At 33.2% G+C, this 71072-nt stretch overlaps 5 protein-coding genes across 13 annotated transcripts; 3 read left to right on the top strand and 2 right to left on the bottom strand.

Annotated features, from left to right (window-relative positions):
• Positions 1–2526: 2526 nt before the first annotated feature.
• Positions 2527–4136, top strand: LOC124822777 (uncharacterized). Its single transcript, XM_088109217.1, has 2 exons — positions 2527–3027; positions 3569–4136. Exons 1-2 carry the CDS (start codon positions 2689–2691, stop codon positions 3956–3958), a joined length of 729 nt encoding a protein of 242 aa, XP_087965343.1. The 5' UTR covers positions 2527–2688; the 3' UTR covers positions 3959–4136.
• A 3815-nt stretch (positions 4137–7951) lies between these two features.
• Positions 7952–24795, bottom strand: LOC148202749 (myosin-8-like). The gene is made up of 26 exons (XM_088109681.1): positions 24604–24795; positions 19041–19169; positions 18504–18647; positions 18257–18409; positions 16988–17140; positions 16738–16796; positions 16462–16621; positions 16069–16218; positions 15827–15969; positions 15586–15732; positions 15381–15482; positions 14438–14495; positions 14250–14351; positions 13285–13322; positions 12985–13111; positions 12707–12877; positions 12489–12620; positions 12290–12399; positions 12121–12181; positions 11725–11902; positions 11411–11616; positions 10749–10868; positions 9750–9848; positions 9392–9533; positions 8124–8194; positions 7952–8056 (listed from the first exon to the last, which is right to left on the bottom strand). Exons 1-26 carry the CDS (start codon positions 24793–24795, stop codon positions 7952–7954), a joined length of 3252 nt encoding a protein of 1083 aa, XP_087965807.1.
• A 1398-nt stretch (positions 24796–26193) lies between these two features.
• On the top strand, positions 26194–40394 carry LOC124822995 (myosin-8-like). Its single transcript, XM_088109218.1, has 39 exons — positions 26194–26316; positions 26408–26553; positions 26813–26969; positions 27183–27241; positions 27358–27517; positions 27760–27909; positions 28008–28150; positions 28237–28383; positions 28486–28587; positions 29073–29130; positions 29219–29320; positions 29753–29790; positions 29964–30090; positions 30177–30347; positions 30431–30562; positions 30652–30761; positions 30859–30919; positions 31105–31282; positions 31391–31596; positions 31931–32050; positions 32695–32793; positions 32948–33529; positions 33619–33723; positions 33807–33911; positions 34605–34744; positions 34837–34954; positions 35279–35296; positions 35428–35478; positions 35621–35788; positions 36447–36584; positions 37167–37346; positions 38224–38322; positions 38427–38497; positions 38599–38698; positions 38847–38903; positions 39152–39208; positions 39780–39863; positions 39955–40034; positions 40127–40394. The coding sequence occupies exons 1-39, from the start codon at positions 26194–26196 to the stop codon at positions 40242–40244; spliced, it is 4860 nt and encodes a 1619-aa protein (XP_087965344.1). The 3' UTR covers positions 40245–40394.
• A 2466-nt stretch (positions 40395–42860) lies between these two features.
• LOC148202750 (ENHANCER OF AG-4 protein 2-like) lies at positions 42861–57728 on the top strand. Of its 9 annotated transcripts, none has more exons than XR_015785208.1 (15): positions 42863–43363; positions 43755–43831; positions 45578–47533; positions 47663–48116; positions 49163–49271; positions 49420–49532; positions 51702–51868; positions 52895–53462; positions 53552–54047; positions 54250–54342; positions 54453–54565; positions 54827–55029; positions 56279–56449; positions 56917–56987; positions 57102–57728. XR_015785208.1 is itself a non-coding variant. In XM_088110699.1 (12 exons), the coding sequence occupies exons 1-11, from the start codon at positions 43253–43255 to the stop codon at positions 54521–54523; spliced, it is 4215 nt and encodes a 1404-aa protein (XP_087966825.1). In that variant the 5' UTR covers positions 42863–43252; the 3' UTR covers positions 54524–54565; positions 54827–55160. The 9 variants fall into 9 exon arrangements, 2 of the variants coding, with proteins under 2 accessions (XP_087966826.1, XP_087966825.1); XR_015785206.1 differs by having other exon boundaries at positions 57281–57728; XR_015785207.1 differs by having other exon boundaries at positions 56279–56399.
• Positions 57729–59853: 2125 nt separating this feature from the next.
• On the bottom strand, positions 59854–63838 carry LOC148202751 (uncharacterized). The gene is made up of 3 exons (XM_088108520.1): positions 63376–63838; positions 62215–62345; positions 59854–60824 (listed from the first exon to the last, which is right to left on the bottom strand). The coding sequence occupies exons 1-3, from the start codon at positions 63619–63621 to the stop codon at positions 60077–60079; spliced, it is 1125 nt and encodes a 374-aa protein (XP_087964646.1). The 5' UTR covers positions 63622–63838; the 3' UTR covers positions 59854–60076.
• Between the last annotated feature and the right edge of the window lie 7234 nt (positions 63839–71072).

Raw genomic sequence — 71072 nt, forward strand, 5'->3', positions numbered from 1 at the left:
TAGTAACAAAAATGTGGGAAATAGACTACAATAGTACATAATATGCTACTATGCATAGCCTATAGGCTTAAAACAATATTTTTTTAACATAAATACTATAATAGATTACCGTTAGATGAAAAAAATCTAACTAGAAGTTTTTTCATCCAATTTTAACCTATTATTAGTGCAAAATAGGTTTTTTATAACGACATTGAAATCTACCAGGTATAGAAAGTTATATGGTGGCAGTATAGTAAATAAGATAATTTTTTTCTATATCGGTTAGACATAGAATCGATATAGAAAGTGGCATAATAGTAAAATTGTAATAAATTACAAAAGCTTTCTATATCAATTGCACTCATAATCGATATAGAAAATTACTTTTTTATACCAGTTAGACCTAGAATCAATATAGAAAGTGACGTAATGGAAAAAATGTAATATTGGAGAACATTTTCTATACTGGTTAGTCACTATAACTGGTGTATAATGTTTAATATTCATATCTTTCTTCCTTTTGTGTTTCACGTTTGTGAAATCTTTGAGTTTTCTCTATGCTTCTTATTCTTGTTAGTTTCTTCCTATCGTTTGTGTTTCCTTCATTGCTTGTTTAGTTGCTTCATTGTGTTTCCTTTGTTGCTTCACTACTTCTCGGAGCTTTCTCTACACTGGTCGTTGGTTTCTGTAGTATTGTTCTAGTGCTCGTAGTTGTTCTCGCCATTCCTTCCTTCCTTCGTCATTAGTGGTGTTGAAGTGTGTCGTTGGAGCTTATGGTTGCAGGGGTGTCGTGATGTGGTGGGTCACGCTTCTTCTACACGTTGAAGCTTTTGTTGTGGGATGGGTCGTGCACTCCATCCTTCCTCCGTCGTTGGCGGTGCTGTAGTGTGTCGTTGTAGCTTACGATTGTAGGGTTGTCGCAGTGTGGTGGGTCACAATCTTACGCGTTGAAGCTCCCGTTGTATGGTGGGTTGCACTCCTTCCGTTGCGCTTAGGCTGTCCTATTGCTCGTGGTGTTTTTTTATCATGGTTTTTTGGGTTTTGCTATCATGATAGATAAATTTCGATCAATACTTACCTGTTTTATTGTTGAGGATGTTGAGTTTGTTGGTATTTACTGTTACATTACATTTTTTGCAAGGAAAATTCGATATTGTGAGATTCTCCATTTGTTGGAGTTTTATGTGTTTATGTTATTGCATTCAATTAATGTGGTTACCATTCTATGTTAGAATGACAAAACAGTGAGGTGGTGGATTTTTAGTGGTGATCAAAATCACCAAATAAATTATAGGCAAAAGAAAAATGGACATCGGTATGAGTCTTAATTAATAGGATTGTTTAGGAATGAGATATTAGTCTCTTAAATACTTTGAAGTGAGCGTATTGAACTAAATCCATTGATTAATTGTTTATGTTGTGGTCTGGTAGTAGGGTTAAGTTCACAAATTGGACTGCATGTTTAATTGTTTCTTAGCTTCACCTAAAAGCAAAGGTGTTGATTTTTACCGATAATAATGGATCAGAGTTGGATAAATTTAACACACATAACAAATGAATATAAGAGTGAAATAGAACAATTTATGAATTTGCAAAAATGAATGTTCCAGAATAATCGAATATTCTATTTTCCGTGTGTTAATTGTTTGAATGAACGAAAACTATCAAAAATTGAAATTATTCGAAACCATGTTTCTTTATGATAAATTCCTAAAGAATTATACAAAGTGGACATGGTCCAGTAAATTAATAAACATGCCAAATATAATATTAGTTAAAAATATAAAAAATTAATTATTTTGGTAAATAAAAACTAATTATTGTGTACCATAATGAATATTTTACGTGAGTTGATATATATATATATATATATATATATATATATATATATATATATATATATATAATATTTATATGATATGTGTTTTTTATGGATTAAACGTGAAACTTAATAATTTATCTTACATAAAACCCTAATATTAGGAACAAAAGAACAAGTAGTTTTTTTTTTTTTTTAAAAATGGATAAACATAAAAGTCTTAAAAACAAGGGTTTTATGTAGCTTTATTTTAAGTAAATTTTGCAAACTAGTAAAGAAAAATTTATCCACTAAAACTATCAATGAGATCAGAAATAAGTTTTCCTATTAGTAAAAGAGAAGTTAGAAACTAATTGAAATATCACACAAGTACATATATAACCACCAAATTTGATGATCATGGAATCCCCACATTACGTTACATACATATGAAAGAAAAGAAATCGATTAGTTCCATTGATGATTTTTTGTGGTCAAACCAACTATAACTAATTACATTCTTATGGTTTTTACCATTTGATGACTACACATGTGTGTGCATGCACGTAAAGCATAAGCACCTTAGAGAAGCCTCCAAAGATAAATTAAAAGATTGAATTTATGATGAAACGTGAGGAAGGTGTAAACGTGTGAAGAAGATTTGGACTCGTTAAAAGTCTAAGTCTTCCATCCCAAAACCCTAATTAACATTATATATCAAACAAAACCATTTCCTATCTCATCATTATTTTAATTACCATGCTTTCAATTACAACACCATCACTAATCATATTTCTAATCTCAAAAACCTTTCATCTTCTTCTTCCTCATCATTCTAATAATAACCATGTTCATCACCCACCGGTAACAATCTCATCGAATCCTTCTTTCTCATCCTTTCTATTTCCATGGCCAAATCCAAAACCTCTCTTTTTCTATGTTGTTTTGGCTCTTCCCGTGCCTTCGAATCTTCTCCCACCAAACCCTCTAATGTTTCAAACATCAAGAAGAAAAAGAGGAAGAACAAAACTACTACCACAAGTTGTTTTTCATGGCTAAGGATTCGATTCACCAAGAAATCATCTTACAAAACGGTGCCGTTTGAAGCTTCAATTCACTCTCACCATGCTCATTATTCCAAGGCCAAGTCAAAGTCAACTCTTCCTCATAAGCCTCAGTCTCCGGCAACCACCTACCCTCCGCCGTCCACTCACCCACCCGCCACACCCTATTATACCCCCACACAGGTATTTATTCTAATAATCATCTTATCAAATTTTCATTTTGTTTTTCTAACATTATATCTTCCATTTTTTTACATGTTTTTCAATTTATTAAATGTGTTAACAAGTTTTTTAAAAAAAGTTGATAATTAATAACATACCATCAAGAAAATCAATTTTGTAAAACTTGATAATAAAACGAGTTTTCCTTTCTTATTTTTTTTTTTAACATTCTAACAGTGTTATACTCACACATTTAATGGATTCGTAAAATGCATACAAAATAAAAATTATACGGTGACAAAATACGTAAAAAGAATTTGAACAGTTGAACTTAAATAACAGTAATAATACTAATAATACTGCTAATTAGAGTAATTAAATTATGCAAGTCAAATCCTTAATAAAGAAATGCTAGTGACTGCACATTATCGATATTAAAAAATTTAATTTTCCTCCATTAAAATAAACTGGGAACTGGAGTAATAATTATTCTTTTTCAATTGTTTTCCAATTTCGATAAATTCTATGTTCTAACTCCTTATATTCTTAAACTATGTTCCAGACAAGACACGGTTTGGAAAACAACGCAGAGGACACGCGTCAACAGGGGAGAGGTTCTCCTGCTCAGGCGAAACGGCAGGCGGGGCGGCTGCCGCCGCCGGCGGTGCGAACGCAAACGACACGTAGGAAGGCACGAAACGACGGTGTTTTTGGCATGTCGGTGGTGGTGGTGACTTTGGTGATTATGATATTTTGGGGTCGTTTATGTGCCATTCTCTGCACTTCGGTGTGGCTCTACTGCGCTCCGCGCTGGGGGAAAATCGGTGGCGTAAACGACGACGGAAACTCCAAAACGACGCCGTCCAACGAGGTTGATCTCGATTCGGAGGAGTACAAGAAGAAAGTGATAATGGAGGGTCTTCTTGGGAGAAATCACAGAGCTGGGCTTTGAAGAAGAAGAAGATTTTCGCAACGCTGTCGTTTGGACTCTGTCGCCTTCACATTTTTCTCTATCATTAATTAGTACCAAAACGAAAAGAAAAAACAATTGTAAATTCACGAAATTTCATGTAAAAAGATTTTCTTTCTAAATTCAAAATCTGGCTTCTGAAAGATCTGACATGTGATTTTATTTATTTATTTATTTTCTTTTTTTTTCTCTGATTATAGTGTAATTTTTAATTTTGAGTCGTATTTTTTTAAGATCGATATTTTCTCTATTAAACAAACTAATTCTATACTTTTTAAAAATTGTTCATATAAAAAACATTACATTTTTACATTACACGGTCTATTTTTATGAAAAGAAGTAATTATAATAATAAAGAAAATACAAAGAAGGTAAATGTAATTTAAGAAAATCTAGTGAGAAATAATTTACTTCTGTATATATGTATGTTATTTATGCCATTTTCTTATTGGAATTGAAATTTAATTTCCTTGATATGTTTTATTGTACAAGTTGTTATAAAGGTCAAGGTTTAAGTATAATTAAAGTAAATAACATAATATTTATGGTGATAGATCTAATTGAATTCTGAATTAAACGATTTAATCATTTGAATGGAATAATTTTACATTTTTTTAAATCTGAAGAATAAAATGTTTGAAAAATAAAGTAAGAATAAGATCAAATCGCGGATAAAAATGATAGAAGATCAAAATTATAATTTAGTTTATGTTATTTTCTAAGACTTTGATTTTAGCTTTGAATTAGATAAATTTTGTTGTAAAAAATGGAATGTTCGTTGCCGGTTTCACGGCGGCGTTTTGTGAATGACGTGTTCTTGAAAATGTGATATAAAAATAAAGTCAAAGGTTTGGAAATGGTATATATTGTTTATTTATTTTAATATAAATAACGGTTTGTAACTATTCTTATATATTGATCTTTTCATTCCTCATCTCTATATTAATAAAAATACATTATTATTATTGGTGTTAAAATGATTATCTCGTCCTTGTTATAAGCATAATTATATTATTGATGTTTAATTAAGTTTCAAAATCCATTGTAAATTTGGAAGTTTTTAATTGAATTTTTATTAAGTTTTTATAATTTATTGAGTACTAAAAAATATTCATTTCTCAATTGAATTATTATTATTAAATTTTTGTGTTAATGCAATGATAGACTATTTCTCAATTGACTATTATCTTGTTGGGTTATCTTATATAGTTATATAGTTATTGTCACATAGTATTTTATAAACTCAAAAAAGTTAAATTGTAAAGATTGAAATAATTTTTTTAATAAAAACTCAATTGAGAGTTTTTAAATTTATTAATCACTTTAGTTAAGTCTATATATGTTTTTACAAAATAACAAATTTATAACTGTAATCAATAATTATATGAAAAACTGATAGAAACACACGTGTCTACCCATATTTTATGATAATGAAAAATAAAATTTAATTTTATTATTATTATTAAAATAAAAATACATTATTAAATTTATAAAAAGTATAGAATTAAAGAAGGGACAATTTTGGCCTGTCCTTGATTTCCATGTTTCTCACTCTCTTCTCCACATTTTTTATGTTAATTTTTTGTTTCTCACGGAGTGTTAAACATGTGATTCTATTGTAATTTTTTATTGTTGTTCACAAAATGTTTTCATACCATTTTCTCATTAATGTGATTTTGAGGAATCATATGACCCAATCACTTAAATTTTCTTCTTATATAAATTTAAGACAACCTATGGATAGATATTAATTTTGACCATTAAGTCTACATTAGAATTTGATTATTAAGTCTATATCAGATTTTGATTATTATATGACCCATGGATTTGATTTTTTGATTTTGATTAAATTCTATATCATGTTTTAATACCACTAATAACTATATGAAAATTTTACTCCTAACAACTACTTTTTCAAATAACTTTTAAGGTGTCATTATGTATTCATGTTAAACATTACAAATAATGTCCTATAGTTAATGTTTCAAATATCACATGAAGATTATTAATTTTCTAGTACTGTGTGTATTCTTTTAAAGTTCACATCATTTGTATTGTTTCTATTCAAGATAAAAAGTTCTAATAAGAATAATTTAGAAGCAACATGTAAATATTCAAATATGTCAATTTATTCTTGTTTTTCTGTTCTACTTTAGAAAATAAATTTTAAGTCTAACTCAAAATTACAAAATTGATTAGTAAGATGAGATTTACACCACTTATATAGTGTAAATCTATTTTATTTCTAATCAATATGAGATCTCTAGATTCTAACATTAATGAAAATGAAATACATTTTAAGTATATTTTTAACACAAATTAAATACATTTTAGCTACGTATTTTTTCAACAATGAGAAACAAATAACTTAGAGCAAGTATTGCCAATAATAACATCTTAGGGTAAAGAAAAATATAATTAAAAAAACACCCTAAATGGAATGACGACAAAAAACTTTTAGAAGAAATGAGATGAGAAGCTTGCAAAGGTGGTGTGTTGGGAACAATGGCATGCCGGTGAAGGTCATTGTTAGTACGAAACCTCGAGTGTGGACGAGAAGATGGAGAAGGACGAGAGCGATAATGGTGCCGAAGAGATATTTCAAGAGAGTAGGCTTGGTGGCGTGGCGAAGAAAGTTGTGAGTACTGTGGCTGGTAGTAATGGCAACCAAGAGAAAATGAAGATGAATTAGATAATATGAAAATGTTATGAACATAAAGGAGATGTGTTTAAAGGATGTTTTTGCATTGGTTTAATAGCATTTTTTTCCTTATATTTATAATAATAATTCAACATTTTCTCCCTATTTTTAACTCAATGTTTTTTTTTTCTATTTATTTTGTACTCAATATGGTCTCTATATATTTTTAAAAAGACTAAATATGACATTAATATCATTCATCCCTTTTTGTTCTTGGGATTGAACAATAAAAACGTAAAGCGTGGGTGATTTAAACTATGTTAACATTGATTAACGGAAAGAATCACATTGAGTCATTTTAAAACATATGGCATCACATTGAGAAAAAAAAAATAAAAAGAAAAACTTTGAATCATTATACTATAAAAAAAAACCTGAACTTATCAATGGGAAAAAAATTCATTTGTAAGCACAAAATTTCTTCAATCAAGCAAGATTACCAACATAAAAAAAATCATTGATAAAATGCTAGTTGATAATTTTTATTGACGAATTAGAAATGTCAGTAAATAATCGTTGATATATTTGGTTTTTTCCTTCCTCATTCTTTTCTTTTTCATTTTTTTCTTTTTATTTTTTTTTCTTTTTCTTCTGTCACCGACATTTGTTGTTGTTATCATCGTTGTTATTGTGTACACCACTTTTGGTTCTTCCTCCTCCTCCTCTTCCTTCTCCTTTATCACTATCGTCACCACTACGATAACAATCCTCATTGCCTCCTATTCATTCTCTTCTTCTCCTCTTCCTTATTGTTTTCCTTCCCATTTCTTCTCTTTCTCCTCATTCTTTTCCTTTTTTTCTTCTCACTCATCTCCACTTAATATATAAGACATATTTCATCATATTTAGTGAGAAAATTAAAACTCATTTTTACCAACAAATTTTAAAAAATACGATTTTTAATGAAATTTCAAAAATTTAATTATTAATAGATTTTCAAAAAATTCAATTACCAACAAATTTTACTTTCACATTATCAAAACTAAAGCAAAAACTTTGAAATCATTTTACTAACAAAAGTATCTAATTAATAAAAGTTATACATGACCTGTGAATCAATTGTAAGTGAAAATATTCATTAAGAATTAAAATTCTAAAATTCATCAATAAATTATATTTTACTGACAGCTTTTTTTTCATAAATAAAACTTGTTAATAAATACTATTTTACTGACAAATTTTTTATTATTGTGTTTTCTTATAATATTATTATTATAAATATAGAAAAGAAATGCTATTAAACCTAGATTTAACAAGAGATATCTAATGTTAATTTATACCTTCAAATGTTCATTTTCCGATGCAAATTTATTGATTGCGTCAGCAGCATTGACAAGAAAATCCGGTGTAATTTTCTTTTCCAATGAACTAATTTGTTCCTGTAAAACATAACAATAACAATGTATACAATAATGTAAAATTTCAAACACGTTATTTAAATTGTACCTTAAGGTGTTCATTTTCTGAAATCAGCTTATAGATAAACTCATCGTTAACAGGAAACTCTTGTAAAGTAGTTTTCTTTTCCAACAATTTAATGCGTTCCTGTAAAGCATAAAAAATAACGATAATAATAATAATAAAAAAATTACAAGAATGCATAAATTTCAAATACTTGGTATTTGATTTGTACCTTAATACGTTTATTTTCTAAAGTAAGGTTATTCAACTCATCGTTAGTAACATTTGTAGGTAACTCCCTTCCAATTTTCTTTTCGAATGAATTCACCAGTTCCTGCACAGAATAAAAATAAACACATAAAAATTCAATATCAAATACTAACAAGTGAATCAGGTTGAATTAACTCATTAAATGACTAACTCATGATAGATCAAATCGGATCGAGTCGGATTATCTGTTTTAACAATTTTATAAACACTTCATTATTTTTTTCACATTAGTTAATTAGAAAATTTGAGTATGTCCCTTAAAATGTTGTGTTTATGATTCTAATACGTATTCAATATTCACACGCATACAGTATTTTTGTATGATTTTTTAATCTTTGACACAATTCTGACCCAGGACGATTCTAACAAAATATTAATAAGGACAAATAGAATAATTTTTAAAACTCCCTTATTTTATAAGTTTCTATTACGAATATAAAAATAAGGAACAAAATTAGAATTTCACTGCACTAATGAAGGTGTGTAAACAAATTGAAATTAGTTTTCAAGTAAGAGAAACAATTTTGGTAGAGAAGCATTGGAGAGAGAAATTAGAAACCAATAAATTGAAAGCACTACGTAAATATAGTAAATAAGACGTGAGAATTATATTCTTTGTATTATGTATAAATACATGTACAAAGAGTATTATTACTCATTCCAAAAGAAAACTAACGAGTGAAAAGAAAAATAATATTTAATTTTTCTAGATTATTTTGGTTAAATTAAGTGTTTGTTAAAAACTAGAGATAAAACCAATGTATAATATGTATAGGTTGGTGTAAACCTCACCTTACAAGTCGGTTTCGTAGGATTGGATTAGGTTTAACGTCCACTTCTTAACATAGTGTTAGAACTATGATTAGAACATATTTGTTTGTTGGATATATTGTTTCATCCCACTAGGCTACCTATAAACGTCTAGTCTCACGCTGTCCACTTCTTAACAGTTTTTTATTTCCATCCATCTTAATATTCTCTTTCAATACAAGATTAGCAGCAACAGGAAGGTATGAATAATTAACAGAATACCTGCACAGTTTGAGGTTGCTCAACTACTTTCATGGCAGTCTCTAGTTCCTCAGTGAGCACTGCCTTAGCTTCTTGGAACTGAAACTCCATCTCTTGCAAATCAAGCCGCAGTTTTTCAGTTTCCTGTTTCTTGGCTTCCTTGATTTCTTCGAACTGAACCTCCTTCGCTTGCAAAACATGTTTTAGGTTTTCAATTTCTTGTGTTTTGGCTTCCAATTGTACCTCCTTCTCTTGCAAAGCATGTTGTAGTTTTTCATTTTCTTGTGTCGTAGCTTCCTCAATATCATAATGAAAAGACAAAACATTTAGCATGTTGGAGATAAACTCTTTCATGCTTCTATTTTAATTTACTGTAAATAAATAAATTACCCTCATTGTCTTCTCTTCCTCTAGAAACGAAATTAAATCTTTCACTTTCTTTGCCAGATTATTTTTTGCAGCTTCAAGTGCCTTTGTTTCTTTGGCAGCCTACACTAAGTTCAAATTTAAAAATATATATTAATTATAGATAGGAAAGTAAAAGAGCCACAATGAAAAATCTAAAAACTATAGTTTGCCAATGGTCGAGGATTTCTTATTTTTGTAAGTTTAAATTTATTGATAAATTTGAGCATTTTAATTAACTTTTTATTAAAACTTATATATTTTCCAGTTAAGTCTTTGTTAATATTAATTGTGTGATATGACTGTTTTATTTATTTGTTTTCACTTGTAAATGTAAAATTTAATAATTAATATAAAAATAATATTATGGTTAAAATATAAAATGATAATTAAAAGTGATTAAATAACTTTTATTGTTTTTATTGAGAACGTGTTGAATAACTGGATCATTATTCGTCCTAATAACTTTCATATCATCACATAGAATTATGAAAAGATTGTTTCATCACTATTATTAATGAAACCTACTTGTTATCCAATCTATTTTAAATAAAAATAATAAAAATTATTCATGATAACAACAATATTTATATGTGCAACATTTCTTAACATGTAGAGAGAAGTAATTAAGATGATACAATAAAATCATAACCACGCCATCTAATTAATAAAAACTTAAATAGTAAAAACTCAATTAAAAAATTGAGTACTTAATATACCAACAAAATTTAATTAAAAACATCTAAATTTATCATAAATTTATTAATTTATATTTCCTACAATATATATATATATATATATATATATATATATATATATATATATATAGTATCAGAGATGTAGAGAATTTTATGGTAACAAAGCTCACCAATTTCTTATGAAAAATGATTAATAATGCTGATTAATTTTAAAATGAAAAATACTATAGGAATTTGCTAATGCTTTAAGAATGAAGAAAACTAAACAAGAGGGAAGAGGGAACACCATTTTAAGCTTTCGAAGTTCTCTCCGAGCCATTGTTCTCTTCCTGGAACACACTACGAAAATTGTTGCTTTCTTTAACCTCTGGAAATAAGTACGAGCAATATAACCTCTATATAGACCCTATAATAAGAAGACAAAAGAAAAAGCACATTAAATTTATCATGTTTTATATATAATGCACCAAACATCATACCATGTGAATATATGGTTACTAGTGAGATTAAACAGTTGCCCAACACCTTCGATGCTTTAACCTCGTGCTTGTTCATTATAAAATACCATGTTACAATGATTGAAAGGGTAAGTGAAAGACTTAAAATTTCAGTTGAGATTCTAGTTATAAATGATTATTTTTTTTAACCAAAGATAACTGAAGAAATATAATACCAATGAAACTTGAACCAAACTGACATAAAACACTACTTCTAATCCAAAATGTTATTTTTTATTTAGTTTTTTCATTTCTAGTCAATGTAAAACTTAGATACGACAATGTATTTATGTTGGAAGTTCCACGTCGACTAGAAATAAGGTTAATTTATAATATATAAGTGGTGCAAGTCTCACCTTACAAGCCGATTTTGTGGAATTGAGTTAGACTTAAAGTCCACTTTTTATCGGTATCTAAGTTTTATTCATATATATTATAAATAGTATCCTACCTGTATAGCAGCTGCAGCTTGTGATCGTTTTCTGAATCTAAGGTCATTTCTAGCAACCATCCCTCTCAAACCAATTTGAATATAAATAGCTGAGGCATAAATACTTTTGTAAGCTTTTCTGGAAACATGCATTAGGAAATCTTTCTGAATTTTCAAAGAAGCTGCTTCTCTCCTCATGCATTCATACTGATGTCGTGCGAGTTGTCCTACATTAAATTCAAAGCACATAAATATACAATCAACATGCAATAACATTTCACTGATTACATAGTAAAACACTACAAATAGTCCTAAAAGCTTCACATAAATGACACCTTTCGCAACCCTTTGAAGTTCTATGGCAGACAACAGCAATGAGATGAACTGTTTCTGACAGAGAAACGTGCGGAGTTTTCTCTGAATGACACTTGCAGATCTTCCCAGGACCTCTGCACGACATGCATCTAGTTCTGCTATTTGACTTGCTCTCAGAAACACTTTTGTCTTTCCAATCTGCAATGGGAAATAGTTCAGTCAGCAAGAGTTTTATTGTTTTTCCTTTTATGATCTTAAATGAAGCAATCACAGAAGCACATAGAAGCAATGCAATAGCAGTTAACTTGTTTTATTCCGAATAACATTTTATTTCAAGTCCATGTTAAAGCAAACCAGCATGCAATGTAAATGCTACAACTGAGATGAATAAAAAATCCAGTTGGATAAATTGGCACCTGATAATCTTTAAGATTGACTCTATCTAGAAGCCTCTTGCAAGCAGTCTTCCTATTAGGGCTGAGAATGTATGGTTATTGTTATTCAGTTTCAAATACTCCACAATCAGATTCATCTAAATGACTGGAAAAGGCAAAACAAAAAATGGAAAGGTATGCATGAAAATACCATTCTTTCAGAACCTCAGGTTCCAGGATGCTAAACCTCTGAACAAATTCATCAAATTTCTTTCTAGTAGGATATCCAGCACAACTTATCCGAATTGCCTCCATTACTCCCTGTGAATGGCATCCGCAAAGTCTCAAGTCACTTGGCCACAGTACTCATGTCAGACAAGAGAACACAGCCAAAATGGCATTGAACTTACTCCACATCGAAGCTGCTGCAACACAATTTTGTTCCCGAATATCCCTGGCTTCAGAAGATGATTTGGCTTTACACAACGAATGTAGTGTGGCTCGGTAGCATTTAGTGTTTCAAGCAAAGATTGCAGTTGTAGCTTTGTAATACGTGCATTAAGCATAATGCAGATGAATACAAGGCAGAGATAATTTTCATATATATACTTGGCAAAACAAAACAGACCTTAAACTGAGTGGCAACTGAAGAGAACTTTTTCGATTTTGTAGCATCCTCAGGTAAAGGTGGGAACAACCCTGAAACAAAGGAGCACTTGGAGGCATTGAGTATGTCAGCATGCTCTGGAATAGCGTAGTCTTTATTTTTATCAAGGAAAAGATCAGTTTTATAAGTGACCTGGAATTGAAAACCATCATATATTAAGCCTTTTTTCTTCGTGAATGAAATGAAAATAATAGTTAGCCCTTGAGAAAACTATGTAGACAAAAATGTACTTCACTTACATCACCAGCATAATGCTTAATGGTGAAGTCAGTGCGAGAGAACTTTGGCTTGTTGAAGCGTTTGTTGTCTTTGAAGGTTTGATACAGCTTTTCAGCAAATGTTTCGTGCGTTGATCTTGGAAACATACTACAAAGAATAAGCAGGACAACCTCACAATCTCAAAGGTCATGCATATGCAGATGCCATTGCATATCTATATAGAAGTATATTTAATGCAAAAGTGAATAATATTAACCAATCCGTATCTAATTGAATAACCACAGTCAAGTGTTTGAGCCACTCAGTATTGAAATACATACCAGGCCTCATCCAGGAGAGAAATAATGCCAACTGGTTTCTGCAGTTACAAGTGTACATCAATTAGAAATGTAAAATACAAAAGAAACAAGTATATCTCAGTAAAGTTCAAATACATACTCTTTTCAGAAAAGAAAATGTTAAAGCCTAACAAGAAACAATAGTAAACACAGGGAAAAGATTCTGAATTTCCTCTCTTTATTACAGAACAAAACACCCCTACAAACGAGCTTACTCCTTTATAATGGAATGTGTTCAGTTTTACAAAATATATTCATAACTTCTGTCAGGACACCACCTCCTATTACAAAGTTCTATTAAAGAAGAAACCAGGAAAAAGGAAAAAACAACTGTTTGTGTTTGTTAAAACAGCTGTAAAATCTTATGTTGTTGGGAAGCTTGTATATATAGGTGTGTTTTGGGGTTATGGGGGGAGGATAGGAAAATTAGTGAATAGTGGTAGGTTTCTGGAGTGTTTCTGTAATAATTCTGAAACTTCTATTTGAAATTCTCAGGTTTCTCTGTTTGAGTTTTCTTTCTTTTTTTGAATTAATGCCCTTTTACTCCTTTTTCCTCTTCTGATACACCTTAAACCCTCTTCTCTTAAAGGTTATTTCTCTGACTTGTTCCTAACATATGCAGTTATATGTACTAGCAAGCCATCTATGAACCATTCTCATCATTTTGTCCAAAAATCGATGGCAGTAACATCAATAGAACAATCACTATTCGCTAATCATGACATGTGGGAATTTAATTTGAATGGATGTTTCAAAAAAGGCATCATGAAAACTCATCAGGTCAACCACACTCACATTATCACGAGCAGGATTAATTTAGTCCAAATGGGAGTGGAAACCATGGTAGAATCATACATATAAATGAAAATACATCTGATGCAAGACTGAGATGAGAAAATGATAGAAGTTTCCCACAATGGCAAAATTGATGGAAGTGTGAACTGCACCTTCTCTATGAGATCAATAACATCTTGATTATCCACGAACTCAATATAACTCCAATCAATCTCTTCCTTTTTATATTCCTCTTGCTCCATTTTGAAGATATGCTGCAAATGAAGTGTTCATTGAGTCAACAGAAATTGTTCAACAGATGATGAGTACCAACAAGATGGACAAACTAAGGGAATCAAACCTGGTTGAAATGTTGCTGTAATTTCTCATTTGCCAAATTGATACAGAATTGCTCAAAGCTGTGTCCCACCAATTAGACATTACAAAGGAGAGTTTGAAAAGTTAGTACCATAGGAAAAAGGGTCAATTCCAAAAAATGACACTATTTTTCTTTTATGTTTTTCGTTGTTTTCTATTAAGTAAGGATGTTTATAATATAGGACAATCTTACTAAAATAAATTATATATAAGCAAACTCAACTCAAGTAATGTGGAAGAGAAGATCAAGTTACAAACATATCTAGCAAGGAACTATCAGGAGTCATGTTATAGGAATAATAAAATCGTCCACCATCGTTAAGAGCTACATTATACACTCAATCATCTACTAGTCATCTTCCAAAAATTTTCAACTATACCCTCTTTCTAAGTTTCCAGCCATCAACAACCAATGCAATTATTTCTACTCCCAAAATTCTAACACAACTACCTCAACATTTTTTAACCATTTATGTTATGCTTGAATCAGACAAACAAAATACTCTGGCATGTGAAGAAGACAGATCCATAACCAATAGATTCTCTCTACGTAGAGAGCGTTAGGGTAAACTTAAATGTGATAGATTTAGTTAGGTTGTTTATTTGTTTAAGACTTTTGTCAGTTTTAGAGTGTAAGAGTCAGTAGATTAATGCAGTGGCTTTTAGACAATAATAAGGAATAAATGGTGTCCTAATGGTAGAGTTTATAGCTTTGTAGGTGAAAAGCCAATATGTAAGTCTATAAATTGTAAGTGTCTTATTGACACATAGTGTGGAAAAACATCAAAAGCATATTCACAAATATCTAAGCGAGTGTTATTTTCTAACATAGAGTAGAGTTAATAAATGCATTGCGCATAAGTTCCTATAGTAAATAAATAAACTTCATGTCAACATCTAGAAAAAAAGGGGTACTGGCTAAGCACCTGTTGGTTTTGAAACTCTCAAATCCATATATATCTAGAACTCCAATCAAACTATTTGACTTTGGATCTTGCCCAATAGTGTCGTTTATCTTGCACATAATCCTGGACAACACATGTTTGCACCAATAGAATCAGGGAAACTCATGTACATTAAAATGAGCTTTTATAAGGATATGTAAACTTTTGAGCATCATAGATATATTACCAGTCAAAAAGCCTTGAATAAATTATTTTAGCTAATGAATCTCTTCTGAGAGCTGCAGAATTTGGATCAAGTGATTTTGTTATGGTGTCGCCACGAGTCACTATAATGCTTTTGCAGAAAGACTCTTCAAGGGACTTCTCATCACACCTTCCACAAACAAACAAATAAATAACCATAGAAGTAATAGACTTGGAGATTAACTTTTAAGAGAAACAAAAAATAAATTAACGACTTCACTTACATCAAAAGCTCAGCTGCGGTTTTTAGGTGGAAATAGGATTTTTCATCCTTGGGCTGACAGGAATCAAACACCTCTTCCACTCCCTTAACAAAATCAATGTTTCCTAAATGAAGTATTGCAGCTACTACTCGAAATATAGCATCCTGAGAAGAGGGATGCCAAATATTTCTAATGAAAACAATTAATAGAAAAAAAGAAGAAACATATATACACTCTCCAATGGGGATGTTACTGAGAGGTACCTGCTCCTCAGAGCTGATCCCAACAACCTCCATAGCTCTCTTAGTTGCAAAGTACTCCTTAGAATCATCCAACCCATCCAGCTCAATGCTATTTGATTGATTAAGGTAATGGAATTTTCTTGGATCTCCCAATTTATACTTACCAGATTCCTAGACATGGGAAAACTCAAACAAAAACAATGAATCTCATAAGCTAACTTAAAAAAACTTCAAAACCCAACTTTTGAAGCTCATATGCATGTAGAGAATGCTCATGAACTTTTTGTTATGAAACCATGAATCCTGTAAGCTACTTGGATCAAGGTAGTGACGAGGGAATTGGATAATTTGAGCTTATAAAATTTAAACCTCTTTGTCATTGTTGTACCAAAACAAGGAAGAATAATAATGTACCTCTTTAGGTGCAGCACACAGCATATAAAAGCAATGATAGTTTCTCTCAGGATCAGAAACTTGACAAACACGGGATCGTTCCAGCAAATATGTTCTGATAGCAGCTCCTGAAATTCTCCCCTTTTGATCAAACTGAATCTCCACAAACTTACCAAAACGACTGAAATTATACTATGTAAGCTTAGGACAGACTTTAAATCAATTTAGGCAAAAGAGGGTGCAGAGGAAATTACAAAGAAGAGGAAAAAAGATCTAATTGGACAACAAACTCAGTACCTAGAATTATTATTCCTAACTGTCTTTGCGTTGCCAAATGCTTCTAAAACTGGATTGGACTGCACAATTGTGCATAACATGCAAAATAAGTAATAACATCCAAAATTAAATTTCTCAAGAATGTATCACTAATCTTACAGTCATAGTACTGTGAGAGAGATTAATATGTGGCCCAGTAAGCTTGGGGTTAGACAAGAAAACTAAAATGCAGAAACTTAATCAGAACACAGGGCAAGATTTAGTTTCTTACCTCGAGAACTTGTTGCTCCACAGACCGTCCTTCAGTTTCTGCTCTCCCTCCAATAAAAGCAAGATACTGCATAAGCATCTTTGTACTTTCAGTTTTTCCAGCTCCACTTTCTCCACTAACCAAAATAGATTGGTTTCTTTTTTCGTTTATCATCTTGCTGTAGATAGTTATCTTGGTTAGTGAATGCAGACACGTCTTATTCATGATTTTATATCATTTGACAATTCCCAAGAATCTTTGATACTGCTACGAAACCAGAAACGGTAAAGAAGAGATATAAAACCAGAAATACAATTTTTGTGTAGTTACTCAATGCAAGAAGGAAGAAAGTGTTATCATTCTATTACCGAGTGCAGTAGGTGATGTATTACAAAAAGATAGATCTGTTTCTTCGAATTGCTATCTCCAGGATGTTTTCCTATGATTTTTCTACTTCTCTAATGGTATCATATTTCACCTTGTGTGCTTAGTTCCACCATGCTTAACAGGATTTTTCCCGATTGCATTAATTGACTTATTATCAACTCATATGGCAGTAGATTCATCATGTAGCTGCTCCACATCATATAAAACTTTTCTAAGTCAAATGGCATGATTTGTTGCGGCTGCAGTAGAAATATATTTATCTTCAGTGGTGGATTGAGCTACCACCTCCTATTTCTTTGAATTCCATGAGAAAACACCACTACCAAATGAGAAAACATAACTTGAGGTACTCTTGGCATTGTTTAAACTTCTTATGTAGGCACTATCTATATATTCTTGAAGATCTCAAATTTCATCCTTTAAAAACCATAAGCTACAATCAGTTGTGCCTTTAAAAACCAAATGATAACTGTTTTCTGCTCTCTCACATACCCTTAAAAGTGAAGGAGTTCCGCTATCACGTTATGAAACTAGAAACAGTAAAAATAAGTTATAAAACCAGAAAAACAGTTATCATTTCATTATTGAGTTCAGTAGGCAATGTATTAAAAAAAGATAGATCACAAAAGTTTTCATTTTGGTTAATACTCAAAAGAGAGATATAAATTTCCACAAAAATAAGGACCTAGACTCCTCAAAAAACATCGATTATCACTGATTTCAACTTAACAAAAAAGAAGTTGTTGCGATGGATACAAAAACCAAAAACAAAAACTATCAAATGGTATACGCTCCATAACACGGACTTATTTGTTTCTTAATTATCTAGACCTGTTATCTTCTTTAAAGCACAGAAACAGGTTAAAGCCACCAACCAAAGCATAGAAAACTGAGAGCAGCAACGAGGTACCTATATGCAGAACTTGCAATAGCAAAAGGGTGCGGGCTCTGCTCACCAAAGGCCGCACATTTATACTTTTCCATGGTACTAGTTCCAGTCAAATGAGGTAACTTTTGAAAAGGGTTTACAGCTATCAATATACTTCCCGTGTATGTCTGCAAACGACACCATAAAAAGTAGTTAAAGCTTCATTGCAGTGAGTGTCACAGCAAAAGAAAGCACATCCGGAATATCGATTCAACATCTTACATAAATCTCATTTATGGAATATCGAATTTGCAAATTCTGAAGAAGTCCTGGTTCATGCAGATATGCCAGTCTTGTCATATCTTCCACACCAGCAGGTGGGAATTCTGGATCTTTGGGATACATGTTAGCGGATTTTCTCACAACCTGCAATGGAAATGCAGATGGTGTTGAGTGCTTTCGACAGTTTAATAATCTCATTGTGTAGGTGAATTGGTTTAACTCTGAAGTACAATGGAAAACTCTTGCAAACAAACTTCTTGACAAGATTTTAGATAAACTACACAATTCCTTGCTAAAGAAGTATCTATGATATGAATATCAGATGCACAGAGAAGGTTCAAACCCTATCACATACTGTGATATTCATTTTCACCAATATAATAATGCATCACACACCCACAATAGCCTCAAAAAGTACAAAGCATTGGAGAAACGAACTACATATACCAGACAGAAAATTTTGTTTGCAGGTTTGTGTGTGTGCATGTGTGCTACAGACGCATATATACGGATTTACCATACATTCAGGAGACTCACCCTCGTGTCCGATTCAAAGAGGATCATGACCTCGTCTTTGTTAGATTCCTGGATTTCTCCATCTATCCAAGCTAACTCAGTGTCCTCTACCCAAACATGGGACCCCACTACAAAATTGACCTGATCAGCCTGTGCATTCAAAAGAACATCAGTGCCTTTATAATTTGTGAACATGCAAACCAATTGGTGAGAATTTGCTCCCACATTACAAGTAAAGGTCAATCATATAAATGAAGCCAACGTTGCCATTGTTACATGACAACATAGTAAATGCCACCTAGTTAAGCACCCTTTAAACTTCAAAAAGACATTGCATCCTTAACATAAGTAAAAAAACAAAACGGCACTTCTGCATGATATTTGTTAAGACGCAAAGTAAAACAAATGACTGTAAAACAACAGACTGTCTAACTAAAGGCCTGGAAAGGAAAAGTAACACAATGTGATATGGAAAGTGTAAAAGAATTATTACCATTGCCAACAAAATGTTATGTGCCCAAATGAATCCGAGGATCAGCTGCTCAAACCTTGGATTGCATCACCAGAATCTACCAAGCAATGTGGAGAAATGACTTGAGAATATTGAATCTCTAAGGAGCAAGGACTAAATTATCTTGCTGAGCTATCCGTCTGTCTATCTAACTCTAACTTAAAGAAACTTGCTAGTAATATATATATATATAAGTTGGCCTTTTCTTGGTATGAAGATTGGAAGATTCAAATGGGAGTCACCCCGGGAAAGTGGCGTTGCAGAAGAGGCTTCACAATCACGTGGCTTTTCACAAGAAGATGATCCAACCTATGCTAACCCCTCCTCTGCAACTATCTCCCTCTATTCTCTTCTCTTGTTTCTGTCTCACTTTTTTCCTTCTATGTCTCAAGCCAATTGTCTGGTGCGTGTCTTCCCCAACAACGCAAACAAGTTATAGCATGACACATGAAATGTGATCACAAACAACAACTATGCGTGTAGGTATATCTATGTATCCTAATCTTATGTAACTGGCACACCATGAAATCCAACTTCACATGCTGTCCTTATTCTTCTCACAAAAATGCCATATACACTTCCAACTAAAATAGAAAATCTCTGAATCCCTCGTTGTTTCTTCACACCTTGGATTCATTGTTCGCACATGAATCTCACACATACACGTATGCACTATGTCATCATGCGATCCCCTTTCTTGAATCCAGATACACCATGTCTTCCAAATTCTTGGTGCATGTGGAGACAGTTTTGACGTGATCAATCTCAGAAAGTGTCCTCAATCTTTCTTCTCCCTTGATCCTTTTTTTTTTCCACACCATGCATCATCATCTGCAAATGATGATCCTATGAAAAATCCAAAGAAATTAAGAAATAACACAAAAATCTACACGCCTTTTCTTGAATCATAGCCTCTAGCATCCACCCTCATCGTCGTTGAAGTACTCATCGGTGCAACATCACCAGTGTGGTAGTTTTTCTACCATTGAATTGAATCTGAATATCTGATAGAAAATTTGTTTCTGGCAGAATTCAATGGCTTAGAAAATGTCACTTACTTGTTGCATTGGTGCAACGGTGGCATGTTAACTTTTTTACTTAACAGATATGAATCATACCAATGTTTGTTTACCCTTATTCGAGGAAAGCCGGAGATCTAACTAGCTTCTCTACGTGGTTAAATCTACCTCATTTTCTATTTTTGATCTAATTTTTTCTATTATAGTATTAGTATTAATATTACATTCAAATCTTATTCTAAATTCGTGCTAGTTATGGTCACAATTATTGTTATTTTTATGTTCTCAACTATATACTCTATTGTATTTGTCTCGATCGAACTGCGATATTTTTTTTTATCCATAATTTCTATATTATTATATAAAGGGATTATTCCTTTTGACCGTGCTGAACTTAAAGTTAACTTAGGTCATTTTTAATTGAGTTACGGTGGTCGTCTTTGGCCATACAAGTGGATTGGGCTAACTCTATTTTCGCCTTTTCTTTGTTGTATAAATATTGTCGACTTAGGCAGACTTCACTGTGGATTGATTGGCATTTATCATGACTGGTAACTTCTGTGACATGGTTTCCTTTTCCTTTTTCATTTTGGTCTATTGCCTGCAACTTATTTTTTTTATGTTGATGACACTCTAAGATCTAGTAAATTGAACCTTCCGTTGCATAATTTAGTACAGAATAGTTCACATTTTGGAGATTGCACAGACAAACAAAACCGAATGAGAGCACAAACTCATAATGGATAGGCCTTTTCCAATGCAAATGATGTTTTCAACTTGTATAAGATTCTTGGAGTGCGTGCTAAATGTTTATGTTAGACCCTGTAGAGGAACAATCTTGGAGTTAGGCGTGCAAAGGAAACAAACTACATTTGGGTTCTGCTAACTTAAATGATCAATGCAGATGTAATGCAGAAGACATTCTATTGGATTGGAGATGAACAGTATATTACGGCCCGAAGGAGCAGTGATATTCCAAGATCAAGCTGATGTGCTAGTGAAAGTGAAAAGAATTGTGAAAGGAATGAGATGGAATACCAAATGGTGGATCATGAGGATGGTATAATGGTTTCAGAGAAGATGTTGTTTATTGTCAAGCATCCTAACTTTTTGTTTGCTGGAGACTTGTTTGGAAGATCCATTTCAGTTTGACTCATCATGAACTTTATGTGGATTTTACTCAGAAAAAGTTATGTACAAACATATTTTCGTTTTACTTGTTTTTGTTAGCACACACTTAAATTTCTTGTACAAATTAAACTTTGTGAGTCTATCATACGATGCAATGATATAATCATCTGTTAGTATAAGAAATTAATATAGTTAATATGAGAGAATATGTTTTTAGTATTACCAAGTATGTGAAATAGCTCATTACATTATTTCAGGTTTAAACTTTAAGCATACAGTTATATTAAATGTTTCAAGTTTAAACTTTAAATATACAGTTATATTAAATGCTGAATTAATAATTCTATTATTATATATTTTTTATGTTAAAAAAAAGTTTATGGATTGACTCTAACGCATAAAACTTTGGAAAATTTGATCTTGTAGGAGAGATATGAAAATTCCCCAGTTGAAACGTCACGACCATCATATCTCTCCAAATCCTACGATCTAAAATGCAAGACCATTGCATTTCTCTATAGCACAATTGTCATATCAATCAATCATGTCCTCTCTGACATGTTCTGACACGTATCTTGTCAAGTCTCTTCCTCTACAAGTTTCTTTGAGATTGGACGGCCACTATGGTATACCATAGAAAACCCAAGATGATAAAGAAAGGAAAAGATTTCTTCAAAGCCTCAAATCCTCCTTAAGCTTAGAGGCTAGTGTACCGTGGGAGGACTGAGATGATATCATTCCTTCAAAGAAAGGAAAAAAAAATATATCATGGAAAACCAAGATGATAAAGAAAGGAAAAAAATTCTTTCAAAGTCTCATATCCTCCTTGAGCTTAGAGAGGCTAGTGTATCGTAAATGGACCGAGATGATATCATTCCCACAGAAGGACACCATATGAACATATGTTAGAATTAAATTATATTAAGGTAGCCTAAAGTGAAGCTTAATCAAAGACTAGGATTCCCTAAACTCATATAGATTAGGTAAGGCCTAAGTAACTTAGGCCTAGTTTGGTAAGACCCATAAAAATAAGAGTTATATATGTTTTTAGTCTTTGAACTTTAATGTAAAATTGGAATTCAATCTTATCCAAAATTTTGATAGATTTTGGTCCTCAAACTTTAAAAATGAATGGATATAATCTTTTTATATTACATTAACTTTTTTTTACATGTCAAACGTGTTTTATTTTTTACATGCCTTAAGGTTTTGAGTAGAAGGTTGTGTCAATCCCTTATATAATTGAGCTCCAATGTCATTGGTGTTTGTATCTCTCAGGTGAACCTCATCCTTGATAGACTATCTATTCATTTTTAAAACTAAAAGATCTTGGTGCAAGAGGAAGACATCAACTTGAGCATTAGAAGAGTAGACATCTAGGACTTAGAGAGACATCTTGATCTTTGTTATAACAATTTACTTTCAATTTTTTAATTTTGAAATATAATTATAGAATATAAAATACGTAGACCAATTTGAGAAGACCCATATATATATATATATATATATATATATATATATAGAGTTAAAAATAAACTACTCTTATTTGTTTTTCTTACTCTCACTCCTGTTTATAATACACGCTTAAGGCATTTTCATCAAGATGGGTAGATACTTAATTCAATTTGGCTTTGGAAAGAGGAAAATACTTAATCTCAAAAGTAAAAAAAATAATTTCAAAATCTTGGAATAATTCATCTTCTAATTTCTCGTAGAAAATGTTTCCCCATATATCTCCAACCATTTACACGCATATACAATTGCCACTATATTTTTTTTTATTCTGAAACAGACAAATTATATATTTTTCTGTTTAATTGGAAATTGTAAATTGGCATATCTACGAAGATATAAAACTTTGTGCAATGAAAAGGTTAAAACATAATAATTTATCATGTTTTGTAAATAATAAAAACATAAAAAAACTAAGATAATGTTTATAAATAAACATGTGCAAACATATTAAGCTAAAATTATTATACACTTCATTTATAATAGAAATAAATGTATACATAGTTGAGAACACAAACAATTATAATAGTAACCATAACTAGCATGAGTCTAGAATAAGACTGAAATGTAATATTAATATTAATACTATAATAGAAAAAATTAGATTAAAAATAGAAAATGGAGTAGATTTAACCACGTAGAGAAGCTAGTTAGATCTCCGGTTTTCCTCGAATAAGGGTAAACAAACATTGGTATGATTCATCTGTTAAGGAAAAAAGTTAACATGCCACCGTTGCACCAATGCAACAAGTAAGTGACATTTTCTAAGCCATTGAATTCTGCCAAAAACAAATTTTCTATCAGATATTCAGATTCAATTCAATGGTTGAAAAACTACCACACTGGTGATGTTGCACCGATGAGTTCTTCAACGACGATGAGGAAGGATGCCAGAGGCTTTTATTCAAGAAAAGGCGTGTAGATTTTTGTGTTATTTCTTAATTTCTTTGGATTTTTCATAGGATCATCATTTGTGGATGATGACGCATGGTGTAGAAGAAGGGTCAAGCGAGGAGAAAGATTGAGGACACTTTCTGAGATTGATCACGTCAAAACTCTCATCACATGCACCAAGAATTTGCAAGACATGGTGTATCTGGATTCAAGAAAGGGGATCGCATGATGGCATAGTACATACGTGCATGTGGGAGATTCATGTGCGAACAATGAATCCAAGGTGTGAAGAAACAACGAGGGATTCAGAGATTTTCTATTTTAGTTGGAAGTGTATATGGCATTTTGTGAGAGGAATAAGGACAGCATGTGAAGTTGGATTTCATGGTGTGCCAGTTACATAATAAGATTAGGATACATAGTTGTTGGAGATATACCTACACACATAGTTGTTGTTTGTGATCACATTTCATGTGTCATGCTATAACTTGTTTGCGTTGTTGGGGAAGACACGCACCAGGCAATTGGCTTGAGACATAGAAGGAAAAAAGTGAGACAGAAACAAGAGAAGAGAATAGAGGGAGATAGTTGCAGAGGAGGGGTTAGCATAGGTTGGATCATCTTCTTGTGAAAAGCCACGTGATTGTGAAGCCTCTTCTGCAACGCCACTTTCCCGGGGTGACTCCCATTTGAATCTTCCAATCTTCATACCAAGAAAAAGCCAACTTATATATATATATATTACTAGCAAGTTTCTTTAAGTTAGAGTTAGATAGACAGACAGATAGCTCAGCAAGATAATTTAGTCCTTGCTCCTTAGATATTCAATATTCTCAAGTCATTTCTCCACATTGCTTGGTAGACTCTGGTGATGCAATCCAAGGTTTGAGTAGCTGATCCTCTGATTCATTTGGGCGCATAACATTTTGTTGGCAATGGTAATAATTTTTCTGCACTTTCAATTTCACATTGTGTTACTTTTCCTTTCGTGCCCTTTAGTTAGACAGTCCGTTTTTTTTACAGTCATTTGCTTTACTTCAAATAAGCAGTTTTCATTCACCTGGCGTTGTTTTAGTGTCAGCAACCATTGGAAGCTTTTCCTCATTTGTTTTAGTCCAAGAACATGGAGATGGTTGAAATTCTTTGGTGACAAGTGCTTTAAAGTGTTTTAGCACATTTTGGGCCAGACAAATCTTAATATGGCTAGATTATGTCTGATTCTAGTTTCTCTGAAGTTGATGTATGATATCATATATCGGGATGGTTTAAGTAGATGTGGATGCACGGTTTTATTCTCAGAAAAATAACCAGAAATGTTTGTGGTTAAAAACAAATGCGCCTTAACAAATATCATGCAGAAGTGTTTTTTTTTTACTTTAATTATGGATGACAATGTTTTTGAAGTTTATAGGAGCTTAACTAGGTGGCATTTACTATGTTGTCATGTAAAAAAGTGTTGGCTTCATTTATGTGGGAGCAAAGTCTCACCAGCTGGTTTGCACGTCAACAAATGATGCCAATATAAATTGAAATGAGATTTTACTGTGATGATAAAGGCACTGATTATTCTTTTGAATGCACAGGCTGGTCAACTGAATCTTGTAGTGGGGTCCCATGTTTGGGTAGAGGACCCTGAGTTAGCTTGGATAGATGGAGAAATCCAGGAATCTAAAAAGGACGAGGTCACGATTCTCTTTGAATCGGGCACGAGGGTGAGTCTCCTGAATCTATGGTAAATCTGTAGCACACACACAAATGGTGCAAACAAAATTTTCTCCTTCCGGTATATGTAGTTCCTTTCTCCATTGCTTTGTACTTTTTGAGGCTATTGTGGGTGTGTGATGCATTATTATATGGGTGAAAAGGAATATCACAGTATGTGATAGAGTTTGAACCTTCGCTATGCATCTGATGTTCACATCATGGATACTTCTTTAGCAAGGAATTCTGTAGTTTATCTAAAATCTTGTCAAGAAGTTTGTTTGCAAGATTTTTCCATTATACTTCAGAGTTAAACCAATTCACTTACGCAAAGAGATTATTAAACTATTGAAAGCACTCAACACCATGCGCATCTCCATTGCAGGTTGTGAGCAAATCCGCTAACATGTATCCCAAAGATCCAGAATTCCCACCTGCTGGTGTGGAAGATATGACAAGACTGGCATATCTGCATGAACCAGGAGTTCTTCAGAATTTGCATATTCGATATTCCCTAAATGATATCTATGTAAGATGTCAAATTTATATTTCGGATGTGCTTTCTTTTGCTGCGACACTCACTACAATGAACTTTTAACTTTTTGTGGTGGTGTTTGCAGACTTACACAGGAAATATATTGATAGCTGTGAACCCTTTTCAAAGGTTACCTCATTTGACTGAAACTAGTACCATGGCAAAGTATAAAGCTGCGGCTTTTGGTGAGCAGAGCCCGCATCCTTTTGCAATTGCAAGTTCTGCATATAGGTACCTTGTTGCTGCTCTCAGTTTTCTATGCTTTGGTTGGCGGCTTTAACCTGTTTCTATGCTTTGAAGACGATAACAGGTCTAGATAATTAAGAAACAAATAAGTTTGGTGTATCATGGAGCGCATACCATTTGAGAGTTTTTATTTTTAGCTTTTGCATGCAACTTTTGCCAGTATTAAGGTTCATGGCAATTGCCAACGATATAAAATAAAGAATAAGACATGTCTGCTTTCACTAACTAAGATAACTGTCTACAGAAAGATGATAAACGAAGAAAAAAGCCAATCTATTTTGGTTAGTGGAGAAAGTGGAGCTGGCAAGACAGAGAGTACAAAGATGCTTATGCATTATCTTGCTTTTTTGGGAGGGAGAGCAGCAACTGAAGGACGGTCTGTGGAGCAACAAGTTCTCGAGGTAAAAAACTAAATCATGACCTGCATTTTGATTATGTTTCTGCTTTTTGGTTTTCTTGTCCAACCACGGGTTTTTCCAAGCTCACTGGACCAGATATTAATCCCACTCACGGTATTATTATGATTGTCAACGGTCCGATAAGTTTAGTATACATTCTTGAGAAATTTAATTTTGGAGTATTACTTATTTTTCTTGTTCTTTACACTTGTGCAGTCCAATCCAGTTTTAGAAGCATTTGGCAATGCAAAGACAGTTAGGAATAATAATTCTAGGTACTGAGTTTGTTGTCCAGTAAGATCTTTTTTCCTCTTCTTTTCAATTTCCTCTGCACCCTCTTTTGCCTAAATTGATTTAAAGTCTGTCCTAAGCTTACATAGTATAATTTCAGTCGTTTTGGTAAGTTTGTGGAGATTCAGTTTGATCAAAAGGGGAGAATTTCAGGAGCTGCTATCAGAACATATTTGCTGGAACGATCCCGTGTTTGTCAAGTTTCTGATCCTGAGAGAAACTATCATTGCTTTTATATGCTGTGTGCTGCACCAAAAGAGGTACATTATTATTCTTCCTTGTTTTGGTACAACAATGACAAAGAGGTTTAAATTTTATAAGCTCAAATTATCCAATTCCCTCGTCACTACCTTGATCCAAGTAGCTTACAGGATTCATGGTTTCATAACAAAAAGTTCATGAGCATTCTCTACATGCATATGAGCTTCAAAAGTTGTGTTTTGAAGTTTATTAAGTTAGCTTATAAGATTCATTGTTTTTATTTGAGTTTTCCCATGTCTAGGAATCTGGTAAGTACAAATTGGGAGATCCAAGAAAATTCCATTACCTTAATCAATCAAATTGCATTGAGTTGGATGGGTTGGATGATTCTAAGGAGTACCTTGCAACTAGGAGAGCTATGGAGGTTGTTGGGATCAGCGGAGATGAGCAGGTACCCCTCAGTAACATTCCCATTGGAGAGTGTGTGTATGTTTCTTCTTTTTTCTTTTTATTGTTGTCATTAGAAAAATTCCTCATCCCTCTTCTCAGGATGCTATATTTCGAATAGTAGCTGCAGTACTTCATTTAGGAAACATTGAGTTTATTAAGGGTTCGGAAGATGAGTTGGATTCCTCTCAGCCCAAGGATGAAAAATCCATTTACCACCTAAAAACAGCAGCCGAGCTTTTGATGTAAGTGAAGTCGCCAATTTACTTGTTTCTTACGAAGATTAATCTTCAAGCTATTGCATCTATGGTTATTTGTTTGATTGTGGAAGGTGTGACGAGAAGTCCCTTGAAGACTCTTTCTGCAAACGTGTTATGGTGACTCGTGGTGACACCATAACAAAATCACTTGATCCAACTGCTGCAGCCCTCAGCAGAGATGCATTGGCTAAAATAGTTTATTCAAGGCTTTTTGACTGGTATATCTATGATGTTCAATAAGTTTACCTGTCCTTATAAAATCTAATTTCAATATGTTTAAGTTTTTGTAATTCGATTTGTGCAAACATTTGTTGATGTAGGATTGTGTGCAAGATAAACAACACTATTGGGCAAGATCCAGATTCAACTAAATTGATTGGAGTTCTTGATATATATGGATTTGAGAGTTTCAAAACCAACAGGTGCTCTTCCATTTGCCTTTTTTTCCCATCTGTTTCACATGAAGTGGGATTATTAACTATAGGAACTTCTGTGCTCTGTGTCAGTGAATTATGATACACAAGTTCATAAAGCCATTAATTTCTTTCTAAAGCATTAGGTTACAATATTCACGAATGTGGGTCTTGTCTTCTTTGGCTGCCATAGATTTTGTTTTGCTAGATGGACACAAGATAAATGGTTCAAAAGAACACTGAAGTGATAATGGGACAAGATTTAATGTAGCATGGCTTTAACTAAAGTTGTTGTAAAGATGACAAAAATAGTGTGTGTTGATAGTCATGTTAAGTATTGCTCTATTGTCAGTGTCTCTGTCACCATTCCGGAATTATTGTGTTTCTGATATTACACTCTATAATTAGTGATTATCATTTAATTTTTTGGATCGACCTTTTTATGTGCCTTGTTACTAACTTTTGGAACTCTTCTATCTAATGGTCACGCCCAGCTTTGAGCAATTTTGTATCAATTTAACAAATGAGAAATTACAGCAGCATTTCAACCAGGTTAGTTTCTTTTGTTTTCTCCATCTTGTTGGAATTCATTTTTGTGGTAAACAATTTCTGAAGGCTCAATTAACATTTCATTATGCAGCACGTCTTCAAGATGGAGCAAGAGGAGTATACAAAAGAAGAGATTAATTGGAGTTATATTGAGTTCGTTGATAATCAAGATGTTCTTGATCTCATAGAGAAGGTGTAATTTACACTTTCATCCATTTTTCAATTGTAGGAGAGTTTTATCAATTTGGCATCTCATGATTTTATAACATGCATTTTTATTCACATTTCGATGGCTTCACCATTTACATAAGACAATATTAGTGATGATAATACATGTATTGCACAACATTTTCATGATGTCTGTTTTCTAAAACTTCCCATCCAAATAAAAACTTATCAGTAACGTACATTTGTTGAGAATAGTGAATAGTCGTTATTGTATTAATGTTATAATTACATAGACTTTCTTATAAAATGAAGTAAATTTCTTTCATCTTACTAGCTATTTACAAACAGAGTGCATTGATTGCTTGTACATCTAACTTCACATGTATTTGAACTTTACCGAGATGTACTTGTTTGTTTGGATTCTACATTTCTAATTGATGTATTCCTATAATTTCAGAAACCTGGTGGTGTTATTGCTCTCCTGGATGAGGCCTGGTATGTATTTAATGACTGAATAGTTCAAATACCTGTCTTATGGTTATTCTTTTAGATATGGAATGACTAATCTGATACATTTTTCATTAATATTCATCTATATGTTTTGAGTAATGATATCTGCATATGCATATCCTCTGAGATTGTGAGGTTGTCCTGCTTATTCTTTGTAGTATGTTTCCAAGATCAACGCATGAAACATTTGCTGAAAAGCTATACCAAACCTTTAAAGACAACAAACGCTTCAGCAAGCCAAAGTTGTCTCGCACAGACTTTACCATTAACCACTATGCTGGTGATGTAAGTGAAATACATTTCTGTTTGCATAGTTATTACCATTAACAACATAGGAAAAAGGATTTATATATGATGATTTTCAATTTCAGGTCACTTATCAAACTGATTTTTTCCTTGATAAAAATAAAGACTACGTTGTTCCAGAGCATGCTGCTCTACTCAGTGCTTCGAAGTGCCCTTTTGTTTCAGGGTTGTTCCCTCCTTTACCCGAGGAAACTACAAAATCGACAAAGTTCTCTTCTATAGCCACTCAGTTTAAGGTCTGTTTTGTTTTGCCAAGCCTATAATGCAAATTATCTGCGTTGTACTTATCTGTATTATTCTTGATGCATGTTTTACGAAGCTACAACTGCAATCTTTGCTTGAAACACTAAACGCTACCGAGCCTCACTATATTCGTTGTGTAAAGCCAAATAATCTTCTCAAGCCTGGGATATTCGAGAACAATAATGTGTTGCAGCAGCTTCGGTGTGGAGTAAGTTCAATGCCATTTTAGCTGTGTTCTCTTGTCTGACATGATTATTCTGGCCAAGTGAATTGAGACTTTGTGGATGCCATTCACAGGGAGTAATGGAGGCAATTCGGATAAGTTGTGCTGGATATCCCACTAGAAAGTCCTTTGATGAATTTGTTCAACGGTTTACCATCCTGGAACCTTCAGTTCTGAAAGCATGGTATTTTCATCCCTTTCCATTTTCTGTTTTTCCTTTTCCATTCATCTTATATGAATCTGATTGTGGTTCATTCAAAACCTGAACCATGTATTCACAGCCCTGATGAGGTGACGGCTTGCAAGAGGCTTCTAGATAGAGCGAACCTTAAAGACTACCAGGTGCCAATTTATCCAACCGGAGTTTCTGTTGATCTCAGTTGTAACATTTAAATTTCTTGCTGGTTACATGGATGGGAATTAAATGTTTTTGAAGACTTTCTTTTTTCCTTTTCCAATGGTTTAATTAACACCATGGAGAAAACAGGAGAAAGTTACTCTTGCTGACTGAACTATTCCCATTGCAGATTGGAAAGACAAAAGTGTTTCTAAGAGCAGGTCAAATGGCAGAACTAGATGCATGTCGTGCTGAGGTCCTAGGATTGTCTGCAAGTGTTATTCAGAGAAAAGTCCGCACGTTTCTCTGTCGGAAACAATACGTCTTATTGCAGTTGTCGGCCATAGAACTTCAAAGGGTTGCGAAAGGTGTCATTTATGTGAATCCTTTAGGCCTTTTTCAAGTGTTTTACCATGTAATCAATGAAAGACAATTATGTGTTGATTACACATTTCTGTGCTCTGCATTTAATGCAGGACAACTTGCACGACGTCAGTATGAATGCATGAGGAGGGAAGCCGCTTCTATAAAACTTCAGAAAGATTTCCGCATGTATATTTCCAGAAAGTCTTACAAAACTAAATATGCCTCAGCGATTTGTATTCAAACTGGTATGCGAGGGATGGCTGCTAGAAATGATCTTAGCTTTAGGAGACGGACAAAAGCTGCAATTATTATTCAGGTAGGACAGAGGAGAGTTTTCTTCTTAGTTAAGAGGACTACTGTCTGAAATATTACCTTTGTTTTCTTTCAATCATGGGTATTAGGATGCAAACTTTTTACCCTCCATTGACACCATAATGGAAGGAACTTTGTTTACTGGACTCCCCATCATATATTGATATTCAATTTCTCTGTTAAGCAGATGTTCAACCCAAATGTGTCTTTTACTTTAAGCACTGGAAAGTGTTACAGCAATTGGTTGTCTCAACAGTGATCATATATTCCTACTATACGATATTTGGTGTGTTATACATAAAATATGATTAATTTAATTTGTTTTTTCCTTATCATAGGCTCGGCAAAGATGTCATTCGGCTCGTACTTATCACCTGAAGCTAAAGAAAGCAGCAATTTTTGCACAGTGTTCCTGGAGGAGAACAATAGCACGGAGAGAACTTCGAAAGCTTAAAATGGTGCTCCCTCTTCCCTCTTGATTACTTTACTTGATTCTTCAAACATTAGCGAACTTCAAGTGTTTTTCATTTTAAAAGTAACTGGCATTCTTAAACAATTTGATTTTATTGTCTCTCATAAATTCATCAGTTTTATTGCCATAAATTTCATAATATCACTATTGTATACTACTATATGTTGCTTTGCTCTTAGATTATATAATTTTGTAAAGAAGTCAGTTATGTGGCTATTCTTTGTATTATCTCATGCTTTTAGAGATAAGGGTTGAAACCAAGTTCAATTGGGCTTTGTAAGCTGACGATTGTCAGTTACTAGAGTTAGTTAAACTCCAGTTCTCTATTATACAGTAACTCTGACAGATGTAACCTAACAACATATATACTGTTGGGTACATATAAAGGCACTGACAACACTGCAACTTTTAGATTCCTCATTCTCTCTCTTTCAGAGTCCTCTCAATGCTGTAAACCAGTTAGCACCAACTAATTTAACTATGAATCTGTTTGAAATGATTTTAATGTTTGGAAAGTGTTATTTTATCCCTTTAAATGTGAAAATGCCGTGCTATATCGATTATACATGTGTATAAGATTGCAACAATGGTTTTGTATATGAAAAAGATCTTAATTTTAACTTACTGCAGGCTGCCAGGGAAGCTAAAGCACTTGAAGAGGCAAAAAATAATCTGGAAAAGCAAGTCAAAGAGTTAACTTCAAGTCTAGAAGAAGAAAAGGCGATGAGGGTAAATTATTTATAGTAAATGAAAATGCAGAAGCATGATACAGTTTCTTCATGCCTACTATTGCTAATTTGGTTATTTTTTTACCTATAAAGCATAGCTTTAGTGGTATTATTTCAACAACATTCTAAATGTTTCGGTTCATTGTGATATTGAGGAAGCCAAGACACGGGAAAATGAAAAACTACAGCAAGCTTTGCAAGAGAAGGAGCTTCAATTCCAAGAAATTAAGGAAGCCAATACAAGGGAAACTGAAAAACTACAAGAGGCTTTGAAAGAGATGGAGCTTCAGTTCCAAGAAATTAAGGAAGCCAAGACACAGGAAACTGAAAAACTACAACATGCTTTGAAAGAGATGGAGCTTCAGTTCCAAGAAATCAAGGAAGGCAAGGGCCAGGAAACTGAAAAACTACAAAATGCTTTGAAAGAGATGGAGCTTCAGTTCCAAGAAATTAATGAATCCAAGACACAGGAAACTGAAAAACTACAAAATGCTTTGAAAGAGATGGAACTTCAGTTCCAAGAAATTCAGGAAGCCAAGACACAGGAAACTGAAAAACTACAACATGCTTTGAAAGAGATGGAGCTTCAGTTCCAGGAAACTAAGGCAGCGCTCATTCAGGAACAAGAAGCTGCCAAGAAATTAGCTGATCAAAACCCAAGTATACAGGAGAAATCTGTTAATGATGTTGACAATGAATTGATCAGTAAGCTTACAGCAGAAAATGGTCAACTCAAGGTAACCATTGTATAAAAGGTGTTTGATAAATTTATGCTGCCAAGTGCGTCATAGTATTCAAAGTTATCATTATTCTGCATTCTTTACAGGAACTGGTTAATTCTTTGGAAAAGAAAACTTTGCAGGAGATACCTGCTAATGTTACTGACAATGAGTTGATCAGTAAACTTACTTCAGAAAATGAAAATCTTAAGGTATAAATTAAATGTTAAGTGTTTGAAATCTATGTACTATCCTTATTGTTATCATTATTATCATTATTTTCTCTGTTTTACAGGAACGGATTAATTCATTGGAAAAGAAAACTGTACAGGAGTTTCCAGTTAACCTTACTGACAATGAGTTGATCAATAAACTTACTTCAGAAAATGAAAACCTTAAGGTATAAATTATATATTAAGTGTTTGAAAGTTATGTATTTCCATTATTATTTTTATCATTATCATTATCATTATTTTTTCTGCTTTACAGGAACGGATTAATCTTACTGACAATGAGTTGATCAATAAACTTACTTCAGAAAATGAACATCTTAAGGTATAAATTGTGGTGCCACTATAGTCAGGATGGCAAACAACATAGTTATGCCTTAGCACTCTCATTTATTTTGAAAAAAGTGTTTGAAATTTACGTTGCATCATCATTGTTATTTTTTATGTTCACAGGAACGGATTAATTCATTGGAAAAGAAAAGGGTACAGGAGTTTCCTGCTAATGTCACTGAAAATGAGTTGATCAATAAATTTGACTCCGAAAAGGAAAATGTTAAGGTATGAATTAAATAATAAATGTTTGAAATTTGTGTTATGGTTATTTTTTTGCTTTGAGAGGAACTGACAAATTCATTGGAAAAGAAAACTGTACAGGAGTCTCCTGATGTTACTGAAAAAGAGTTGATCAATAAACTTGACTCAGAAAAGGAAAATGTTAAGGTATAAAATAAATAATAAATGTCTGAAATTTGTGCTACGGTTCTTTTTATGGTCTAGAGGAACATACTAATTCATTGGAAAAGAAAACTCTACAGGAGTCTCCTGTTAACGCTACCGACAATGAGTTCATTAGTAAACTTAAGACAGAAAACGAACAGCTTAAGGTAAAAATTGATGAAACAGAGAGGAAATATGAAGAATGTAACAAGATTAGTGAGGAGCGCATGAATCAAATCATAGAGACAGAATCAAAGATGATTGAGATAAAGACAAATATGCAGAGGTTCGTATGTTGGTGTTTGTTTTTGCAGATATGCATTATAAGGAATATTAGATGCTCTCTTTGGTTTGATTTGTAGCTTACTTATGTGCTAGGCTTGAAGAAAAAGTGTCCGATATGGAAACTGAGAATCAAGTTTTGCGGCAGCAAACCTTGTTGAGTTCATCATCATCCAGAAGAATGTCAGGAAAGTTTTCCCCTGCTACAGTTCCGGTAAATACAAGATCATTGCTTATTAAGTGATGTTGTTGGTACTCTTAGTTGTCTATATACATTCCCCATCAATTTACTTTTAATTCAAAATTTTCAAATTATCCTCAATGAAATCATTTTTGTTTAATGCTGGTCCTAACTCCTATGTAATTGTATTCTTTGTTGTCTATTCACACCTTGAGGACAATTTGAAAATTTTCAATTAAACCAAGTTAATGAGTAATGTGAATTAATAATTCTTTGTCGCCACAGTCACTGACTATCATCCTTGTTTACCCTCACTGGAGATTATATTAATGTCTTTTTCTGCTCTTGCTACTGTAGCCTGCGGAAAATGGCCAGGTAATGAGGGCCTTATATTTGAAATCCCTTTTACTTTTCTTGTAATTTATGCGTTTTCTTTGTTTCAAAAAGAGAAAAGTTTTCCACCTGTCCTTTTATAAAGATTTTGAAGAAAAGTTTATTTTCTATAGGCGCAACAGACTTCTGCTCCTGCAAAAACATTTGGTTCAGAGGATAGTAAAGTAAGAAGATCTCTTATGGAGAGACATCAAGTATGCTATTGTAGAACAATTGTTTCTTAATAATGTACTTAATTATACTTTTATGTACTTTTGTAGCATTTATTCATATTATCTTTTTGTTTGATTTCTTTGTGTATAGGAGAGCATAGATGTTCTTTTCAAATGTGTGACAAAAGATCTCGGATTCTGTGAAGGAAAACCTGTTGCAGCGTTTACCCTTTACAATTGTCTGCTACATTGGAAATCTTTTGAAGCAGAAAAAACCAGCATATTTGATCGTCTTATTCAGATTATTGGTTCTGAAATAGAGGTAATTTTTTATTTACTCAATCTATTTTTGCATTTGTCTTTCAGAGGTAAAGTTTAGCACATTTAGTCTTTGAAAATTAATTCAGCCATGACAATGAGAACCTTTAATAGTAGAAAGGATTTGTAGTTACTTCTTAACACCTACTCAAAGCGAATAATATTCAAAATACTGATGACTGACTTGTATTACTGTTGGCTATCCAATTCAGAGAACTATGATTACAACTTTTCTGTTACTCCAAAGCTTCAAAGATAGAGGACCTCTGCTGCCAGAGGCATCGTTTAGTAAATTTGTTGACAGTCTTGAAAATTTAAAAGATTTCTAAGGAAGTGGCTGGGTTTTTAAGTCGTATTAAGTTTATTAAAAAGGATGATTACACTCTTGTATATAGAATACATTACATTTAATTAAGGAATTTGAAGAGATTAAAAATATGGACAATAATTCAGAATAAGCTTGATACCATGTCAGATTTCATTTTAAATTTGATTAGCACCAAGTGAAGTTGCTCAGTAGTTATATAAGGCGGACATCCCAAGAATTGAGGCTGATAATGTGGAACTTTCTAACATTTAGAGCTGCCACTTTATAGAAAAAAAGTGATGTGTAGTTTATTTCAATGTGGTCTCACATGATATTCAACTTGACAATTTTGCAGGATCCAGACAAAAATGATTGTATGGCTTATTGGCTATCCAACACATCTTCTTTGTTTTTCCATCTTCATCGATGTTTAAGAGTACCAACAGCGCGGAAACCTCCCACTCCAACATCATTTTTTGGGAGGATGACGCAGGTATCAAGTTTCTTTATTGCTACCCAAGTTAACATGTCTTGAGCATAAGCTCCACATTGGGTAATTCTGCAGATCAATATTTCATTTGTAGATATGATTGTTTAGGTGCTATATATTATATGCTAGTATGAAACTAATTAAACTGTGAATGAAGGTTGTCAATAGGATGTGGTTTTCTCCTTATTGCCTGTAGCATGCTACATGAATACACTTTTCTCTGAAGCATGTAAGTGTCTAAAGTTCAATACTAATAAAGGCCAAAGAAAAGGAAAAGGAAACTATGCAAGAATTGCTACCCAAAATCAGTAAAATTTCAATTATATTTCTATTATACACCTTGTTCTAGGCTAACAACTTTCTTTTATACAAAAAGTAATAAATTAATTTCTTGGTCTGATTTTTGTCTCAAATAAGAGGCAAAAAGGACTATTCTTGTGCTATAGTATCATCCATATACATTGTTCTTTTCATTTTAAATAGACACCAATAAATAATGGTATTTTACTTAACAAATATTGTGACTATTGATTATAGAGATAATGCCATTAAACTCACTATATGGAATTTGATGTTGTTTCTCAGGGTTTTCGCTCATCTAATAGTCTTTCCAGCAGTGCTTTTGATGTAGTGCATCAGGTTGATGCCAAGTATCCAGCTTTGCTTTTCAAGCAACAGCTTGCAGCTTACGTGGAAAAAATATATGGAATCGTTCGAGAAAATTTCAAGGCAGATTTGACACCTCTGCTTTCTTCTTGCATTAAGGTATGGAGGCTGTGTAATTTATTATGGAATATTTCTTGGTATTCCTATTAAAAAGTGAGCTTTAAGCCTAACTCAACCTCACAAAACCGGTTTGTAAGATGAGGTTTGCACCTTACTTATATATTATAAATTGGCCTTATCTCTAGTCGATGTGGGACTTCCAACACACCCCCTTCACGCCGAGGTATAGACATCTCGTGCATGATAGTAGAAATTAATGGGTGGTTCGACAGTGGCCTGACAACGGGTGGAAATAGAAATGTCCACTTAGAACTCGCTAGGATAGGCTCTAACCATGGCTCTGATACCATATTAAGAAGTGGATTTTAAGCCTAACTCAACCTCACAAAATCGGCTTGTAGGGTGAGGTTTGCACCCACTTATAAAGTATGAATTGGCCTTAACTCTAGTCGATGTGGAAGTCCCACATCAACTAGAGAAAAGGCCAAATTATAATATATAAGTGAGGTGCAAACCTCACCTTACAAGCTGGTTTTGTGGAGTTGAGTTAGGTTTAAAACTCACTTTCTAATAAGTCCTATGCATGTGGTGCCTGTGTGCAGCAAATTATAGGCCAGTAGGATCAGTAGGTGGAATTAAGTGGAGGTAGAAAGAACCTATAGACTGTCAATTTCACTATGCTTATTCCACTTAATTTAGTTGACTATAGATCTATTTAGATAAATTTCACCTTAAGCATTTATAGGAGAAGAAGAAACGGAAATAATGTTTTGAAGAAGCTAAGAGAACTTCAAATTAACTTTTCAAAAAGTTTACTTTCTTTTTTCTGTCTTTTCTGTCTCAGAAGTACTAAAAAAGAAGTTTATCTACACTTTCACTATGCTTATTCCGCTTACGTATGATAATATGACTTCAGGCAGATAGAGAATTAAATGACAACAGTCAACAAGCTGGTTCTTGGCTCAGCATTATGGAATGCCTTAATAAATATCTCAAGATTATGAAAGAAAACTATGTATGTGAAGGTTTGACAGTACAGTGAATTGGTATCTGTACAGCCCTAGACTTCCAAGTCCTTTTTAATGTTATAGAGCAAACTGATTTTAAGTTTTGCCCCAGGTCCCTACTGTTCTAGTTCAAAAGCTATTTAATCAAATTTTTCAATACATCAATGTGGAACTCTTTAATAGGTAAACATGTCTTGTTTCATTCAACCCTTTTTACAGTAATGGACTAATTATAGGCATTGCATCTGGGTTGACTTGTTAATTGGAAATGCTATGTTCTCCAGCATTCTTTTGCATGGAGAATGCTGCACATTCAAACATGGAGAATATATAAAATCAGGTTTGGCAGAACTAGAAGGATGGTGCACTGAAGCAACGGAAGAGGTACACTGTGTCCACCCTTTTATAACTTTCCGTTGCACACTGAAGTCACTTACATTATGCGAACAGTGATTTAAGAGTGTCTCCAAAAGTGTCAGAGTGTGTTCTAGAACTCTAATTCTTATGTAGCTAATAACTATCTCTGTTGCAGTACATTGGCTCATCTTTGGATGAACTCAAACATGCAACACAAGCAGTTAAATTCTTGGTATGCCTAATGACCTCTTCTGTGATTGGAATACTTTTGCTTTTTAAACAGACTTCATACGTTGGATAAATTTAACCCAATTGATTAACATGTTACTCTAGACTTTCTCCCCTATTGAGAAAATAGTGAGATGACATTGCCTTGTTTCTATATTATTACTGCAAACATATACGTGAGAATTTTCCTAAATCTACAAACACTCATTCCTCTCCCTCCTTTTAACTTTTTTGATGAAATCACTTTTCCAGGTTGCTGAAAAGAAGGAAGACCTATCTTATGATGACCTTACAAACGACCTATGCCCTGTAAGTGTTTTCGTCTTATATGAGTGATTGATAACACTCAATATGAATACACGATCGTGCTTGTGATATAAATATGAACAGCAAACACTCAATATCCAACATTATCTTATTACAAATCCAACCGTGATATGCAACTTTAACTTTGACTAAATCTTTTCTATATGAGCAAAAAATGGAAAAGATTTTTCTTTCTATGTCTCCTGTGTTTACAAAGAAAGCTTGTCTTTCTCTCAACACTTTGTATTACTGATTAAGAGGTGCACTTCAGCTTAATATAGTACCCTTAATAGTTATAAGACCAACAACCTTCTTGCCTTATCTCACTGAGATCAGCAACATGAATAAGACACATTGTACTCACCAAATATAATATAGATTTAATATTTCTTGATTCCTTCAAATATGGAAAATTTACTGTATTTGAAACAACTTCAGACACTTACATGCTGCAAAGCAAAGAGTACTTACTGTATTTGAAACAACTAAAAACTTTTACAAACCTGTAATATAAATAACAACTAGGTGCAATGTTTCTGTCACTCTAACATCTACATATATGTGCTGAATTTAGGTCCTGAGTGCTCAACAACTTTATAGAATATGTACACTTTACTCTGATGATGATGATGACAAAAAACAAAGTGTATCAACAGATGTAAGCTGCATCTACCTATCTATCTATCCACAGTTTTTCTTCTCAGCCATTGCTATGTAGCTATTGTGATCACTGCTATGTACCTGTGTAGGTCACTACTAGATTGAAGCTTCTGATGACAGATGATGCAGATGAAGATAGTAAAACCTACTTGTTGGAGGACAACACAAGGTAAACTCGCACATATACACTAGGATCAGTTACAAGAAAATCTACTTTAATTGAAACTGCACTCTTCACCTTTCACTGTTTCCAAACTGCAGCCATCCTATCATAGTTGAAGAGATTCCTTCTTCTCAAGATAAGAGCACTCCAAAAGTAAAACCGCCTGCAGAACTTCTTGAGAATGCAAACTTCCAATTTCTGCATGACTATTGCTAGTTCCCCTGTGATGCAGCTTAGCTTTTAAGGCTCAAAATGTGTTCTCCAATTCAACATCATGTTGTAAATCCACCCATTCTCACCCTGGCCCCTCCTCTTTTTTTTCTTGTATTTTGTGAGCATTCATCCTGTATTGGTTGTGTTAGCAAAAAAGCAGGGTAGGTTTCATAACATCTGTTCACATTTTCTTTTCACCTCTTTTGTTATTAGATTATTTGGATGTTCACAAGGGGCGCAATTCTTTGTATTAGTGTGAAGAGAGAAAAGTTACCATTTGTAAAATAATGCTAGGAGTTGATCACTTAGATTTTGTTCTTCTGCCCTCAAATTTCACGTTGTAGAAATCATTATATTACCATTTTTGAAAGAGCATCATTCTTTGTACGTTTGTTAAACTTTGTCTCTTTCTTTTTGTTAATTTTAGATCTATTGTTAAACTTCATACATTTACTGTCATCGCTCCAGGGTTGTTCTCACAACTACTTGTGGACTCAATTACAAAAAGAAATATGGTTTTGTATTCATACACAAATAAGTTTTAATTATTGTTATTCTAATTAAGTATGTTCAATTGATTGAAATTCCGATGTTTATGACTTATTTTTATACTAAATTCTAATGAAGGATGTTTGTTCTTACAAATCTCTTTGACTTCAATATTCAAATATAGTTTTTACAAGAGAGGAAACTTTTATTTCTAGGCTTTAGAATTCGTCCAGTAGTCATAAAAAATAGGTAAAAGTAATGTGAACACAAGGTTAAATAATCATTAGTGTGAACACAAAACTAATAATTACATTAGTATGAACATAACGGTGATCATTACACTATGATTACACAAAGTTAATTGTCTTAATCATTGTTATAGAAAATTCCAACATCATATGACTTTTATTAAGTGCTAAAAAAAGGTATATAAGCATGACTATGCTTCTTCTGAAGGACGATTGCTTAACAAACAACAGAACATGAAGATGCAAAGTGTTTTGTTTGGAAAACAATACAACAGTATATAGTCTTATTTTGCCTGACAAAACACAAATGCTCTCAAATGATAAAGCATATAAAAGTGAACAAACCTTGTACTAAAATAAAAACACAAAAGATTATCATATGTTGCAAGGGATGTCTACCACATTAGAAGGAACTATTGAACAAAGAGCTAAAACTGATTTTTCTCACCAAATCCCTGAACAAAGCATTGTTACTTTATTTTATTGGTCCAATTAAGCCAACCATAAATTATTCATAATTTCGAGTAATAATCTGGAAATTTTCTCTAAAAATGAAAAAATCGATAGAATAGTACTTCATTACACTTCACGCTCCCCATTTTTTTATCTTTATTATTGAATCATTCTCTTTTGGGGGTGAAAGAGGGGATATCTCGATCGGGGGAGAAAACGGGTAAATCCCATATAACCTACTATATCTGACAAGTCGCAAACTCTGAAAGAACCGTTTACTTCGTAGGATGTTGGAGTTTAAGATAAATCAAGGTAAGGCACATTATCCAAGACGGAGATAAGTACATTCAACTATTGGGATGTTGCTTAAAGGAAGAAAGAGAATTTATTATTACATGGAGTGCATTAAATTCACCCATCACTATCAAATGAAAGGAATGCATTCAAAAGAGCTATCAAATTCACCCATCACTAAACTGTTACCGATTGTAAAAAACAACTGATGTCGTATCCCTTCCCTTCACTAGTGTAAGTCGGAACTCAAGGAAGCATGATTGGACAAAAAAATGGCTTTTAGACAAATACCCATTTTAAAGGCATTAGAATCACAACCAGGGCTGAAAAAGTGAAAAAAAGACTCACATGTAGGATGATACTGCCATAGACTGTCCTCGAAAGACCAAAACACCACCATCGAGTGTCACGTTGGGCAAAAATGACAGCCCAAACCTACAATATTCAAGTCATTGGATGAAAATATGGCTCACGAGTCACAAATTGGAAAGCATTAATTTTTAGACCTCACTGAATGAGAATGAAGCCGTTAGGCGAGTCTATCATCGTAGCTAATGTTTTTCCGCTTAGTCACCTATTGATTTTAGTATTAGAGTATCTTTTATATGTATCATCCGAATAGTTTGGAAACATGAGAGACTCCTCAGACTGAGCAACAGTTGGATTTGGAACAACCAGTTGGAAACCAACTAATTAACGTGAAGGCCGATTAGAGTTCGACTAGTTGACATGAAGACTTGTCCACCCATCTCAAAATGTTATCTTTAGTAATTGCATTTGGCATTGGTAAGAGAAGTTTTATCATCCTTATTAATTAATGGTGTGACTACTTTTAGCTAAATCAATACACCGTACTTTTCTTTTTATATTAAAAAGGAGAATACATCTTTTGTGATATTAATCATTCCTAAAAATTAGTTTTTATTTTTTAAATATTTGTTGAAACCCTAATATAGGGATGGACAATAGTACGTAAGGCCACACAAATTAACAATGCTATACATTAAAACTAAACTCTTGTATTGCATGGAAATTCTTTATTTTTGTAATTGGTGTGATGAAGAGAAGCAAATTAAATAATGAATAGTTGCATTCATGAGTTGAGTTGAGATTCATACATACCATGCAATGCTATGCAAGTGCAACACAAAGGGTAAAAATTGAAAAGCAACGTTCGGATTGAAAAAATAGAGAGAGAAAGAGAAAGCGGCACAAAAACAAAAGAGAAGAAGGATCATAAAAACCTTCCCATTTGCTTCCAAATACTATACTCCTTCCTTCCAAAGCAACAACACTCTTTGGAACCAATTCGCCGTTCTCTCTCTCTTTCTCTCTCTTTGCATCTCTTCAACAAGTCTCAGATTCTCTACCTATTTATCTCTTCGCCATTGTCAATGCTGGCGGCCTCTCCGTGTGCGCCGCTGCTATAGCCGGAGATTCTGCGCCGGAGATTCTCGCGGTGGTTCCATCGGATTTTTCTAGGGTTTTCTGATCGTTCGGTTCGCGCTCCGTGGCATCAACGCCCTAATGCCTCCGCCGCGCCGACGCGGAGCGAACAAGGCGAAGGCCAATGGTCACTTGAGATTGGGCGATCTCGTGCTCGCTAAGGTTAAGGGATTCCCGTATTGGCCTGCCATGGTGCGCTTTCGTTTATCGAACTTTTTTTTCTCCGGATTGTCTTTTTCGAATTTTGTCTATATTTTTTAAATCTTCTTTATTCGATTCCGCACGGATGGGTGTAGTTTCGAGAAATTTTGCGTGTGAGGGTTTTTTCATTCTTGGTAGGGATTTTCTTTTCGTTGAGTGAGTGCGCGTACTTTTCATTTTTTCATTTTCTTGGTACTTCGATTTATCCCTGATTTTTGTTTTCTCGTTATATAATTTGTAGTAGCGTTATAAGTATGCTTCATCTCTCTGTTTTTGGTGTTTTTCTGTATTGTTAAATTGTTAACTAACTTGCCGTTGAGGTTGAATTTTCGATTATTAGTTAATGCTGAGGTTCCTGATTTTGTTTATTCTGTATCTTCAGATAAGCAGGCCTGAAGATTGGGAGAAACCCCCTGATCCAAAGAAGTATTTTGTTCAATTTTTTGGGACCAAAGAAATGTGAGTCTCTTATTTTAGTTCAAGCATTTCTAGTTTACCACATGGTTTTTTAAATTGTAGTTGCGGCCCATTGTGGTCAATGTGGTTCGCAATAATCCCTAATGTGGCTACCACTGTAGCTGAGGCATTACAGCCAAATCATGCAATGTAGTCCACAATTTTAGCAATTTTAAACATTACATTAACAACATGTGAACAGATAGGTTGTGAAGTTATTTAGTGGATGTTTTTAAACTCTTCAGTAGCTGATAATGGCTACGTTGTCAAATAATTGAATGAACGTTGACATATTCTGTAGTAATCAATAGAAAGGCCAGGCTGATGCCATGAAGCTCCCCACTCACATGGGGGCAGGTCCACTAAGTTGGTCTATATTAGCAGGCAACCTTACCTGATTCCATGATCTGAACTTGCAGCCTCTGAGTCACATAGATCTAATTCCAAATGTTGCACCCAGGCTATGATGAAAATGAGAAAAATGGTTATCATATGAGAACAGGAGTAATAATAAATGTTAGTGGACACTAATGTTGTTTAGAGCTGGAAAAGTAATACAAATGACTACTGGAGTTTGGAATTAACATCCTGACACTTGTTGGTTCACAGTTTCTCAAGTGGCTGTCTACTCTAATCTCTTTTGGTTATGATTATTGCTAGATGAAGCCCAAATACACAATTATGCCACACAAGAAAACTAGAAAGCCCTAGATTTTCTACGGCCTAGATATGTTAGCACAAGTTCATTAGAAAACTATACATTTTCCATATATGCACAATACTTGTGAAAAGACATTGATCATTTCTTATCAATGCATAACCATATCAGTAGATGATAATCAACAATCTACAAAAGGATGGTTGGGATCAGTAAAACAAACTTTAGCCCATACCCCTACCCATATCAAAAAATATTATTTGTTCAATAAACATGTCTCCAAAGAGTTGTTCCCAAGCGGTAGCATCTTGTAAGAGAGGAGGAAAGAAACCGATGGATACTATTAGTAGTTACGTGTGTGCTAATTAGGTTAGTTGAGCCGGGTGAGACAGTAGAAGAAACAAGGCATACAACATATATATAATAGAATCAAGAGCTTGGAGGAAAGAAACCGATGGATACTATTAGTAGTTAAGTGTGTGCTAATTAGGGTAGTTGGGCCAGGTGAGACGGTAGAAGAAACAAGGAATACAACATATAAATAATAGAATCAAGAGCTTCAATCTCAATAATTTTCAGAGTTCGGGTTTGTTCCTAATTCAACCGCAAAATTTTGCTCATGAGACAAGGGTTGCTCCTCACTTACATGCACTAGTTTGGTCAAAAATCTGCTCTTCAACACAACTCAACTTTACCTTTAAATTTTGATGCTTTAAAATTTTTTTAATGTGCTACTATGTGCATGTGTGGGCAGCACTAGTGTTTATTTTATATTTTAAATTAAATTGCTGTTTTTATTTAAGAGCACTTATTTTTCCCCCTTCTATTTCCTTTTTGAGTTATTTTCTGTGTACAGAAAATGTGACTCATTTGAAAAATATGGCAACCCTCCCTTGCTTAAGTCTTAAGCACACAAATAGTACATTAGTCGGGCATTTCCAAGGTCATGTAATTTGTTTACCTTTTTCCAAATACCTGAGTAATTTGTTTTTATGATATCTATTATGCTACTTATTTTACATCACCGTTTATTGTTAATTAGATTGATCATCTTGCTTTTATCTTCTTACATTGTGTCTTTTTTTTCGTAGAGCTTTTGTTGCCCCCGCGGATATTCAGGCATTCACCAATGAGACTAAAACTAAGTTGTCTGCTCGGTGTCAAGGAAAGACAAAGTACTTCACCAAAGCCGTGAAGGAAATCTGTGCAGCATTTGAGGAGTTAGAGAAACAGAAAGTTAGTGGTGTGAAAGAGGACACTGATGATTCACATATTGGTTCGGGAACTCCTGTTGTAGGGGTAGTGGCTCACCCAAAGGATGCCACAGATGCTGTGGTACTAAATGTAGAAAAAACTGACACATATGTGGGAGATGTTGGCTCAAATTTGGAGCAATATACACAGAAATGTGAAGAAAGTGGTAGCCAAGATGCAAAACCTTCTCTATCTGGTCATCCAATTGACAGTGCGTCTCCAGTGTTGTCTCCTGTGATTGAAAGCAAACCATCAATTGGTGAAGAACTAAATAACTACAGTAGCAAATCTGGCCTGGATGAACAATCACATCGTAAAGTTGAAGACTCTGATATTGAGGATTTGTGCAATGTTAATGACTTAAAGCAAGCTGATTATGTACAGAGTGTTTCTACAAATGGGAACAACTCAAGAAAGATTGTTAGTGGCTCAAGGAGAAGAAAGATTGCAGATGATAGAAAAAGAAGTGGTGAAATTAGTAGAGCAGTTTTGAAGGATGAAAGCTGTGCAGGTTATGCTAGTTTTTCCAGGTCTGGGGAGAAATTGAAAGATAAAAAAAAGGGGAAAGATTCATTTTCTGTTAGGTCAGATTCTTTAGATGCTCCAAAATCAGACTCTGATATTAACAGTGGAAGTAAAAATAAGAACCTGCTGAAAGTTAAAACAAGTCTTAAGGTTAAAAAAGAGTTACAAGAGAGCTTTGAATGTTCTGAGGCTGAGAGAAGAAAACCTCTTAAACATAACAAAACCCATGTTCATGGAAAACGTAATTTGGGAACATATGAAACCTCACATGCTACCAAGAAGTTGAAGTTTATGGATAACAAAGACAACAAGACTTCAAAATCTCTCTCGGAAGATGGGAATAGTGTTTTTCCTAGCTCTCCTGACAAAGAATTCAAACAAATAGAGTTGAAAAGGTCTACATCACGTTTGAAATCAGAAAAAGGTTTGTCATCGAGGGGTCAGATCAGCATTGTAGGTTCTGATGATTCTGTTGGTGAACTGCTGCCCGAGACAAAACATCGTGTCCAAGTCCTGCAAGCTATGCCTGATTCTGCTAGTGTTGCAACTGGTGGACATACAGAGATAAGTTCTCTTGGATCGCAAGGTGACACAAATAATGTTGCAATTAAGCAAGCAAAGAGGAGACGAAGAGCTGTTTGCGTTTCTGATGATGATGATGAACCGAAGACTCCTGTTCATAGAGGAGCTGCTAAAGATATTAAATCAACTTCTTTTGTTTCAGAGGTTATGAAGAGCAGTGATACACTGCTAGAGAACACTGATGTTGCTCAGCTGGCTACCAAAAACCCTATTGCACTTGAGGATGTCCATTTTAAAGAATCCACTTCTGAATTACAAAATGACAATTTGTCAACTGGGCATCCTCAAAAAGAGACTGATGAAGTTATTCCTGTTCAATTACCTCATAGTCCTGGGAGATTAGGTTCAAAGCAACTGCCTCCCAAGGTGGTGGATAAATTGAGGTCCATCTCTCCTGTAAATTCACCTCGTTCTCTTCATACAACAAAGTCAAATGCTGAGCAAAATAAATCTTCCAAACGTATGCTTCAAGTTTCCAGTAATTCTACTCAAAAGAAGGTTGATAACGTGTCTTCAAAGAATTTAAATAGCTTCAGCTCTTCACCAAGTCAGGTCACTACTCATAAAAAGAAGCCTGCACCTTCAGCTGAAACTTCTAAAACTACACCAAAGACATTATCACAAGCAGTTGAAGTTCCAGTTACAACAGAAAATTTAAAGGAATTTGATGCTTTTCATGTTGATAGGTACATTTTTTTTTTAATTTTCTTTTGTTTCTATATTTTATTTTTTGTTTTTTTTGTTTCCACTTCTTTATTTATATTATTATAGAATTGTGGTGGGCATGGAAGAAGTAATGTATGTTTTGTTTCTAGGACTCCAGAAACTCCTAAGACTATGAAGAATCTTATTGCAGCTGCACAGGCAAAACGGAGACAAGTAGCTCAAGCTCAATTTCAGCCTCTTTCCACTTACTATACTCAAGGGGGAACACCAAGCCCCTCTACAATTCAACCATTTTTGTCTGCCTCAAGTAATTTTGATCAGGCTGATTGGCAGGGAGTTCTTGAACACCCAACATTGGCTTCTCCATCAACTAATGGGTATCAATCCATTTCTCAAAATGAACTTGATGCTGTAGAAAATGAGGAGAAAATAGTTAGTCCAGTGCAAAAGGATGTAAGGGGTTCTCTAAGTGGCGGTACTGATGCCGCTATTGCTCGTGATGCCTTTGAAGGAATGATAGAGACTTTGTCTAGGACCAAGGAAAGTATTGGGCGTGCAACACGTTTAGCTATTGATTGTGCTAAGTATGGCATTGCCAATGAGGTATGCTATTTCATATCCTTTCTATTTCTAAACCAATGAATCAGATAACAACTAAAAACTTTATTCCTTATCATCCACATCAAGTATGAGTATAAGATTGCTTTTAGTGTGCAAAGATACTGTCTCAACATTAGTTATTGCTAGCTCTGTTGGAGTGCTTTTCTACCAGTTGGTGGTATACCATAAGTCAGTATTGTCACATGGGTGAAGGGTAAGCTCAACTAATGTAGAAAGCTAACCCTCATGTTTTTTAAAAACGAAGTGTTTTTTGAGCATTGTATTATTATTATTATTATTATTATGATGATGATGATGATGATGATGATGATGATGATGATGATGATGATGATGATGATGATGATGATGATGATGATGATAATGTGAGTGCGTGTGTGTATTTAAAATTAAACTATTAGGTTTCTTGTGTGCTTCTGTGTTAAATTTGTACTTGTAGAATATGGCAATGCAGATTTTTGTACATTTTAAGAATTATGATGTGAATATATTTCTTTTAACAATGTTATTAGGCTTGTACAACTACTTTTTTCCTATGATTACGATATGCATATTGGATACAATATGTATCTTAAATGATGATATGATACAATATTCTAAATATATACAAGATACATAACATGTAAGATACATATCATCTTAGTATGTATGAAAATTCATAAAACATAATAGATATATGATTGAAATTCTACAAATCTTAAGAACAATAATATCACAAAAAAGTAAATCATTCTCATCTTAAGTTATTTCCTATTATTTTAAAATATAATAACACTGTCAATCTCATTCTTTCGGGAAACCATCCATAATGAGAACAATTTTCATTATTTGTTTATCATACAATGGACAATGCTTTCATGTTTCTATATTATACATGTTCATACTTTGTTGTATGTTTTGGTGAAGTATCCAAAAGTATCAATGTCAAATACATATCAAAATAGACATGTGAAGCAAATTGAAGTGCCAATTTTGGCATCAATTTGATTGTTATTTTAATTGTAGTGGACTTACCTTGAAGTTATGTTCAGGTTGTTGAACTTCTTATTCGAAAGCTGGAAAGTGAAACTAGTTTTCATCGTAAAGTGGATTTGTTTTTTCTTGTTGATTCCATCACCCAGTGTTCTCATAATCAAAAAGGTGGGAGTATGTACTTCATAGTAGACTGTTTAGTTGCATTTATTATGGCTATGTCTGCATCTCTCTTTTCTGTTACCTACAAATTTGCAAGTCTTAGGTAGTGTCTTTAATGATAACTTTGAACTGTAATCATAGATATACTTTTCAGGCATTGCAGGAGCCTCATACATCCCCACAGTTCAAGGAGGGTTGCCACGCCTTCTTAGTGCTGCTGCTCCCCCTGGGGCCAGTGCTTCTGAAAATCGTCGTCAATGTCTCAAGGTAAGCATTTTGCCTGCAAACATATTTTATTTGAGAGGAAAAAAAAGCCAGTATGAAAAGGAATATAATTATACTTCAAAACAGAACAATAAAATCAATAATGTGAATCAATAATGTGAATTGCCTTGAAACAGCTACAAATCCTCAAGGTAAGCCATAATTACTATTTAGATCTGTCTTGCCAGACTATTTTTTATCACTTATAAACTACTTAAAAGTTAAATCTATAAATAAGAGTTTTACATTTAATGTTGAAGTTGTTTGGTATTTTTATAATTTTTAAGCTTGGAAGTTACTCTTTGGTAAAAAAATTCGTGTAGCGTGACTGTAGACCTGAAAATTTGGAATAAAGAGGGAGTGAGAGGGCAAAAGCTTATTTATCTTTATTATTTTCATTAAAAAAAACACTGTTTTGGACATCCTTTTTATTTGCCTAGCTTCTCCTTCTAAGGAAAAGAGAAGCCTAAAATGAGTGGGCCAAACACTACCTACTACCCAGTGTTTGATATGCTAAATAAATTGAAAAAAAGTGACAGAACTGATGTCAAAACAGTGAGAACATTGAATTTATTAGAGAATAAGAGGGTAAGATTTTCCTAAGAAAAACATTATATTATAAAGGATTCAATTTCAAAAGGATATACACATTTTCTTTTCTCCAATGTCAATTATCAAAAAAGGAATTATAATTGCATGAATCTCAAGTCAGAGTATCAAATATCAATTGGATAAAGGTCAAATAATTATAAAAAAGTGTAAAAATGATCAAATGTGTGTCCTAAATTACAAAACTAAGGACTAAGAAATACAAAAGTAAGAATATAAAGACGAGTTTTTGTGAGCAACAAGATTTCTAGTCATGCCTGTGATTCTTCCAAAATGTCCTCACTCCTTTTCTTCTGTATCCATGCACTCATCAATTAGAAAGATATAGCTTAGGTAAAGCTTATGAAGCTTTGACAATTCTCACCTTATAAGCTAGTTTTAGACTTAGGTTAAGTTTTAAGCCCAATTTCTCTGAGAAACCCATTTAATTTGACAACTCCTTTACTACAAATGTGAGACATCCTTAGCTGATACAGGGCACATAAAGATGAAGAAATTTGCATGGTTAGAGAATCAATGAACCCCTACAAAAATAGGATCCTTGACCTTGGCTTTAGGAAGGCCATTATCTAGATGCATATTGCTCTTTTAAGTCACCGTATCTTTAGAAGTCTTAAGAAGTAGACTTTTAGTCTAATTGAATTTTACAAAAATAACTTCTAAGTTGAGGTTTGCATCTACTTATATATTGTAAATTTGTCTTATTACTAGTCGACATGGGATCTCCAACCCACACTCCTTACGTCAAAGCATATTCATCTCGAGCATGAGACTACATATTTATGGGAAGTCTAACAGCAGTTCAATAGCAGTGACACGATAGGCTCAACAAACAATAAATCTAGCTAGGATAGAATTTTAAATGGCTATGATATTATCATGAGAAGTGAACTTTAAGCTTAACTCAATTCTACAAAACTTGTTTGTAAGGTGAACTTTTTATCCATTTATATAATATAAATTGCTTTATTACTAATCAATGTGGGATCTCCAACAAGAAGAAGTGACTCTGGATCATCACCAAAATTTCCTAGTAAGTGGGAAGGTACCACAGTTTTTGGCACTCAGGGAAAGCAATGAAGGAGGGAAAGGACATTATTATTGTACTCACTTGTGCCCACAAAACTTTTAGCAATTGATACTCTGGACTAATTTTAGTATCAGAGAGAATAAAAGAATGTTCTCATACCTACCTCAATTGTTCTCAAAAGAGAAATGTGTCATTCACATACTAGGGTTAGACACCATAATTTGCTGTGAACCAACTCTGATCCCCTTGACAATCCTCTGTCAACAGTTATTAGGAACATCTGTTTCAAATTATCACCAAAGTAAGCTACAGTGTAAATTGCCTCTCCCAATCTGATTTCTTATTGTCTGTAGAATGAGGAGAGGATATTTTGTAGGATTATCTATTACTTGATTACAACTTTTTTTTATAGGATATAGACAAGGGTGGTTTTCTATAGGAATGTTTTTGTGCCAGTTTTTGGTAAGTGGGTACACTGTGTGCATGAGGGATATTAACTTGTTTGTTTTTACATTTATGTGTGTGGAATGCAGGTTTTAAAGCTGTGGCTTGAGAGGAAAATTTTCCCTGAATCAGTTCTTCGTCGTTACATGGATGATATGACAGTTACTTGTTCCTTTAGGCGTCCTTCTCGTGCTGAACGTTCTCTCGATGACCCAATTAGAGAATTGGAGGGCATGTTTGTTGATGAGTATGGAAGGTGTGGATGTTTTTAATTAATTGATCTTATTAGCTTGGAAGTTCATGTTTTGTATCTAATCTCATTATTATGAAGTGTTTTGTTCGTAAGAGTCACTTGTTATTTATAGACTATTGATCTAGCTTAAATCAACAAGCTATTGTGAATGTTAGATCCTTAAAGCAAGAAAACAGATGCAGCACAAAATGGAATATATCCATTTGGACTTATTGTATATCAATGAGCTTTACATTGTCATAAAAAGAAAGAAGTGGGTTGAAACTAGTGTGATTAGTCTGTATGAATTTAACTTTTAAATTGCATTTTTGTCAAAATTGTTTTGAATAAACAATCTTGCAGGATTTTCTCTTCTGACCTACTTTGACTGAAATCTAACTGTAGATTCTTGAATTACATGTTGATTGTCAAAATGGAGCTGAAAGATTCTGGTCTAGTGGCAGTGGACTGCACATCTAGACCCCACTGATAGAGGAATGATTTCGGTTGGAAGTAGAACACAAGGAAGAGAGAGAAGAATAACAAATCCTAGAAACTGTGAACTGCACTTCATTATCATTTTACTGTCTAAAATGTACAGCCACCCTGCTCTAATTAGTGCAGCTATCTCACAGCTTACCATTATAAAATCCTGACTAATAATAGCTGCCCAACTAACCAGTCAACATTCTTATTTATATTTATGCACCATGCCACTCTAATTACCATTATAGTGCAGCTATCTCACAGCTTACCATTATAAAATCCTGACTAATAATAGCTGCCCAACTAACCAGTCAACATTCTTATTTATCTTTATGCACCATACCACTCTAATTACCATTATAGAAAACAGGAAATTGTACATGGAACATATTTCATTTTTGTTTCTATTTGTAGTTTCCTATTTTATATCACTGGACTTGCAATTAATAATATCAGGAATCTCTTTCTTCGTTTTATGAAATAGAACTGTCATTAGTTGTTTTTTTATTCTATTGGTAAAGCTTTCTAATTCTAATTCTTCTTTTATATCTGGATGTGTACCAGTAATACATTTAAGCTGCCTGGCTTTTTATCTTCTTGTGTGTTTGAAGAAGATGAAGACAATGATTTTCCAAGTAATGCATCTCCAGCAGATGCGATGCGCATTGTTGGGGATTCTGAAACTTCTACTGTTACCCCAAGTGACAAGCGCCATTGTGTCTTGGAGGATGTGGATGGTGAGCTGGAAATGGAAGATGTTTCAGGTCACCTTAAGGAGGAAAGACCTTTATCACTGAACAGTCCTTCTGAAAAGGATTCTCAACTTCAGAGCTCGGAAAGGATTTTAGTTCCAGCATCAAACATTTCTGCTGAGATACCTGATGATATTCTTGAGGGCTCTCCTCCTTTGCCATTAGATTCACCCCCTTCTCCTCCACCTTTGCCTTCCTCGCCTCCACCCCCTCCTTTGCCACCCCCAAGCCCTCCACCTTCACTGGTTCCTCAATCATATGAGCCTGTTCAGCCTCCACTTTTCTCCCAGACAATAGTGCCACCTCAATTATCGCATCAGTCATCACCATTGTCAGGGTTTCAGCAGAGTGTACCTCATGATTTTAGTGGCTCAACCAATGTAAGATGTTTTGGCTTTCAAATATCACTGGTTTGTTTTGGATTTCTTTGCTTTGATGGTTTTGACAAATGGAGTCGTCCTCCCTACAGGGCAACCAAATAGGTCAAGTGGCTGGAAATTCTTTCCCTGGAAGTCACAATAGCTCAGTTGTCAAGAATGAAATATTACAACAGCCATCTGCTTGCTTTCCTGCAATGGCAGGCTGCAACTCTCAAGAACCTTCTGGTTTTAACCCTCCGAGGCAGTTAGAATATGGACAAAATGATATGTATCTAAATTCTCAAGGCCCTCAACCTAATATTCAATTTCAGCCAGCTAACCCACCATTTGCTCCAAGACATGTGCATCCTGCCCTACCCGAAAATTCATCCAATCAATACTCATATCCAAAGCCTACAATTCCCCAGCACCTTCCACATTCTTTCCTTCCCCCCTTCTCATTGCCATCAGTTCCAGATGGCCAGAGGCAATTTGGTGCTAATGAGCAATGGAGGAGACCATCAAGTGAATTTATAACAAACAATCAGCAGGGTCTATGGATAGGGAGAAATCCTTCATGTCCTGCTCCTCCCTTTGGGCAGGAAGGTATATTCAGCTTACTGAATCCAACTGATTATCAAAGTTATTGATGTTTTTTGCTGTTTAGTTAGTTTGTATTTCTTATTCTTGAATGTTTGTTATTAGCTTTAGTTTTTCATAAAGGCTTGCATCCATCTATTTTTAGTATTTCTGTGCTGTGAGATACAACTGAATGTTATAAATGCTATTTTAATGATGATAATGATAGGTTTTTTTCGGCCACCACTAGAAAGACCACCAATAAACAACGTAGGTTTTCAGCATGCAAATCCTAGCAACATACCTACTCATCCTATGACAGGTAGTTTTTGTTATTTTGCATTTCCTCACTGTTTTATTGGTTTCCCCTTTTGAGCTTCCTATTGTTAATAAACTACATTTATGCATTAAGATCATTAATTCTTTCTTCAGGACATGGTGTTCCTCAGATGTTGTCCTGTAGACCAGATATACCTGCACTTAATTTTTGGAGGCCTACCTGATGCTGATAGAAATATTGTAAAATTCATCTGTACAATTGGTGGGTAAGGATTGGTCATTGGATTCATATTTGTAGCTTGCTTGAAATGTTTACATAACTTTACGTTAAGAGGAAAATTATTTTGAATTAATGATCATTATACCTGTCTATTCATGGACTCAGTATCTTTCATAATAAGAAATTAGGTCATTACATATGTACTATTCTTTTTCTAGGTTTTTGGTCAATGTTTATTCTGAAGAAAAATATTATTTCTTAGTTCTTAGTTGCAATACTTAATGATGATTGTCATGCTACCTTTCAGTGTTGATGCTTGTGGATCAACTATCGAGGTCACACATTGTGGTTTGAAGTTAGATTCACTTGTGTAGAACATATGGACCACTACCCGAGGAAAGTTTTGAAAACTTGTGGAGGCTTTTGGCAGGACTGTGTATATTATAATTTTTCCTGACAATGTATCCCAAGAACATATGCTTCCAAGTTTAGGTCCTTGTTTCTGACTTGGTTAGTTTGTCTGTTCTCATCCTTTGTAATTATTACATAAGATTGCTCTCTTTATATTGATGAGTTTCATGCGCTCAATTTAAACTACAATAGTGGAATGTTAATTCTAGCCATTGTTTTCTCTTCTCAAATTTTATTCTCTTGATTCTTTTAAGTGTTTTGCAATTTTGAAATGTTTAGTGTGTTTCATCTGCTTCAGTGTCTGACCTGTCGGTATGTATCAATTGAGTTATGAACCATTCCAATGATACCAATCTTTTAATGGATTGAAAAGAAAAAGTGCACTAACTGATGACAAGTGTTATTACTTTGTTTTACTGAAATATTATTGCTGAATATTTGCTCCATTTAAAAATTGAGTCAATTCATATTCATTCATGCATACTACCTTTTTCTCCTGCTGTGCTCCCTGCAATTGCCATCTTAGAGAACCAATTCACATCTAAACTTAAATGATATTCAATATTTGATTCAGAATATTGCCCACGATGCCTATACTGGGAAACAATAAATAATATTATTGCTGAATATTCTGAATCAACATATATTTCCCATTATGTGTTGTATAAGACTAGTTTGGAAACAGTTTTCGAATTTCTATTTTTTGTTAGGCAGCTACCATCGGTGATGATGACCGATCTCTCCCTTTACTAATGGATGAGACAGGGTTTTGTTGGCCTATAATTGTTGGGCTGAGTTTCTTCTTATATAGAGATTGCACAGCTTGCATTTTTTCAAGTTTGAGCTTCTTGAGCTAACTGCTTACTTTTTGTTTCTCTGCTTTGAACCATAATCTTATCCTTTTGAAATTTCCTTTTCTGTAATAATTTTTTCCCTTCCTTTTTAAAGGTTTTGGAGTAGAGGAAAGCTGGTAGGTTGTGGAGTTGATGTCTTTGCTGGATGTATGATTTGGTTTAAAAAGTCACATTTGATGATTGCTAACATATATCAAACATGGCCCTGTGATGTTTATGGATTTCGTGTTGCTTGAGCTAGGGTTACTTGGTAATGTGTTTAAAATATTAATTTCCTGGGTTAGGATGGTGTTTGGTTTGTTTTATATGTTCATATTTAGTTTCTATGTTGATACTTTTCTTTTGTTTCATGTTTTAAGGATTTTGTGAAGAAATAGAGAAAACAAGATTATATTATTTTGCCATCTTTTTAAAAAATATTTTTTGTACTTTATGAATAAAGCATCATTTCACAATTAAAACAACACAAATCTGATACATCACATATCCTTCAGATCTACGTGGTGTTGAAAGGGGAGAATCATATAAAAAAAATTGTGGGAAGTTGTCATCAAAGAGCCTTGCTGTTAAATTCCAACACGCCGATTTTCTATTGATTAGCTGATCTCAGAAATGGTATTTAATGCGCGTTTCATATTCTCTCTTCTTAAACTTGTGGATTGAAGGTATGAACACTGTAATGTTAATGATCATTTACATTAAGGGTTTGTTAGAACACTTACCGGATAAGAAAATAATAAGGGAAAATAAAATAACTTCTTTATAAGATAAAATTAGTTTATACATTAACTAATTTGCAAAAAATGGTCCTATGTTAGCCTTTTTTTGAAGTCTAGCTTTTAATTCCTGGATAAGTTAATCTTAGTTTATAGGATTTCTTTTTCAATTTTCTTTTCGTGGAGATGTTTATGGAAGAATTTCTCCGAGTAAGCTTTAAAATTATGACCATGAGTGCATGCTCACGTGTTTTTAGTAATTGAAGCTCAAGTGACTTTGAAACGCATATATTAGAAACTTCAATGCAATATAAATGTTTGTTTATAAACATTATTATGGTGAGAAATTTTACAAAGTGAACAAATTCTTTAGACATGTTAATTTATTGCACCTTATTTATTCATGGATTTTACAGAGTTATTGAGAAGAGCAGGTACTTGAAGTTTTGCTTTAGTACAAGAGCTCATTGCCATTGGTGAAAAACAGGTTGAACTTTTTCTGTTGTGTTTTCCTATCATAACCTTTTAAATTCAGGCATAGCCGTATTGATTGCTTTGCATGGATTGTTCCTTGAAATTGTGAATGATTGTGATAGGACAGTCATGCCGTGGCTTTGGATTGCGATACAATCATGGACACTTTTTACCTTGATGTCATGTCATACTCTTCAGTAAAATATATAGTCCTATTTTTGGGTTCAAGCACGTTATAATGCTTGAGTTGTCTGTTAACCTTTCTATATTGCTGAAGAGGAATTTTGAGTAACTTGAACATTTCAGGTTTTTCCGTAAGCGGAGATGGAGATTGGTTTACCTTTCTCATGTTACAATGTGGTTTCTGAACAACGAATAAGGTCAGACACTCAGATTCACATTGCATCCGAAACTGTAGATCTTCGAACTAGATAGTTGACATGGAAGAACATAATTTTTTGTTATGTATTATACATGAAATTTCGATGCGACGACATTTATAAGGATAGCTCTCATGAAGGGCTTAAAAAATTTAGCAAAATATTTCTGATTTGCACATTACAATGTTTAGATAGTGATACTGTGTAGAACTGATGCATGCACATCTTCACAGTTCTAGTTATTTTGTATACACAAGGAAGAATCTTGAACAGAGAGCTTTTTGTACTTCACTGTAGAAATAATTTCTGATGCCTGGCATTCTGCCTTCCCCATCAATGTGATATGCCAGGTCGATGATGATTTATTTACAGTCTCTTCAACGGATCATTTATTTTCAAGTACCTTATCTCATGCTTTATTATCAGAGTTTATTGTTAGGGAAGATAACAGAGATTGTTAGAATCTTATTCTCGACTATCATATCAAAATTGCAAGAGTGTTTTCCTTATTTGAAGAATCCGATTTTTAAGCATCACAAAAGAAAGCCTGAGAATTGGTCTCTTCTGGGACCTAGATACTTTACATTTAACAGTCTTTTTAGGGACCAACTTCATTCAAGTATATTTATTTATATGAATATTTTTAGTCTTGATTTGTTAATTAATATTTTTAATTGGATGAATGAAAAGGATTGGTATTTTTTTGATGAATTATTCAATTAAATTAAATAATTGAAATTTATATGAAAGTGTCCATAATTTAAATGACAACTTTTTACGTTTGTATTCCTGAGACAATACAATTGAAAAACAATTATGGTCAAGGAAAATTCTCATAAATCTCTTTATATATAATAATAGATTCTTTCGGACATATCTTACCGCATTCTCATATAGTTGTATTTACATCTTTATGTTTTATGGGATGGTAAAATGATCAGTTTGCTTTTATCTTTTTTTCTTATCTTCTTTTATCTTCATATGGAATTTCATTCAATAATGTATGGATTTATGAGATCGAGATTAACGATCTTTCAAGTTATATTCGTTCAATTAAGTTTTCTCATAAAGGTGCCTGAAAAAGACACAGAAGGTAGAGAAGAAATAACAGGAAAGAAGAGCCGAAAAATTTTGCCCACTTCTTTAAGGTTGTTTCTTTTTACACACTCATTTTTTTCTTCTTGCTATCCATGAAATTCAAATCTCAAATTATTTTTTAATAAATTATGAATTGTATATTTCAAAAATTACTTTCGAATATAAAAGCATATTTCAAAACATTTAGAAAATATATATGTATTTCGAATCATATCTGGATTTGAAAATATGTTATGAATTTTACAATCTAAAATATTTAAAAAAAATTACATTCTAAAATACATTTTGAAATACGTATCTCAAGATGCATTTAATAAAACTTTCGGAATAGGTGTAGGTAAAAAGGTGCAGGATAGAGAGAGATTAATCATTTAGGACTTTTAATATAATTTAAATGAGAGGTAAAATGGAAATATCAAATATTAGATGGGTGCAGAAAGAATAAAGGAAGAAATTAAAATTGTTCAACTTAGAATGAACTTGAATTCTTGGAAAATTTTTGGAGTGTTAACAGAAGTCTAATGGTAGGGATTAACACAATACGAATTAGTCCAATCGCACTTTTCCTTTATATACTGTTGTACAATTATTTTGTCAGCAACAAGAGTTTTTACATTGAGCTTAACCCCAATGGCAGAAGAAGCAAACAAGAATAACTAGCAAGAAAAATCCAACACAGGACAACAGCAACCTTCATTATTTAGCTTCCATTTCCATGCCACAATTCAACAATCTTCCAGGCTAAGAATTTCAAATGAATTCACTATGTAACTTCAAAACGCGTACTCCCAAATAGTAAAAATATCCATTCTAAAGGATAATCCCTTACAGAATATTCAAATACGTTTCAGATTCTACGTTTTGAAATGGCTTTACTGGCTTCGGGAATTGCTCCTGCATCTCAATGATTTTTCCCAAAGGGATAAGTCTTCTGCAAAGGTGTTGAATTCTCTCTCGAATAGGTTTTCCTGAAAGGGTTGTTGAGTTCTTCAGAGTTGATTGTCAGGGAACATGAAAAACTTGGGTGTTGCACCCTGTCAAATTTCTTTATCCATCCCATCAAAAAAGTTACCGAATCTTTTTTCCGTAACAAAGACGCTTGCTATCCGGAAAATAAGTTCCAGAAGTGTAAGGATGCAGAAAGAAAAACGACGATGTACTGGAAGCTATTCCCGTAAATTTTTTGTAAGAAACAGAAGTCTAAATTCATTTCATTTTTTTTTAGAGGTGCAGGCCGAGATTCTTACTGTGTAGGAAGAAATAGCCGTTCCAAACTTGTACATTCACCAATCTTTGTTTTTCCAAAACCCACAAAAGAATCACTACAACTAAAAAAATGATTATATGAAACCTAAGGTTAGGAACTATGATCCTTTCAGCCCTGTATTTTCTTTTAAGATGGACAATAGGAAGCCAAGACATTTAAAAATAAATAAATAAATTGAAGTATTTTCTGGCATAAAAGTAATGCCCCCTATTCGAAGAAATAAATGTGATATTTGATTTTTTTTTATGTCCTTTCTACATTGTTTTACTTCCTCCAATCTATCCACTGGTGTAGCAGCTAATGATTCCATAACCTCTCAAACGGGGTCAAAATTGTGTTTGATATGGACACTATACATTAATCAAGTGCAGCTTTATTTTTTCGACCAGTTATTGGCTTGGGTAAGCCATCAAAGATTGGTTTTCCAATGGCTGCAGTTGAGAGGGCCTGCAAATCTGGTTTCAAATTCCACATTGAGGTTGGCCAAATGGATGAGGAGCCACTGTTATCTTGATCATGTAAACAGGAAGTACTTGATGATTTCCTCACCCTGGATGAACCTTCATTTAATGTAGCATCCCCCATACCCATTGCCGCAGGACTCAAACCATTTTGCTCGGAATCAGTTGCCAATGTAGTTCGGCTAGCTACTTTCTGTCTCAGAGCTAAGCCCTTTCCAGTTCTTGGTGGAAGAACACCAGTGCTGCTATTATCCTCCCTCAGAAGCAGCTCAGGTATCCTGCTAAAGTCCGCCACAGATTTCTGACGTCTCTGGACAAGATTGTAATTCCATTTGCTGGAGTCAACTTCCTTGGTTATTGCAGCTGATGCCTCATTTGATTTTTCCATAATCTCTTCCAAAATTACATTGACCAAGCTTTTAGATTTCCGGTGATGACTAAGAGGTCTGCCAGACGTAGGTAAGTTTCTGGGGAAACCATCTTCTGAGGGAATTGACGACCCTTTAAGTCCATAGAAACCCTGTAATGAGCTCATGGCTGGTGAGACCTTCCGCTCAGATGACTTCATTTTAAGTGATGGGAATGAATCAAGCAGATCATGGTGTGCCTGAGTAGTAGGAGAATTGTGATCTGAATTACCATATCTGAAGAGACAACATTTATGGCCATAAGTGATTTAAATGCTAATTGGAAAGAAATCACAAGGTAGTGATGATATAAAAAGAATATTGAAAACAGCATAAATAGTGCATATTATAGATCTATTATCTTTAATTACAAATTCTTCTGAAATTTCTACATAAGCCCCCAATTCCTGTTCACAGAATTTCATATGGTAAGAAATTAATACAAATGACAGGTTACAGTCATAACAAGGCCCGAAGGATACCCAATTACAGTGTAATTAAGATAAAATGAAAGTCTTAGGCAGCAAGTTTAAACAAAAGAAGCATTTAAGAAACAGAGGAATATATCTTCAACCAGCAGAACAAATTTCAAAAACTATGATGAGCAATATTATCCACCATGTAAATTTCCTATGACTGATTAACATTACCAACCCATTTTACACTGCATTATAAGCAATCGTTATTGCCACAACCATGGCCATAATTTATTCTTAAGCATCCATCAGAAAACAGATTCTGTACCCAAGTCCAATATTAAGCCTGTTGAACAAATAAAGACCTGGCACCTCAAATGTATAACAACAAATTATACTCATACTGGTGAATTCACAGTCATCAAAATGACAATCTTTAAAACAAGTATACAGGATTCATCCATAGTAATTATCTAGAAAGCAAGTACACAGACATATTATAGAAGAAAACAAAGGAGCCATACATAAAGGAAGAAAAAAACATGATAAATAGAAGAACATGTTCAAAAGATAACAAAGCAGAATAACAGAAATCTCAATGATATTATAGAAACAAGAAACTAAAAATAAACTGACCTAATGATGGAACAAAGCTAAGGATTTAATTTTGCTCAATTACAGCATACAAAATGGTTTTACAATGACAGCGAATATAGTCTTAAAACTACAGTATTGAATTTCATTCTAAATGTGTTATCAGTTTCTCACCTTAATCTTCATTTTCTGCTCAGGCTGTACAAGCATGCCCAAGAAATACACTAAACCAAAATATCAAACTCCCTATGAAAGCTCATATAAGGTAAGAAATCAGAAATTCTTCACCCACCACCTCCCTTTTGTTGTATACAAGATACTTTTCTCAAATATTTCAGTAGCACCAAAACGTATGAGGTAGCATTTGACACACAACTAAAACATACTGGAACATTTTTTATTACATTCTCCTTAGCTCCACCCTTTAAGAGGAACCAAAATATACTAAATGAGTTAAACTTATGTCCCCTATTCTATACTGTTTTTAAGATATACCAAATATAGAACATGACCTACATGTGATGCTCTGTCCCGGCCTAAACTGTTCATCAAATGCTCCCTAAGACTTAGTTTCTTGTATTTAATGTTTTTCCTCAATCCAACAAAGATAAACATACCCAGGAGTACTGGAACCATTTGATAAACAAGGTGACGGGGGGTGTCTTCCAGGTAGCGGAATGTGGAGAGTTTTAAGAGCAAACATTTGATGGTCCGTAACAAGGTTATTCAACCTTTTGACATCTGCAACCTACAATTTTCCAAATAAAATAGAGCAGAAGAAATTACATTTCATTGTACAACTCAAATTGATAAAAGAAAAAACTTCAGAAAAAAGAATTCAACACAGTGCTCCCACCAAAAGTGGTGCCAGAGAAAGGCAAGCAAAACGATAAACAGTTCAGCAAACATTCGGAACCGACTAAACCAAGGAAATCGACAAGGAAATAATACCAATGCAAAGAAAAATACCATAACCATTTAAAAACAGAAAACAACGTGAGTTTTCACCATTATTAATAGTATCTCTTCGTCTTACTTTTGCCTCAAATTTCCGGTCATTTAACTTTTTCTCATACACAAATGATGACTCTGCCCGAAACGTCTCAAGAGGAGATCATATCATATCACGTCCATCTGCTAAATCCTAATTCAATATCCCCAGGTACAGTTTCTGATCAGAATTGAAATTTCAACTAGATAATCCAAATAACAAACCTTTGCATCAAAGTTCATGGTACATTATCAATCAAACTGCAATTCTAATTAGAAAACAACATCAAAAGCACCTAAAAAACTATATCTAAGTTTTTTCAAAACATAGTTTGCAACCCCATCTCACGCCACAAAAATTACGTGAATTTGACTTTTATAACATCACCGGATCCCCTCTTGCGTGAATTTGACTCATATGGTACCATTCCATCATAAAATTCCCGCTGGCATGAATTTCACTCATTAACGACCCTCTCTCATCATTAAATTCGTCCTTGCATGAGTCTTACGCACACGGTACTTTTTATTCATCAAACCGCAACTTCCGTGAATTTGGCTGATATATGACACCCTTTGATCATCAAATTCCCCCTTGTACGAGTTTGACTCATACCCTAAAATCTTATGCTCAGCTTCCCGGATGGGGCAAGACACAAGCGCGTGTACTTAAACCATCAGCAACACAATTTCCAATAGTTTCTCAAGCAATCAGAATCAAGCTGATAGAGAGCAAAAATTATAAAACGAACAAGTAAATAAAAGAAAGAATTAAACAATAAAAGTACCTCAACACCGTACTTGATAGCTACACCAGCCAATGTATCGTATTTGGAAACATGGTGTTCAATGTATCCAAGTCTGGGAGGCGAAGAATTCAGCGAAGAAGGCTTAGCAGGACTACGTTCTGCGCTGGGTACCTCTCCGTCGTAATCATCAAACACAAACCTATCGTAACAGTATCCATTGGTGTTACTATAGTTATTGCTATTGCTATTGCTATTGCAATTCTCTTTCCACTTTTCCCTTTCCATCGCGTATTTTCAACCCACGCTTCAACATCGCAAACCCATTTTCATATGAATTGGAATCGATCAATCGATTGATCAATCAACGAACGAACGAATGGACGAATGCCGCTTCGTTCGAATTCACGGATCTCTGTTTGTCAGCGTTTTCTTCCTTTTTCTCGGAAAACGAAGGAAATTTCTTTTCTCTCTCTTCTCTTTCTTTTTCTCAGTTTAAGTTAGAAAGATTTTTTTTTGTTTTGTTTTAAATAATAAATATTCCAATTAATATTAAATTTAGAGAAACAAGTTTTTGAGGAAGAAAAATACAAAATTAGAATATAGATTTTCGGTCATTAAAATCTTCACTAGATATTACGTGCTAATTTGACCTCAGTTTTTTTACACAGCTTTAACGATATAATCATTGATAATTTTAAATTCTCAACATTTAGATTAACGAATAATAATTTAAATAATACACAAAATATATTAAAAACAAAATAGAAGATTGTAATGATAGCAAAAAATAACATGGAAGTCAAAATTGTGTTTACGGAAAAGAGAATAGAAATTAAAATTATTTATGTAATTAATTATTTCTTGTGTTATACATCAATAGTTTTTAATTTATATTCAATTAAAGCCTGTTTAAAATAATATGCATATTTTACTATTAGTTAACAAACATAAAAATTTTAAATATTTACTATCATTTATTTTTATTTTATTTTATTCTTTAAATTACACAAAATAAGAATTCACTTTAATCAAACTAGTGAAAATATATGAGCCTGTGTGTGTTTACATTTTTATAATAAAAAATAATAAAATTATTGTTATTACTTAAAAGATTAAAATAGTTTTTCTAATTATTTTAAATAATTATTTTTTTATTTTGTAGATAATTTTATGATTAAAAAATAATTAAATTTAAAATTATCGTCAAATAAAAAAACACTTAAATGAAACAATCACTTAAAATAATAATTTTAATCTAAAATAATATTTATTTTTAATTTTATTGTAAAAAATATTTGTTTATTTTGTAAGTGGTTTTATAATTAAAAAATGATTAAGTTTAAGAAACGGTTAATTTTAAAGAAAATATAACTAGTAAAATTCATAAAATAATTATATTAATTTAGAAATAAAACATTTATTTAAATGGTAAAATTAGAAAATAAATATAGATTAAATGGAAACAAATCCTCCCTTCCGTGCAACAATAATCATGCTTACAATTTCGTGTGAGAACTACTTTGTTCTTCCATCAACCACAAATCCTCCCTTACCTACAACAAACCCTAAATTCCTAATTTCTAGAAATCCTAATTCACCAAATTTCAGAAACCCTAAATCGTCAACCATGAGAACTCCCAAATTCGCAAATCAATCTCTTGCGACTTTCGTCTCCGTTAGAAACCAAATCGCACTCATAAGAACCTCGCAAGCACCACCGCAAACCACTATTCTCCTTCAACCTTCGAGCAACACTATTCTCATGCAATCACCCTCTTCCACCATGAAATCGCACGACAACAAAACTCTCAAATTGTGCTGCCACCATCATTGAGCTACAAACAACCACAAATAAACCTACAAATTAAAACACAAAGGAACCCTAACCACTTTGAACACACCTAACGAAATTAGAGACCAAAATTGGTATTAAACCAAGTAAAAATGCTCTGAAAAATCAATCAAACAGTGGATAGAAACATGAATTTGATATTAGTGGTAATGGAAGAAAAGTTAAATATAACCATTGCTCCAAGATTATGAGTGAATGCATATTTAGATTCAAACATCATCTTGTTGGAACAATGGAGGATTTTGAAGCTATATAATTTTATGAGTTTATTTGAATTAATATGTTATTCATATAATTTTTATTTTCATGTAAAGTAAACTCTTATGAGTTTATTAAACTCAACTCTTAAATTTAATAACTTAGGTGTTGAGTGACTGATATTTACATTGACTTAAATGATGTATGCGTGTGGCTTCATGAAATATGAGTTAAAAGGATTAACAAGTGAATGTGTAGTCTTTCTTGAGAGGAGAAAAAGTACTTTGTGTATAATCATATTATGATGTATAAATAACAGTAGATGTATGCTGCACATCATCCTATCATGAAATAACTAGTTGGGTGAGTTGAGGAAGATTTATATCTAAAAGGTTGGTAATAACCATTCTCAAGTAGATTTAAATTTACACGACCATATGGTTGAATTTTTGATACAAAAGAATTATAAATTTATAAATGATAGGTGCACTGTCTTTTTATACTAATTTATACATCGATTTTTCGAAGATTCTGTTTATGGTTAATTAAGATATGAACGAGTTTATTAGAAACTGAGCTTTAAATTTTGGTTGTATGAATTATAAAAGTGGTGTAGTTATATTCTAAATTTATAGATATGTAATTGGTTATTTTCTATTATTTGTAATTTGTGCAGTTATTTACTTGTTAATTTTATTATCTTTTTATTTAAAACCTTAAGTTTTTAAATCAAATTTTAGCTTATCCTTCATTTTTTAAATGTATTTGTTTTTGGATGATCGTGTGTAAATACAAGAGTAGAAGATATAGGAGGTGAGAATCTCGACAGTGCTATAATTCAAGAGTAGGAAAACATTTCATAAAAATTATTTATAATATTGAAATACTTTATTATAATTAATATAAAACCATAGGAAATTTTAATTTAGTTAAAAAATTGATATTAAAATTTGTGCCTGGAAATTAAATTCATAATATTAACATATGGTTATTAATATCACTAAGTTTTCTTAAAAGAATTTTGCATATTAGTTTCACACTTTTTTTTTTCATTTATGTAGCATTCTCCTTTTATAGTCAAATTTAAACTATTACTTTAATATCCATGTGAAATTTTTTAATAATATTTTAATACCCGTATGTAAACTTTTAATATTAATTTAATTCCCATGTTCAAATATTAATATTATTTTAATATGTAAAACTATTTTAATATTTATGTAAAAACTTAATAATTTTTTAACACCATGTGTAAATATAATTAATTTAATTCTCATGCACAAATTTTAATATTATCTTAAACTTAGCTCATTTTTTAAAACTTTTAACTAAATTAAAATTTCCTATAATTTTACATTATAATAAAATATTCAATATTATAAATATTTTTATAAAATATTTCTTGGGTCTTATATTTTCTCCAACGATAAAAATTTGTATTCTCAAAAACTACTTATTCCAATAATTTATGAAAAGAATGTGCACTTTGATGAAAAACTTATAATATTTATGTTAGTTGTCATCCAAAAACAAGTGAATTAATGAATAAATTAAGGGGAGAAGTGAAACAGTTAAATAAATCTAATACCACTAGAAGGAGGCTTTAAGACCCATTCAGAGAATATGGGTCACACCATATTTCATAGGCCCCGTGATACTAAACACGCATACTTTCATCATAATTAAACAATTAATATTTGATTACAAGTAGAAGTTTCATCATAATTAAACAATTAATATTCTATTACAAAGTACAAGTTTGAGCTAGGAATATGAATTAGAAAGTATTAGAATATTAATAATTATGGTCTTACCTTTCCTTCAATTATGTTGATCAAGTCCTCTCTTGAAATGTTCAATATGAAAGGTGGTTTGTAATGTAAGAAGTTATTATTTTAATATCGAAACATTGATCAAGACATACAAACTAAAACCATTTAATAAGATTTTTTTTTTCTAATATTTATTGTTGTATTTTTATGGCCACAAAATAATTTTAAAATATTGTATGATGCTTAAGCTTGAGTTTGAGTCTCCTCACGTAGTTGTCATATTTTTCTTATTTTTTATTTTTCACTTTTGACTTCTTCAACTTTGGACAATATGTTTTCATGTACCCTGATTTTCTACATCCATAGCAGAGAACCTCTTGATTGTATTCATCTTTTTTTTTTTTACAGTTCTCAAGAGCTCATCCATGTGAGATTCTTCATGTCTGCGCTTCCTGAATGGCTATGGTTTTGAGTTTTCCCAGTTTTATATGTGTTTATCAATGGTTACTTTAGATATTTTTAATTTACTACGAATAATATATCTTAAGAAATGAATTTTAACTTAATTTTATAATTTATTTATAAGATAAGATTTTTATCTATTTATATATTTTTAATTTATTTTATTTTTAGTTGATGTGGAATTTTCAATTTTAAAAAAACAACAAATTTGGTTAAGATACATATTTTAACAATGATTCTAAAACTATGTTAAAAAGTAAATTATAAATTTAACTCAAACTTATAAAATTGAGTTGTAAAATAAAATTTGTATCTATTTATATACTTTAAATTATAGTTGTCAAAATGGGTCACAACCTGTGGGCTAACCCGGCCCACCACAGATTCAAGCCGGATTGGATTTGAAAAAATTGTATTTTTTTTATGCGGGTCTGATTTCAACCCGGCTCATTTAAACCTGGCTCATGCGGGTTGAACCCGTGGTGGGCCACCACCTACCTAATTTTATTTTATTAAATTTTAATTTTAATTTTATAAAAAATAAAAGGAATGAGAGGAAATTTGAGAAAAATGAGAAGGATTTGACGTGAAAGTGGGTGATTGCTTCTGATAATTTGGAGAAAAAACGTGCTTAGTTATTAAGACAAGTTGACTTTTGATAAAGGTTAGAAAGTAATACATAGAGGAGAAAGAAAAAAAATGCTTTGGTTTTGAAGAAATACCTTTCCCAATTGCATAAGTTTCGCGTTATTCATCTAAAGTTGATGTCCTTTTAAAATTATAGGATTTGTGAATTAAAGATACTTAGTTATATATTTTGACTATAATATAATAATTGATAATGTTTCAGATGTGAAGGGTTGTGTCGTCTAATGTCTCCACGTCCTCCTCAGCTCGTACTTCGTGTGTCCGGTCCTCCGTACTCGCTCCTCAATTTCCTCCTCAGTCCGCGGGTGGGAGACCTGCGAAAGATTCTCCGATGCCAAAGTCAGTTGAGAGCAATGACGTTTTTCTATCGAACAGTAATAAATGTGCAGTAAATGCAACCTATCTACCACTCACCCTGGATCTGTATTTATAGTTTTCGCTATGGGCTTGGGATTAGTGAAAAGTTAATCACGGCCCAAATTCAGCCCAATAGCTCTTAACCTCAACTTACCTTAAACCTGGTTAATTAGCGGTATGGCCGGCCAGTCTCATAAAGTTCGGCTTTTGAACCAGTCGACCCCTATAGGCGACATGTGTAGCAAACGGCATGTCCGGCTAGCCTTTTAATGTATCCGAATGACGAGGTGAGGTTGCGTGATCTCGGACACATGGGCGTCCGATTTGTTGCGTCGACCTGTAGATGTCCGACCTATGTGACGTCCGGTCCCTACTGGTACAGATAATAATTTACGTGTCTTTACTTACACAACAACTTGAAATTTGGATTTAAAGTCCGCGAGATCTCATTAGAGTGATTTGTTTAAATTTCAAAGTGACAGATGTTGATTACCTTTATAGTAAAATTAGCAAGACAAAAATAAAAATGAAACTTGTAGATCAAGTGGTTCTGACTAATTTGAAATATAACGGGTGAAAATTATATTTCTTCATATATCAAGATATATAATATTGAGTTTATGTTTTTATCATCGAGGATTTTTTGTATATCTAGACAACTTGTCATTTATGTTGGTCTATTTGTCTGTCAAGGTCATTGTGAAATCCCGGTACTCCATTGATTTTGCATTTCGGTTGTGATACCTATGCATGCTCTTATTTGGATTGATGAGAGTGTCTGCGATTTTTCTCTATTTTACATTGGGTTTACCTACTTTGGTGTCTTTCGAGCTCAGCGTTGTCACGATCGGAGTGCCGAGAACGTCCTCAGGTTCCTTCCGCTCTATGCTTGACTTACTTGTCTAATCTTCTTGAGCTATGCGTTGAGGAGAGCGATCCTAGCTCCCACCTGAATCCCGTCAAGTTGGCAGGTTGTCTCTCGTTCGAGAATTCCAACCGTCCTTTTCTTGGGATCAAGGCGAGGTTAGAGGGATGACCTCTCGTTCTCAAGGTTGGTCAACCTTTGTTGGAGCTTTTTTTGGTTCGTTTGTTGCTAGGTGCGTAGGGCCTCAAGCTCGACGTCATGTTGCCTGTGTTGTTCATCATGTTGTTGTATGAATATTTGTACTTGCTAAAGGATTGTCACACGGTTGACTTCCATCACGTGGGAGAGTTGTGAGAACCTTCGACTAGTGATCATATATAGGAGGCTAGGTCGGGGAAACGTTTTACCGAGGCCCCATGTGGGCTAAATGATCTTATAAAGATCTTAATCGTGGACTTGCATACAAATGTCAGGATCCTAAGTGTGATTTTGAGAGATCTAGTTGTCTAGAAAGGGTCTCCTTACTGTTGAGAGGGGAAAAATTGACTTGTAAAAAACTCTTCAACGTTCAAGTGAGTAAAAAAGTTAGGATCTTTATAAATATTAAGTATATTAGTGTTTATAAGAGTAAATATTCCTTAAAAAATAGGCTTAATTACCTACTTAGTCCCCATGTTAGGAAGTAATTTTCTATTTAGTACCCGGTTTTAAAAATGTAGGCATTTGGTACCTATGTTTTGAAATTTGTATCAATTCAATCCTATCCAGTTAACGGCGTTATAATTGATGCGAGAAATTAAGGACCTTAATGAAGATGCATTCAAACATTTGATAGCTATTCCACCCAGGCTATCATTAACGTCCTTAATTTCTCGCATCAATTATAACGCCGTTAACTGGATAGGATTGAATTGATACAAATTTCAAAACATAGGTACCAAATGCCTACATTTTTAAAACCGGTACTAAACAGAAAATTACCTCCTAACATGGGGACTAAGTAGGTAATTAAGCCTAAAAAATATTAATTGTATTTCTAAAATCAACATCAACCATACGCCTATATTTTTATTAAAATAATACTTACCTGATAAATATACTAACATCAAACTGCTAAAATTTAATTATAATACATTAATATAACTCGACATAAATTTTGATTACTTTATAATAAAATAAAAAGATTTAAAGAATTTTAGTAAATCTTATATTTTTAACATAGCTATTGAATCAGACAATAATAAATGTCCATTTTTATTACACGTGTTTATAGACTTATTTATTTAATTACCAATTACTTAGTGGTCATTTTTAGTGAAAGAACATTGAAAAGATCTAATATAATTAATGATAATGATGTTTGACAACATGTGGAGTCAAACAACATGATAAACGATATTTTATAAAAAAACCAAGCAGTGATCATAATCTTGTAGATATCAGAACAGAACCAAACGGACAAATTAAACGTGTTATGAAAGGTTTTGAGACGGTACATAAAAAAATTAATTAAATATTTTATTAGTATTCAAAACTCCTTAAAGTAACTACACACGTTATTTTAGTTGTCTTTTCTTTTCTT

This window comes from Vigna umbellata, chromosome 3 (assembly GCF_029865625.1).
Source record: "Vigna umbellata cultivar VRB3 chromosome 3, Vumbellata_1.0, whole genome shotgun sequence".
NCBI classification, from domain to species: Eukaryota; Viridiplantae; Streptophyta; class Magnoliopsida; order Fabales; family Fabaceae; genus Vigna; species Vigna umbellata.

Coding starts and splice junctions, on each gene's coding strand:
- LOC124822777 (XM_088109217.1), top strand. CDS start 2,689: ATGGCCAAATCCAAAACCTCTCTTTTTCTATGTTGTTTTGGCTCTTCC. Junction 3,028..3,568: donor CCTATTATACCCCCACACAG/GTATTTATTCTA, acceptor ACTATGTTCCAG/ACAAGACACGGTTTGGAAAA.
- LOC148202749 (XM_088109681.1), bottom strand. CDS start 24,795: ATGAAGATTGGAAGATTCAAATGGGAGTCACCCCGGGAAAGTGGCGTT. Junction 18,648..19,040: donor TCTTTGAATCGGACACGAGG/GTGAGTCTCCTG, acceptor TTTCCATTGCAG/GTTGTGAGAAAATCCGCTAA. Junction 12,878..12,984: donor TTAAGCATTATGCTGGTGAT/GTAAGTGAAGTA, acceptor TTTCAATTCCAG/GTCACTTATAAAACTGATCT.
- LOC124822995 (XM_088109218.1), top strand. CDS start 26,194: ATGTATCCCAAAGATCCAGAATTCCCACCTGCTGGTGTGGAAGATATG. Junction 26,554..26,812: donor ATTGCAAGTTCTGCATATAG/GTACCTTGTTGC, acceptor AACTGTCTACAG/AAAGATGATAAACGAAGAAA. Junction 31,597..31,930: donor AAGCTGCAATTATTATTCAG/GTAGGACAGAGG, acceptor TCCTTATCATAG/GCTCGGCAAAGATGTCATTC.
- LOC148202750 (XM_088110699.1), top strand. CDS start 43,253: ATGCCTCCGCCGCGCCGACGCGGAGCGAACAAGGCGAAGGCCAATGGT. Junction 43,832..45,577: donor TTTTTTGGGACCAAAGAAAT/GTGAGTCTCTTA, acceptor TTTTTTTCGTAG/AGCTTTTGTTGCCCCCGCGG. Junction 53,463..53,551: donor ATTTTAGTGGCTCAACCAAT/GTAAGATGTTTT, acceptor TCCTCCCTACAG/GGCAACCAAATAGGTCAAGT.
- LOC148202751 (XM_088108520.1), bottom strand. CDS start 63,621: ATGGAAAGGGAAAAGTGGAAAGAGAATTGCAATAGCAATAGCAATAGC. Junction 62,346..63,375: donor CTATCAAGTACGGTGTTGAG/GTACTTTTATTG, acceptor GGAAAATTGTAG/GTTGCAGATGTCAAAAGGTT. Junction 60,825..62,214: donor AATGGTTCCAGTACTCCTGG/GTATGTTTATCT, acceptor TTGTCTCTTCAG/ATATGGTAATTCAGATCACA.